Source organism: Grammomys surdaster, unplaced genomic scaffold (assembly GCF_004785775.1).
Source record: "Grammomys surdaster isolate TR1022 unplaced genomic scaffold, NIH_TR_1.0 336, whole genome shotgun sequence".
Classification (NCBI taxonomy): Eukaryota; Metazoa; Chordata; class Mammalia; order Rodentia; family Muridae; genus Grammomys; species Grammomys surdaster.
The window spans coordinates 8,226-80,314 of record NW_021604755.1 but is presented as its reverse complement, the minus strand read 5'-3'; the positions used below and the strand labels follow the sequence as shown (position 1 = coordinate 80,314).

At 43.1% G+C, this 72,089-nt stretch overlaps 2 protein-coding genes across 2 annotated transcripts in view; both read right to left on the bottom strand.

The window, feature by feature from the left end:
• LOC114630318 (uncharacterized protein DDB_G0271670-like) overlaps nucleotides 1-3,382 on the bottom strand; it is a 6,186-nt gene extending 2,804 nt beyond the window's left edge. Inside the window, exon 1 of the mRNA XM_028778454.1 lies at nucleotides 3,366-3,382. Within this exon, the coding sequence (XP_028634287.1) occupies nucleotides 3,366-3,382 (17 nt within the window). The remainder of the gene's footprint in view (nucleotides 1-3,365) is intronic.
• Nucleotides 3,383-21,444: 18,062 nt separating this feature from the next.
• Gfpt1 (glutamine--fructose-6-phosphate transaminase 1) lies at nucleotides 21,445-65,552 on the bottom strand. Its single transcript, XM_028778461.1, has 19 exons — nucleotides 65,404-65,552; nucleotides 57,816-57,923; nucleotides 55,058-55,165; nucleotides 54,196-54,321; nucleotides 51,611-51,669; nucleotides 49,953-50,087; nucleotides 48,169-48,230; nucleotides 46,911-46,990; nucleotides 42,821-42,926; nucleotides 40,365-40,528; nucleotides 39,381-39,476; nucleotides 36,080-36,177; nucleotides 33,694-33,814; nucleotides 32,994-33,151; nucleotides 27,112-27,226; nucleotides 24,218-24,345; nucleotides 23,093-23,260; nucleotides 22,270-22,431; nucleotides 21,445-21,598 (listed from the first exon to the last, which is right to left on the bottom strand). The coding sequence occupies exons 1-19, from the start codon at nucleotides 65,408-65,410 to the stop codon at nucleotides 21,554-21,556; spliced, it is 2,046 nt and encodes a 681-aa protein (XP_028634294.1). The 5' UTR covers nucleotides 65,411-65,552; the 3' UTR covers nucleotides 21,445-21,553.
• Between the last annotated feature and the right edge of the window lie 6,537 nt (nucleotides 65,553-72,089).

The following is a 72,089-nucleotide window of genomic DNA, read 5'->3' as shown; positions in this document are numbered from 1 at the left end:
GCATACACAGATCCTGGGCTCTATCCTCAGCACCACACAAGCTGAATGTGATGGCACACATCTGCAATCCCAGCACTCAGGACCGGAAGCTTGCCACTGGCCTGCTCTACATACTGAGTTTAAGGCCACTGTGAGCTAGGAGGACTCTGTCTCAGAGAGAAGCAGTTCTTGCCCTGAACAGCTAGAACCTGCTGGAGGCACAGACTTGGACCAAACTTCTCACACAGATACCACCTAGTTCAAGAGCTCAGAGAATAAAGAGCAGCAGAGCTATGTAGTCAGACAGTCAGGAGAACTCAGAAAAGAGGCTGAAAGGATGGGCAGGCAGGCAGGAGGAGTCTATGGGGCACAGGGTTGGCAAAGAACTAGTGAGGTCATGGCAGGGTCTGTAAGGAATAGGTTTTCCCCACAGATGACAATAGTTATGACTTATTGTGACAGATGGTTTGCCTTACAGTGAGCCCAGGAGAGAGACGTGTGCTTAACACCTTGTCCCAAAACAAACCAGTAGAACCAGGAGACACATCAGCCAGAGGCTGACCAGAGACAGTACAAAACAAGGGCTAAGGAAAGAGTATGCAGAGAGAGCAAAACCTAAACCTTGTCCCGTAGAGGGTACACTGAAGGGAAAAGATGAGAGGGTGCATTCCAGGATGAGTGTGCTATGGAATTAGAAGACCATTCTGTGAGGGAAGTTCAGAGAAATATAAGGAACCCAAACAGCTATCTCCCAAGCAGAAATCTGGAGGTAATATTCCTGTTCTGAGCAGATCTCCCTGCAAAGGTACTCAGCCACTCTGTGCTCCCAGCTCTGCAGCTGGTGTCTCCACACACCACCACCACAGTGCCGGCACCCACTGTCACAGGAAGCCCACGGAGACACCCTGAGTCCACAGCTCCAGTGGTGTCACAACTGACATCATTAAGAGCATGGGCAAAATGACAATGCAATGCAGAGAAAGATGGCAGACCCATAATGGTCTTTCCAAAAAGCCTGGAGAGTGAATGTGGAACCGCAAGCTGAGATTGACAGGAGAAATACTGTGGCGGCTGTTGCAGACCTGCCCATGAGTGGGGCCGACGCTGCAGAGCCTGGGCAGACCCAGGATGACTCATCTCAAGGAGGAGGAGAAGCAGGAAGTTGGAGGGACCAGTATTGCCCCCTCAGTTGCAAGAAGGCAGATTGTCAGCTAGAACCGCACTACTGGGATAGCCCTGCCAGCCAACCATCCACTGGGGGAAGGAGGAGAGGGACAAGTGGTACAGCTGACAGAAGAGGGCTGTTTGAGTTAGAGCTCTAGTGCTGTGGTAAAACACCATCACCAAAAACAACTTGGGGAAGAAAGGGTTAATTTCATCTTACAAAGTGTTGTCCATCATCCAGAGAAGTCAGGGCAGGAGGTACCTGGAGGCAGGAACCAATGCAGAGCTCATGGAGGAGCTTCTCACAGGCTTGTTCCTCCTGGCTTGCTCAGGCAGCTTTCTTATACTATCCAGAACCACCTGCCCAGGGGTAACCCCACTCACTGTGGGATGGGCCCGCCCACATCAATCATCAATCAAGAAAATGTGCTGCAGCCTTGACCCATCTGGTGGGAAATTTTCTCAACTGAGGTTCCCTCTTCCAAAACGATTCTAGCCTGTGTCAAGTTGACACAGAAACTAGCCAGGGTAGAGACCCTGTAGAACAATGCCAAGCCCGATTCCCGATTAAACAGCCTGACAAGGTACTGTGAAATCCTCAGTTCTTGACATAAAGAACAAATGTCTTAACAGATAAAGAGTTTGAAATGACATAACTGAGCAAACTACAGTTACAACCTGGTGGCAATGTCTCTTGAGTGTCAGGATGGTCCTGTGTAATTAAACATCCTGAAGATAGGTTGTTTTCCCAAGTCACTTGGCTCACAGCGGCTTGTAACAACTCAGATTCTGGGTATCTGAAATCTTCTGTCCTCCGTGCTCACAGCGCTCAAACGGCACACACACATCAACATGGACAGATCGATAGATAGATAGATAGATAGATAGATAGATAGATAGATAGATAGACAGACAGATGATACATAAAAATATTTTTAAATCAACCTTTTAGAAGGTAGTAATTTCTTAGGGAAATGCCAGTTATTTCCAAAAATTTTAGGAGTGAGTAATTTGCAGATATGGCACCCACCATGTGAGTGACCCATAGATCTGTGTGACAACTATCCCAAGTTTGGAAACTGAAAGTCAGTATTTATGTTTTCTTAGCTCTGGCAGGCTGAGACTCTGCATTGGTGTAGCTGGATGCGCTCTCAGGTCTCCAGTGATGCTGGAGTCAGTCTGTAAGCTAGGGCAGTGTCAGATTTATTGCCCCCTTTCCAACTGGGACAATTGGAAATGCTCATTTCCAAATGCATCCACATGGATGATGAGGGCTCCTCTGGTATTTACAGTCTTTGAAAGCTTTTTCTGCTTTGTTTGTTTGTTTGTTTGTTTGTTTTGCACTTGGGACTGAGTCCCAAGGAATGCTGAACAAGTACTTGCTACTCAGCACCATTCCCAGCCCAGCTTTACAGGCTTTGGAGTTCCCAGCATGGCAGCTCCCTGCAGAGCAAGCAACAGGTGACAAGCAAATGAGGCCTTTCCAGAGGCCTCCCTCCTATGCACACATCCTTCAGAATGCCAAGAGAGACAGGTCTGGGGCACAGACCTACTCCAGTGTGACAGAGAAGGGTGGGGTGGGGGTTGGGAGCTACCACTCCTATCTGAATTGGAGGTGGGATACAGATGGTGGACCAAGGCATGAGGAGAAAGCAGCGCTCTACAAGCCCAGGTGTGGGGAACGGAAGACAGGTGTGATCAGGGAAGCTCAAGCAACGCCCTGCTGTGGCTGTGGGCCCTGAGCACAGAGAACTTTTGAGACCACACACACTGTATGGTAAGGTTCCAGATAGTCTGTCTGTAACTTAAACCACACCCCAGATTCAGATTTGCCTTTTCCTGGGAAAACCATCTTGCATGAAGCAAAGCTGCACTTTGGGGTCCCTGCAGGACTCTGTGAAGCCATGTGGACCCCGATTGTGGATGGTGAGTGCAGACATGAGCTCTGAATAATGGTGGAGGGAGAAGGGGACCCCTCTCCCATGCAGATGCACAGTTCCTAGCCAGCAGGGCCAGGATACAGAGGTACATCTGAGTCCATGGCTGCTGACCTCAGGAAGTAGGTGACCAACCCCACTCCCCAGCATCACAGCAGAGGCAGGGCTCCACACAGGAGGTGAGGATGGAGTCCGGCCCTTCCCTCCATCTCCATCATTCAAGGAGAAGCAGGTATTGTCACCCTCACCCACACCCTAGAGCTCTAGTGCAGGCAGCCTGCTTACCTCAGAGTCACCAACATTCTTTATGGGTTCCTAATGAGCTATGGACTGGACACTATCCCAGCCTCCCTGACTTCTCCTGATGCCAAAAGGACTAGAAGCCAGAAAACAAAGTGGTAAGAACAAAGACTGAGAAAAATACGTGCAAGAGGCTCCCGTCTAGCCTTCGGCCCTTGATCTCCAAAGCCTTAGGAAGACACAGTCAGAAGTCAGACGCCCCAGCCAGAGGACACTGCAGCCTGTGTCCTGGACTCTCCTCCCAAAGGCAGTCCAAGGAAACCTCTGATAAATAACATGCAGGGGTCCAGCACAAAGCAGGGAGGAGGGGGCCTGAGCCGGCAGCTGTGAGAGAGCTCCAACACCAACGGCTTCAGGAGCCAGCTTCCAGCTGCTCCTCTTCCACAGAAAGCCAGACTCTCCCAGTGAACTCTCACCTCCTGTTTCTGTTAAAGAGGCAGGGAGAAACCACTGGGTCTCTGTGCTTAAAGAGCTTCGACTGCTCTAAGCCAGGGGTGGGGCCTTCCAAGGGGAGGGTGGCCTGGTCTACTGCTGATATATATATGCCAAATATTTTATATATATATGTGTGTGTGTGTATGTGTATATGTATATATATATATTATGATTTGCTTACAAAGTAATAGCTTGCCAAGTCACCAATTGCAAAGAGGGTGTGCCCCCTCCCCTATGGTGTTCCCATCTGCCCACAACTTCTACATTTAGGATCGATCTGCCTTCACAGTGTCCTGCAGGGAACCCAAGGTAAGCCTTTGCTTCTATGAAAGATGATTTTCCCAGAAAAAGGCAAATTTGATTCTGGAGTAGGTTTTAAAGTTATGAACAGAGACTACCTGGAACCTTGACATTCAATGTATGTAGTTTTGGATGGGGAAGCAGTGGTGGGAATGTTTAGAGGAGGGGGGAGACAGTGGAGGAGGATGATAAAGACAATATACAAGAAATAACACTTTTCAGAAGTGTATGAAAATGTCACAATGAAGGTCTTCCGGGCTCGGGCGCCCCCTTGCGGCCATGCGCTCTCTGCAGCTCTCGGTCTCCACCTATGCGAAGAACCTAAACAGAGCAAGGCTGCTGGAGCCCAGAATCCTCTTAAGGGAGCCTAGGGTTCTGATACCCGTAAAGGAGGCAACAAGCCAGTTGAGCTGTGGGAACAACTTTGTCCCTCCCTACAGAAAGGAGGTCTGAGGAGAGGGGCAGCGGACGCAGGCTTCTTAGCCGGGTCTGCAGCCTCTGGTGCTGGCCAAGGTTCCTTCGAGGTGGGTCTTCCTGCCCTTTGTGGTCCAGGCGTCCCCGCTGTCCCAGGGGTGCTCCCCACTGAGGTCAGGGGGTTCTGTCCCCTTCGGCAGTTTCTAGGACTGGTAGGTGCTGCCCCCTGCTGGCCAACCTGCCTTAAAGACGCTCCAAGCTCTTCCTGAAATCCTCTTCAGAGCCAAACTCCCTGGGCAGTGGGTACAAGAGGGCCTCAAGAACACCAGAAAATAGCATTTTTCTGGGTCCTCCCCACCTGGAGAACTGCAGTTGCCAAGGCTTCCGGTACAGTCCAACCAGGGGTATTGGAGTACTCCTACCCCCGTCTCCGTCCCTTCCCTCTTTTCTAGAGCTCAGGTCTGAGCAACATTGTCACATCCTCCATTACTGCGCTTTCCTCACACAGTAACAGTGGCTAGACAAGGGGGCACCAGCAGGCGGCACCTTCCCTGGAGGCGCCTCTGACCCTCAGGCAAACCGCTCCTGTGTAGTTCTCAGATCGGCCACTTAGACTAACCTACCTGTAAGATTCATAAGGGTAACCATTTTAAAGCAACGGTCTTTCCAGTTATTGATAAAGTGTTGATTGACCATAAATGAGAAAAGCGAGGAGTGACGTCACAGTATTCCAGCCCTGTCATCCCTAAAGGACTGTGACCCCAGAAGTTACCTCTGTGGATAATGCAATGCCTGAGCTTAGAAATGGGCCCTCACAACTTCCCAAGGGCCTAGGGGCCCCAGAAAACAAAGACCTTGGGATGGCAGTAAACTGCTCCCAGCTTCTGGATTAACTGCAAATGCTGCTGAGGTTTCTGGCCACTTTCTAAGTTCAGGTCAAGGATGCTCAAAAGTACTTCCTTCAGAACCTAAATTTCTAAAACTTGTAAGCTGGAACGTGTAGTTTACAGGTAGGGTGCTTACTCACCCAGCATATGAGGCCCTGGTCCCCGGAACTGGGACAAGAGAACTGTCCTCCTAGAGATTGGAGTTGGAAGTAGTAATGGTGCCAGCTGGGGCAGAATCAGGCTCTCTGGCTCAGTGGACACGGAAGCAGGATCCACTGGCCCCTGGGTCTTCCTATGCCTTCTCCAGCTATATGATCTAAAATTAAGCCCTTTTAAGCTACAAGAACCCATCTGAAAGTGTCTCTGCTTTTTGGTTCAGTAGCAGAGTATTATAACGAGCTGTCTCACACATTGGCATTTAAAATGGCACAGATAACCAGACAGGGCTTAAAATTGGGGAGGGGGTTTCACCTCTAGACAGTGCCCCATGAAAGCTCAGGGCCTAGGAGGGAAAAGATGGGTGAATGGAATATGGGTTTTGGCTAGAACATAAACAGAATCAAAGGAGAAATCTCTATTTCTGAATGCTCACTTGGGGGCCAGCCCAGCAGACTCCAGTTCTGTGAAAGGCGTGCTTTGTGTTTTCATGTTACTCAGCCATCACCACCCCACCCCCACCCCAACCCCCACCAAGCGCCTCTTACTCTCCCCTGCTAGATATCAGTACTTAACACTCTAGTGCCAAGTGTTTTGGTGTCAGAAAGCAACTGCAATAATAAAATTCTTCCCAAGTTAAAATGGCATAAGGAGGCCCCTGCGGACTGAGGTTTATTAAATATGAGGTATGTTTGTCAGGGAAAAAAACTTTGTTTTTATAAACAGTAGAAGTGTTGCCATGGTAACCTTGCTTGGTTTGCTCTGCAACCCATATAAGCCTCAAAGCCAAATTATAGTCGCCTTTCTCTCTGCTTGCCTACATTCTAGAAACGTTGAAGCCAAAATTCCATGATTTGCCTGCCTGCTTTCCAAGCCCAGAAAATATCATTTTAAAAGTCCTAGGGACGCAGTGGATACCACTGCCAACATTTCTAAATGAAAGTCATTTCTCACACAGACACAAACACAACGACACATTCTGTCTGCCAATTACAGTACGCCTCTCCTTTTTAAAAAGTTTTTATTTTACGTAGCCCAACTTTCCTTGGACCTTACAAGCTCTCAGGGTCAATGAAATAGCATTAGCATATGACCCGCAGTGACCCCTTCCCCTCAGTCTTTCTCCTCCCACCTGCTCACAAAGGCTATGAGAACTCTGGGGGCGGGGGGAAGGGGGCAGGGAGTGAGTGGATATGGTACAGAAAAGAGTCCACTTCCAGGGGCAGTGTGGCCTATCAGCACCCATGTCCTGTCTCTCCCATTGGTGCTGAGACCCTCCAGAAGCCAAGCCCCTCGATGATCTGTGAAGCAGTCCTGAAGAGTACCTCCCATCTCTGTGTGTCACACTCTGCGCCCCACATTTTTCCAGTGGTAAACTTAAACGGTACTCAGATGCCCCTGCCATGCAGAGAACCCAGCCCCCATCCAATGGCCGGGGTACGATGGCTCCTCTTAGGGCTATATCCCCTACACATAACTGCCCATGAGGTCTAGAATCTTCCAGGTTGGATGCATGTCTAGACCCTTAGCCCCAAGCAGTGATTCCCTTGTCCATGTGACAAGAGACCACTAAAGAGTCCAAGAGTGATAGCCACCCTCTGGCCATCTGATGGACCAGAGAAGAGCTGGGACCCAGCAGCAGAGGAAAGGGCTGCTCGGCTCCAAGAGGGAAGTAAATTGACAGCAGATTATTTTCCTACGGCGTGTCTCACTTCAGTATTTGCCACATTGCGCTCCATGGTCCAACCCTCTAAAGGGCAAGAACATGGGTAACAGAAAGTCAATGGGATGGAGAACTTTATTACTTTCAAGCACATAAAGTGTGAGATTTATGGCTAAGCATGAACGATGGCTCAGAGATACCAGGGAGATGTCCTGGCATCAGATGGCTCAGAGATACCAGGGAGGTGTCCTGGCATCAGACTGCAGATGCCGGTGCTGCAATAAATCAAGTTACCATTGTTTATCACAGTTGGTCAGACTTGGGGGGTTCTCTGTTTTTCTTATTTGGCTTGCTACAGTTTTTGCTTTCTTTTTTAATGTTTTTAAAGTTCTTAATAAAGAAGCAGGCCTTCTCTCTCAAAAACCTACTCCTCGTTCACATTCCCAGTGAGCTGTGCCTCTCGGGTGTTACACACATTACTGCACGGAAAGACCTTTTTTAGACAGTTAAAAGCTTTAAGACCCCAGTTTATTATCTGCTTTCAGTATCAGCGCAGGCTCCAAGTCACACATCTCCTCTGCCATTGAGGGAAGCTGGAGTCAAGTTGACAAACAAGGGGACATTCTGGAGGTTCTGTCCAGCAGAGCGGAAAGGGCACCTCCATTCTGCTCTGGCGCCACCCAGGGAGCAGGAAGAGAGAAGCTAGGCTCTTGGAATCCATTAGGATTTCTGCAGCAATACTTAAAGTATCGTAAACATTCGAGCACTACAAGCAAGGGGCTTCGGCTCTCAGTCCCTTGAGATGGAGATCGGCTGGGGTGTGCAGGCTCCCTCCATATAGAAGTTTAGAGGTTCAAGTAGATGTCATGGATTGCCCATGTATGCAAACAGTACTGGCTACAATCCCTGCAGGGAGACCTGAACCTGTGGCTCCTGCACACCCTTGCACTAGGCTAATAGTGGGCTCAATCCAGTTTGAGAGCAAAAGATGACGTTTCTCGAAGTGTGCCTCTTCCTTCTGTATCTGATCATCATTGGAAATTGTTTAAAATGCAAATTCCCAAAAGTACCAGGGAGCCTCTTCTGTTCCTTTAAGTAGTCCCTCAGACATAACACCATTTAAGAGCTAGTTCTTTCTGTGAGGCAGCACTATGCTAGGAACCAGTGATGACCAGGATGTCAACTGAACTGAGAAACCAGAGCTGGGTAGATCTGAGACACAAATTCACGTCATCCAATGTATAGCCAAAAGCCATGAGAGTGGACAATAGCTTTGGGCTCAAGAGTCTGTGGTGCATCATATAACCAAAGCAAATGCTCTCAAAGAATTCCCAGAATTAATTTCCCAAGAATAACAAAGCACACAAGAAACCAAGCACTGGGACTCTGTTAAATCTATATATTAGGGCTGCAGAGATGGCTCAGCAGTTAAGAGGTCCTGAGTTCAACTCCCAGCAACCACATGGTGTCTCATAACAATCTGTACTAGGATCCAATTCCCCTCTTCTGGTATGTCTGAAGACAGCTACAGTGTACACACACACACACACACACACACACACACACACACACGTTCGTTTTTATCTCCTGGCCATTTAGTTCCTAACAACCAGGACTCTGAGACTAATTAGATACTAAATGCCTAGGCCATAAGCTTTGGCTTATTCCCTACTAGCTTGTAACTTATTTAACCCATTTAAACTATTCTATGTCTACCACTTGGTTAATTACTTCTTTAGTCATGGCCTGCTTCTTCCTTCTCTCCTCAGCATCTCCCTGAGTGAGTTTACCTGCTGATTTACATCTGTCTTCTCGCAGCCTTCTTCTCGGTCCATCAAACTAACCAAATGGTAGATGTACAATAGTCTACTGGTTAAATAAGTTATGAGTTAGTCAGGAAATGACCCAAAGCTTATGGCCTAGACATTTAGTACTAAATAATTAGTCTCTGAGTCGTTGCTGTTGGAAACTAAGTGGCTGGGAGGAAAATGGAATTTAAACAAACAAAAAAAAATTAACAGGGCCCAGTATCAGACAGTCCAAATACTAGAAATCCCTGTCAGCAACCTAAATGGCACACCTATCAGGCTTAAAGAAATAAAAACTATAAACCTAGAAATGGCCTCAAACGGGAAAAAAAAGTGACTTAAGATGCACATAGCCAAAATAAACCTGGCTGAAAATGCAAAACAAGTAAGGTGTGAGAGGTTATGGCAGGAGGATTGCAAATCTAAGGCTAGCCCAGACCCTACCAGAAAAAAAAAATACAAATGTATACGTCCATGATAACTGACATTTGAAAGTTAGTGGAAGGAATCCAGTGCTTCACCATGCAAACACTCAAAGCTCACAGTACGGGAAGTGTTTCTTCCCAGGCCTGTGTTGAGAAGGTTCAGCAGTTAAGCACACTACAGCTTTTGCAAAGGAACTGAGTCCAGATCCCAGTGCCCACACCAAGCAATTCAGAACTACCCAGAACATCAGCTCCAGGGGATTCAACCTCTCTTGCCACTGCAGGTACCTGCATCAAGGATACCCAAAGAACACCTTCCCATACAGGAAGCATTAGAGACAGGACAAAATAAAGTCAGGTGTGGGAAAATCTAAATGGACATTGACAGCATGCAGTGATTTTGTGATGTTAAGTAGAAATATAGTTTCTATGTTAACAAGACGGGTGAGTAAGGGAGAGTGAGGGGACTTTCTAAGGCCAGCCATGGGAGGTATAAAGCAAAGTGAACTAGAGATTTGGCTGTGCTGGACTTGGATAATGTAATTTCTACTAATGCCCAAGAGAACAGAAACTCTGGATGAGAGGATGAGAAGATGGGGAGGAAAAGGGTACAGACCTGGGGGCCAGACAGAAAACAAACGAGATAGCAGATGTAGATGGTTTTTACTGTAAAGATGCTTCATGTAAAAACAATGTCAAGCTCATTTCTGTCCAGTAAGGTGTCGTTTATAAGAATTCACATCCGAGGGCCAGGCGGTGGTGGCGCACGCCTTTAATCCCAGCACTTGGGAGGCAGAGGCAGGCGGATTTCTGAGTTCGAGAGTTTGAGGCTAGCCTGGTCTACAGAGTGAGTTCCAGGACAGCCAGGACTACACAGAGAAACCCTGTCTCGAAAAACAAAAACAAAAACAAAAACAAAAAAAAGTAAGTATTAGTTAGACTTGATGTGGTACACACCTATAATCCCAGCATACCGAAGGGTTACAGTAAGCTCCAGACCAGGCAGAGACCCATCTCAAAAAAAAAAAAAAAAAACTAAAAAAAACCCAACTAATAAAAATATGTATCTGTACACAAATAGGAAGAAGCTAGTGGATTACATCCCTAGCCAACAAAGTGCAACTTAAAGTAAAAATTATAACTAATGGATTAACTTAAATTTCATTAAGAAAAATCTATAACAATTTTAGATGTGCATTTACTGAAAAATAGTATCAAACTGAAGCAAAAGGAACACACAAAGGAGGACCATGGGAGGAAATGGGACAAGCACATATGGAAGTGCAGAAGCACCTCTCTTGGGAGCTGGCAGAACAGCAACACTTCAACAAGGACAACATGATTTAGAACACAAAAATGACATCCGACGAGCCGGCATTAGCAGAAGCCCAGTGTAAAAACCTGAGACCGCCGTCCATCCACTATCCTGGCCAGTTCCAGCAGCGGGAAGATGACAGCACCCAGAGCATGTGCCCTGACCACACTAGAGTTCACAGACAAAGAGATAAACAAAACCACATGTCTGGAAATGAAGAAACACTTCCAAGTAACTATGAGTCAAAGAAAACCTCATAAGGCCAATTTGAACATATCTTGAACTGAATAATCCAAAGATCACTCATTAGATCATAAAGCAACTCACAAAGGGAAATCTGAAGTCCCAAAATGACCAACTTGATTATCTCAGGAGACAGACAATGTCATCCAACTCCCAGGTAAAAGTTAGGCTTGGTATGGATCTATAACCTGAAACATTCCGTCCTGAAGGGAACCTCTTTCAACAGGAAGGTAAACAACTCAAAGCAGCTTTAGGAAGTCCCTGAAACTCACCAGATTCACTAGGCTCCTCTTTGCCAGATTAAGTAACACTGAGCAGCAAAGACTCTGAGACCAGACCAGCTTCCTGGAAGAACCAGAAACCACTGAGCTGCCTGGAAGAGGTTTTGACAACAGTCACTTGGAAAGGACACTCTCCAACCTGTTGAGCACCCTGCAGGCTGTGCCCTGTGCAAAAGGGTTCCCAGCTTTGGTGAGCTATGTCAACCATGCTGGGGCAGGCCTTGGTGATGCAGCTGTCCTTGAGTTATTTCTGTTCCTGTAAGTAACACTTTGTCTTACTTAGGTATCTTTGGTTTTGTTGTTGTTGGTGGTGGTGGTGGTGGTGGTGGTGGTGGGGGTGGGTTTCAGGGAGAGGTTGTTTTGTTTTCTGTGACACTATGACCACTATGACCACGGCAACTTTTTTCCTTTCTTTCTTTTTTTTTTAAATTTATTTATTTATTTTATTTATGAGTACACTGTAGCTGTCTTCAGACACACCAAAAAGAGGGCATAGGATTCCATTACAGATGGTTGTGAGCCACCATGTGGTTGCTGGGAATTGAACCCAGGACCTCTGGAAGAGCAGTCAGTGCTCTTAACTACTGAACCATCTCTCCAGCCCAACCACAGCAACTCTTATAAAGAAAACCATTTCACTGGGGCTGGCTTACAGTTCAGAGGTTTAGTCCATTATTGTCATGGCAAGAATCGTGGTGGGATGCAAGCAAGCATGGTGCTGGATCAGGAGCTAATAGTTCTTCATCTGGTTCCACTGGCAACAGGAAAAGAACTGAGCCACTAGGCCTTGCTTGAGCTTCTGAGACCTCAAAGCCCAACCCATTGGTGATGTACTTCCACCAATGAAGCCACCCCTACTCTAACAAGACCACACCTCCAAATAGTGCCAATCCTTATGGACCTTCAGGGACTATTTTCATTCAAATCACCAAAGTCCTCATCCATACTCCTGTAAGTAATCCCAATAAAACTCACTGGCTCACCAAGTTGGACTTTGGTGATATCTGTACTTTGGGCTGTCAAGGACTTCTATCTGATGGGATGAGTATATGTATATGTGTGTCTCTCCAAGAAAAGTTATGTCACACAACACCCCAGCAATGGCATGGGGGACAGAGACAGGAGGATCCAGCAAACCTCACCAAAATAAACAGCTCCATTTTCAAGAACCTGTCTCAAAGGAATCAGGTGGACACACAAGATGTCTAGCCTCTGTATGCACATACAAGAATATGAGGACTCAGTCACACACACATAGGCATACATGCACATGCACACATGCTTATCTAGCATACATGAAGCACCACATAAATTAGATATAGCTGTGTAAACCTGTAATCCCAGCAAAATGTAGGATTTTAAGTTAAAGGTCATCCTCGGCTATATAGTGAATTCAAGGAAAGAGTGTAAAAGAGAAACAACAAAAAGAAAAAAAATGGGGGCTGGAGAGATGGCTCAGTGGTTAAGAACACTGGCTGCTCTTCCAGAGGTCCTGAGTTCAATTCCCAGCAACCACATGGTGGCTCATAACCACCTATAATGAGATCTGGTGCCCTCTTCTGGCCTGCAGACATACATTCAGGCAGAATGCTCTATACATAATAAAAAAAAAAGAAAAAAAAAAACAAAACCCTCATAAAAATCAAGACTAATGAACAATTAATTAAAAACACAACTTCCTGGAGTTGGAGGTGCAGCTCAGTGATGCCCTGCCTAGGGGTGGGGGGCACACTTCTGGAACCTGATAGAGTGTCATGTATACGGTAACACTGTGCTCTGTGTGACATCCTTAGAGCCAGCTTTCAGTTCAAACTCTTTCCCACTTTCTCCTTGCGCATGCTTGCTGCAGCTCTGGTTTCCTGTCAGCTGTCTCTGGGCTCCCTTACCATTCTACTCCTCTGTCATGTTAGACTCCTGCTGTTTCTTACTCAGTTCTGGAGGCGCTATACATTATTATTTTTTTTTTTTGGATATTATATTTACATTTCAGATGTTACTCCCTTTCCTCATTCCCCCCCCCAGGGAACTCCCTGGCCCAATCCCCCCCCTCCCTGCTTCTATGAGGATGTGCCCCCACCTACCCTCCCACTCCCACCTCCCCACCCACAATTTCCTCCACACTGGGGCGTCCAGCCTTCACTGGACCCAGGACCTCCTCTCCCACCTATGCCTGACAATGTCATCCTCCTCTACGTATACAGCTGGAGCCATGGGTCCCTCCCTATGTGCTCCCAGCTTAGACCCTGGGAGCTCTGGTTGGCTGGTATTGTAAATGGATGGAACTAGAAAATATCATCCTGGGTGAGATAACCCAATCACAAAAAAACACACATGGTATGCACTTACTGATAATTGGATATTAGCCCAAAAGCTCAAAACACCCATGATACAACTCACAGACCACATGAATGAAGCTCATGAAGAAGGAAGACCAAGTGTGGGTGCTTTGGCCCTTCTTAGAAGTAGTAACAAAATACTCATGGGAGCAAATATGGAGACAAAGTGTGAGACAGAAACTGAAGGAGGGCCTTCCAGAGACTGCTCCACCTGGGTATCCATCTCTTGTGCAGTCACCAAAGGCAGACACTGATGTGGATGCCAGGAAGTGCATGCTGACAGGGGCCTGATATAGCTGTCTCATTAGAGGTCTGCCAGAGCCTGACATATACAGAGGCTCTGTAAATTTGTTTCTATCATTTGCCATTTCATATTCTGGATTCTGAGCTTGTGGGAACTGTCCCCGAAGCTTGTATTTAAGACACAGTATTCTAGAAAAGAGTTTAGGTTTGCTTTTGGTCAACGCTTGGGGCACTGCCGAGGGTCACAGTAAATAAAACAAGCCCTCTGAAGGAGGCTTTTCAGGACACAGGCCGGGCACATCGGGCCAGTTCAGATGGGAGACTCCTCCACCCTAGTGCTCAGGCCTGCACTCTGCCTCTTATGCCAGCACATCTCCGAGGAGCTTCATTTCTAACATGACATTGTTAGCATGTTATGTTCTACTTTGCTCAGACTTCCTGTCTTTTCCCAGCTTCCATCTGCCTCCTGACTTGGTGTACAGCCACTAAAATCGACACCTCTCAGATGCTGTCACAGTACAGCCATGGCTTCTGAACTTGTTCCTCTGTATCCTTTTCTTTCTTGACAGGTCACCTATTTAATTGACCTTGGGGTTCAAGATTCTTTTTGTTTTCATTTTATCCAGCCTAAGTTTTCTGAGTAAGAAGTTTCTTGGACTACCTGCCTATCAGACATTACACACACACACACACACACACACACACACACACACACACACACACACACAATCAGTACAACCTTGCTGCAAAAAGGACAACCACATGGTGTACAGTAGGTGACAGAAAATAAAATACATACATATAACACCTTTGGTCATTTGTATATATTAAGCAAACTCTTTAAAAAATAGGACCTTACTAGCAATGTATAATTTTCTTCTCTTTTTTGAGGCTAGCCCTCAAAGTGCTAGAAGGTGCTGTACAGACTGCTGGGGGAGAACTGTTGTATTATTACTCAGATGAGCACTCTGAGTTTGTAACAACACTAGCCAGCCAGGCCTAATGGGCCTGTTGGTAAGTGGCAAGTCTGCTGGCTGAGGGTAATAAAAACATTTGATTTTGCCTTTGAGGCCACTCCACAGGAGGGAATTCACATCTGGCACTGTAAACCCATTCAGAACCCCACAGCTGGGGAAGCTGTAGGCCTTAGTGAAAAACCTACTGCTGCAATCAGATTGCCTTCTAAATAAATCTGCTTAAGTCTATAGATTAGAGCTTCTGTCAGAAAAGCTTCCTGCAGGGGCCAGTAGTAAATGCAGAGCCTCATACCTGGCTGAAGAGATGAGATGCTACTGCACTAAATAGGTCATTGACAGCTTGCCCTTGAAGGCTCAGGGAACATGGAAGAAGGGAAAGAACCTGACCACTGAAGAGGGGGGACAGTGAGTGGCTGGAGCACTGCTGTGTGGACATCACATTGTTGTGGCACTCTTGAACTCACAGCAGCCTGGATTACCTGCACAAGATTTAGCCTGTCAACATCCTGTCACAGAGAGAGAAGGTACCCCAGCTCGAGTAAGGGTTTATATGAAGTGATGAATGCTGATAGAACAGGCATTTTCTCCAGTGGTGTAGCCACTGGTACCCATGTGTGTTAACAAACTGTTGTCACTTGTCCTCCTGTAAACAACACTAATGAAACTCAGTCACAAAATAAGACTTGAAAGTACAAGGGAAGACACTAGTTGAGAAAAGGACAAGAGACAGTAATGAAGGGGGAGGGGCTATATCAGAATACATAATACACAATGAAACTGCCATTACTGTGAATAATACATAATACAGACCAGTTAAAAATCTTGGGGGCTGTAGGGATGGCTCAGCAGTTAAAAGCACTTGCTGCTCTTCTAGAGGACTAGTGTTCAGTTACTAACACCCCCATCAGGCTACTTAAAAACACCTGTAATTCCAGCTGCTCTAGAGCATTCGACCCCCTCTTCTGGTCTTTGCAGGTATCTGCACACACTTGGTATACAACCATACAGACACATAAAAACCAAAATGTCGATGAGTTCCATGATATAACATATCATTGTTTGTGGCTTTGGTTTTTAAGTGCTAGACACTCCTTTTCTCAAAAGATTTGGTTTTCTTTTTAATTGTGTATATATGGGGGCAGCGCCCGTGAATAGTCCTGTGGAGGGCCAGAGGGTGTAGGAGCCCACGAACCTGGAGTTACAGGTGAGCTGTAACTGTGTAGGTGATGTGAACCAAACTCGGATCTTCTGCAAGAACAACAGTCCAGGCTCGTAACCACTGAGCCATCTCTCCAGCCTGTTACACGTTTCCAAATCACTCGGCCCACGCCGGAATTAACAAAATTAAACATTCTACTTGGCTTTACTCCCATGAGCATGAACTTCTAAATTTATTCAAAACATACAGAAGTGTACTGGTATAATGAGAATAACTGTATCCAGAAAGGCATTATTATATTTATAGGCTTTCTTACACCATTATTTGTAATTACACATCCATGTCATATTCAAAAATCTTCTGGATAAGGACTATGGTTCTAAGCATTGTCTCTAACAGAACTGCCAGGTGACCCCTGGCATCTGAGTCAAGGGTTAACACAGGCTACAGGTCTTGGGAATAATTTGTTGTGCTTATAGTCATGAATGGCAACGTAACACCTTATATGCTCACTTCCTGTAAGCAGGATCTGAGCAGGCAACTCATACTTTTGCAGATATGTTAGTAACTGAGGAGCTGCGGGGTGGGGGGAGACAGAGACTAATTTCCCTTTAGCCCAGTGAGGGAGCAGCCTCTGCTGCATCCTGTCATCAGGCAACAGAACCATTCTGCTTTTGATGTCACCCCAGAGAAAGGAGATTCTTTAACTTTTAGGACTTTCTGGCTCTAGCAAACACTCAGTAAAACCAACTGGCAACTGAGGCAGATTTAAATTGAATTTTATATCCAAACCACGGTGGGGAGGTGAGGGGCTGCATGATACTTGTGGCATAGAGCACAGGAGGAAAAGCTGCAGACTCCTGCCAGCATGAGCTGCTACTTCTAGCTCTCTAAAGGGCATCCTATCTACGACAGGCCAAGTGCCAGGCCAGCTCTGACCGCACTCTCACCCCCATTCTCCCAGCTATCAACGCACTTTCAGCTTTCTGGTCACCCTGTGTTCCAAGAAACCTGCTAACAAATCATTTTTAAAATTAAAGTGCTATGAGAAAGTGTAGTTCACGTTACATCAGAGTTTTATCTACTGATTCTTCACAAAACTGCTAGGGCACTGGGGTACTGGCTCTGGATGTGTGTACAATCATTTATTTTTTTTTAAAGCAATAGAACTAAGATGCCAGCAATGTTTACTAACAACGAAAGCAAAGCATTGACTGTATTCTTAAGACAGCACCAACTTTAAAACGCTACATGCATATGTGTGTTTTAAATACTAGTAAATCCTTCAAAATGAGCTACTAGGATTGTAGCCTAATGTAGGCCCGGGGTGCCATCCCACACCCAACCAAAACAGGAAAAAGAAACACACAGCAAGGTTTTGGGTAATTTATTCACAGTTCCGGTGTAGTCACTGGATTGAACAGGACACAAGGATGAAATAACCATCTGGCTCAGAAAACTAAACATTCATTTAAAAGAATACAAAATCCAAACAGAGCAATGATGATTCTAACCCCTAGTCCCACAGAAGTATAATTTAACAAATACCAAAACTTTATTAATGAAAAAACACATTCAACCAGAGAACATTCAAAAGTTAGCTAGACCATTTCTACCCCCTCTGGAGATTAGCACAGAAACAAGGTAAGGTGACGTTCCCTAAGATGTCATCGTCAGCCTTTAGAACATCACTATCGAGTGAGTATGGACTTACAGTTAACACAACAAAACTTAACAGTCCTGCTTAAAACTATGGACATTACTATTCAAAGCCAATGCTGTCAGTTTTATTATCTGTCACCATCCCAGATCTGAGGATATATTTAAATTCAAGCTGTGAAGATACTGAAATACTTATTAACAATCTTTAAATACAGTGAAAAAGACCAACTTATATTCAAATTTTTGAATGTGAAACTAAAGAAAAGCCATGTGAAATCTGTCTCCAAGCTTAAAACCCTGCCTATTACTGTACACAAACTCACTAAACACATGTGGCTGTCATAAACCAAAACATCTTTCCCTTTCCCTTCCATGTCTTTGACCTTCCCAAATTGTGAATTATGATTTTTTTTAACAAATGTTTTCCAATGACATTGTGCTTTATTTTATTTTATTTTTTTAGAAAAATCATACCAGTTAAAGTATATAATAAACAGGTAACCTTAGTCTCTTTTATTGCTCTAGAATATCCTAATTATCAAAAAAGATAAAGGAGTAACTGCAGAGGCTGACGGTGTGTTGTGAAAGTCTATTAGTGTCCCTTTACAAGGGACCAAGTCCAGGCTCTTTTCCCCCATCATCAGAACCACTAAGGCAAGAGGCCTGGACTCAAAGGGACCTGACTCTGTCACCTCAGAAACAACCTGCTATAGAAAAGCTGATGTTAGTGTTCTGAAACTAACAGCCTTCTGCACAGTACCCTGTGACATCCCTCTAAGGAGCAGGGATACACAACTGCTTGTCATATTATTAACTGCTATTCTTTATAGTACCGTATGTCCATATTTCATGGACAGGCCGGGGCAACTGCTTATGAGCATGTTAAACAAACCCATCCCCAGCATTTAATACCTCAGTCCAGCTCCGCCTTTCCACCTGCCCAACTGTGCCTTACAGGGACCAGGTCCACCAGGGACAGTCAGAACTGCTCTGAGGATGTAGCTCTGCTGCCCAGCACGGCAGTCTGCTCACACACAGCCACTGAGCCAGTCACAGGCTAAGAGTGAGCAGTTCACCTTCTAACCTTTCTACTGTTATGGCATAGATTGATTTTCTCTTATAAAGCTGATTTCAAACTAATAACCATCAACTGGGCCATGTGTTAGGTGCCTCACAGTCCTCCCTGCGAAGTATGTGCGAACTTCAACTTTAAACACACTGTAAGATGTGCTCGGTCCTGTGGAGGCTCGATGCCCTAGAGAAGGGAGGTGCTAGAGGGGTGAGGCGGGGGTGGGGAAGCACCCTCTCAGAGGACAGGGAGGGGGATGGGATGGGGGGTTGTAGAGGGGAAACCAGGAAGAGGTACATTTGACATGTAAACAAAATAATTTTTAAGAAAGAAAGAAAGAAAGAAAGAAAGAAAGAAAGAGGGGGGAGGGAAGGAGGGAGGGAGGGAGGGAGGGAGGTACAGAGGGAGGGAGGTACGGAGGGAGGAAGGATGGATGGACTTTAGCCAGGCGATGGTGCTGCATGCCTTTAAGCAGTCTGGAGGCAGAGGTAGGCAGATGGCTATGAGTTTGAGGACAGCATGATCTACAGAGTGAATTCCAGGACAGCTAGGACTGCACAGAGAAACCCTGTCTTGAAAAACGGAGGTGGGGGGAAATTTTTAATAGAAAGCCTCCCTTTTATGGGGTATTTTTGTTTTGAAAAATGAGATTTCTATGTCCTGTATTATACCAAATTAGCAGGATCTACTCACCCAGTGCTTTGCCTTGCTAAAATATCTGGGTATTAAGAATTAACTTAATAAAAGAATTTAGGTAGAAAGCAAAATGGGATATGGAAAAGAATAGTATTTGTTTAGACAATACTACTCCGGGCCTCATTTGGTCTTCTGACTATCTGGTTTCGTATGTATTCTAGCTTGGAGTGTGTATGGAAGGGAAACTAGTGAATGGGTTCAACGTCATAGAAGACAAAAAAGTTGTGATGTTCCGCTACACAGAGGGACTGCATAATACACAGACTGAACTGCATAATTCAAACCTGTTCCAACAGGACTCTGGGTTAGTAACTGAGCTGACAGTGACCAAAGAGTACTGAGCTGATCGTCTCAACATACCAGCATCATCCTGTGTGCCAGAGCAACACAGGAAATGCAGCAAGCCAAACCAAAGCCACACCTGAACATGAGCAGCTGTGCTACTACGTCAGACATAAGAAATGACATGACACACATGCTGCACTAACATGAAGTCTTAGAGATAAATACCCAGAGAAACGTAGCTAGCCAAAGCAGCAACATGGACTATGAACCGTGGCCCTGTCTTATGTTTTTAAAAATCAGGTTTCCATCATGATTCACGCCATCAGTGTGAGTGAAGTCTTCTAAAATGCCTAAAATGACATCAACTTTCTTCAACCCACCTTCACAAGCATTAACTGCTCACCATCAAGTTCAAACACAAATTGTGAGCTGCCAACTCCACTAAGTACTGCATGCTCACAGTGTACAGGTGAAAGCTTTTGACAGAAACAGACCTGACCTGAACACAAACATACCTTCCTATTGCCCACACGATCTGACCCAAAGAGCTCTGTGAAGAAATTACTCTGCACATTTTTGGGATGTCAAACTAATGTTCTATTTTAAATATTTTATCCAAATTGCTGACTTGCATTTCTGACACTATCAGCTGAAGGCATGACAGTATCACTTATTTATACTGCATTCATTCCTGAACAGGAGTCAAGGCTGTCCAAAGGAAAACATCTAGAAAGCAACCCTGAAACTGACATCACTCCACAGTGCCAAGTACATGCTGCTCTAAGTTGAGCCTACCACATACACTGTGGTTCAAATGAGCAGCAAAGTGTGCAAATCTCCCAAGCAATTAAAAAGAACTTCCAAACGGCACCAAGGGATGGTTTCTGCAACAAGGCAGAGAAGGGAGTTAAACGTAACTGCAGGAAACTCTTCTTGGGACAAAGCTGAAGAGAAAACTGAGCATGCCGATACCAATTTGAGATGCTTGTTAGCAACTCTGTGCTATGACATCAAAGGCAACTACAAAGCATGTCATTCAACAGTACTTGTTTTTCAGTTAAGCTCTACAGTTGCAAGAAAATGCAAACTACCCTTAGGAGATGAAGAAATAAGGAGCAGATCCCCATGTCCTATCTTCAAGTGTCCAGCCACGAGTCAGTGTCTAACAGTACAAGTTTGAGAAATTCCGCAAGGTCTTCTATGCAGGTATGGAGGACCCAAATGCACTGTCTGCAGAGACAACAGACATGCTCACACTAATTTAACTAAACTAAGATATAAATCTCACCAAGGTGGGGTTTTTTTGTTGTTTGTTTGTTTTTGGTGTACAGTTTGATTTAAAAACAGAACAGAAACAAGATTCAAAATAAATTGCAGCATCGTCTATTTTATAAACAGTGTAGCAAAGCCTTCAGTGGCTGTCCAGGCACTGGCACAATGAGTATTCCAATTAAATGCACTGGTCTCTCCTCAGTCTGACTGAATCAAGTTATGCTAAAGCAAACACCAAGCACCTCAAACACTCAACAAGCCTCCCTCACTGAAGTAGAGGACCCAGAAATCCAGTATCCAGTTCTTTAAACAAACTACAGCTAAGATTTCTCTGATTTTAGGTTTAGATTTAAATTCTATGAATCAAACTCCCCCATGTATTATTGAAAATGAGGCAATTACACAAAAATCATTAGTTGAGTGGGATAATTATAACTGATAAATAAGATTTACTAAAAAAGGCTTTCAGGAGGCAGTATTTTAAATCAAAAATTTAAATACAAAAGGTATCTTGTGTTGCTTAACTGTCTTAAGTTTCAGGTGTCTTTTACTCTACTGTTACAGATTTGGCAAGATTCCGTGGGAAATCAACCTGCAGAAAAAGAGAATTATATTAACAAATACAATCATGTAATTTATCGGAAAATAACTGAAAAACAATAAAGCAAAGGTGCTAACATACACAGGAGAGCTACCTTGGTCCCCTAGGAAGGCGGCCCTCACAGGGAACCCTGGAAAAACTACCAGATATTTTGGTTCCCATGACATAGAGAGGATTAAGAATGCTGACTCCTGCAGCCCTCACTATGGGAGAAATCCAAACAATAACTTGTCCCACCCCAAAATGCCATCACTGCCTATTAAGAAAACAGCCCTGCTCCCAGTCAGTGTGGAGGGAACAGTCCTATGGGTAAGAAGAAACTGATGTAAACTACAAACTGGCTGTGAAAAGATGGCAGGTGGTAACAAACAAAGTTTTCAAGCTGGAAGGGGCTAGTAAGACGGCGCAGCAAGCAAAGGTGCTTGCTCCCAAACCTGAGTTCAGCCCTTAGAACACACACAGTGGAAGAAGAGAACCAATTCCTGCAAGTTGTCCCCTGACCTCTACCCATGAACTGTGACACACATATACACACACACTAGACAGAGACAGACAGACAGACAGACAGACAGACAGACAGACAGATGAAAGCTGGGAGGAACTGTACTAAGATGTACCCAAGTCAAATGCCACCCAAGAGTTCTCTGGACACAGTCACTCACATCATAGCCTCTCAGCACAGCCAGATGGAAAGCCAGCAACTGTAAGGGGATCACACTGAGAATGCCCTGCAAGCAGTCCACTGAGTGGGGCACCTTGATTGTCCTTTTTGTATTCTTAATGGTCTCAGTATCCTCTTTATCACAGATCACGACTGGACGCCCCTGGAAAGAGGACAATACACAACACAGTCACCAGGAAACAGATGCTGGGCAAAAAGTAGGCACGTGCTCCACACTGCCTGATACACAGGCATGTTCTGACTGCTCATCTAGACAGAAGCACAAACAGGTTTTGTAGACTCAGTAGGTTTTTCAAAAATTTCCAAAAGAAAGAAATGCCAAATTTAGTACTTGAATACAGGTCGGCTCCCTTTGAAGTTCAACTTTATTTCCAGTACACTGTGCTTAGGGAGAAATATCTTCTTGAATTAAAATATAAAGCAGCTGATGAAGGGAGGGGGCTATCAGCCACAGTACCCATGATATTAATTAAACTAAACACTAGGGTTTCTTTTGACGTTAAGTACTTAACAATGGTAAGGTAGAAAGGAAGAGCACTATATTCACTGCTGGAAGAAAGAGTCTGGAGACTGGGGCCTCGTTCTGGTTTAGTTCTTCTATTATGAGAGCCGATAATGAGAAAAATGAGGGTCAGGTATCATCAAAATCCACGTCTGCCTCCTTAGACATAAAGAGCAAAGAAAAGGACTGGACAAGCAAGTGTATTTGTAATCTTCTACCGGCCTGCTCTCTCACTGCCAGTATAACATCCACCTGGGCCTTAGTAGCCCACGCAGAGATCTCCAGGCACACACTGGCCTACCTGCCGTGCAATCACTTGCTGAAAAGCATTCTGGCACTTGGCGTAAGTGTGGTCTCGCATGATGATCATGATAACGGGCATCAGCTTGTCCACCAAGGCCAGAGGGCCGTGCTTCAGCTCGCCAGCAAGGATGCCCTCAGAGTGCATGTAAGTAATCTCCTTGATTTTCTAGTATGGAAAAAAAACAAGAAAGACTTTAGCTCACTTTTTCTTTTTTAAGCTCACTTTTTAAAAGTCCAATTTAAGAAAACATTACACAAAGCATCTGAGATGGTTAGGTCTCCCGAGAGGTATTAAAGGCCTACTGACCTGAAGCACTAGAAGAACATTCTTAAGGCTTCAGACGATCAGAGGCAGAGCCACGCTGCTCTGCAAACATTTATCTACTTGCCTTATTCTTCATTTCAATTTCTTATCTAATGAACCTTGGTCTGGTGTTCATATACACCCATCTTAAATTGCTAAACCCAAGTTATCATGGAAACATTCTTCTGGGCTTTCACTTTTGAGTTAAGTCCTGTGGCACGTTCTTAGATAAATAAACCACAATAAACACATACAGAAGCATTTTAAACATTCTATCCATTGGGCGGTGGTGGCGCACGTCTTTAATTCCAGCACTTGGGAGGCAGAGGCAGGCGGATTTCTGAGTTCGAGGCCAGCCTGATCTACAAAGTGAGTTCCAGGACAGCCAGGACTATACAGAGAAACCCTGTCTCGGAAAGAAAAAAAAACAAAAACAAAACATTCTATCCATTTCAATTCACATAGCATACAAGTACGTGGGGAGTTAGTAAGATGCTTCAGCAGGTAAGATGCACACAACCAATGCACACCACCAAGCCTGACTAGAAGAGTTCAATGACCAGGATTCAAATGGTAGAAGGAGAAAACTGACTCCTGTTTAAGTTTCCACTGATTTCCACACATGCGCTGTGCACGTCATTCCTACCACTGCTGCTATGTATGTGCACATGTGCACACACACACACACACACACACACACGCACTCTCACTCACTTGAATGATATAAAATCCCTAGCATTATAGAATACATAACAGTAAATGTTCCTTGTCCCTCCCTAAGTCATTAGAATGAAATCAACTTTAAGTGAGACAACGCACCAGGGCTCCTTCAAGGCATGTAGCATAATGGTAGCCCCGTCCCATTATCAGGACCGACTTCTGGTGGTAAAGCTCCGTCGCCAGCTTCTGGATTTCATCATCCATGCTCAGCACTTCCTTAATCAAGTCTGTTAGGACAAAGATCAGAGCATCTTGAAAAATGAGCAGTGCACTGCACAGATAAAGTACCAAACAACAAAACAGCCAGTAATTTTTTCTTCTGAGGTATCAATATGAAATCCTACCTAACACATGGAGGCAAAATCAGAAAGATCTTATTAACTCTGCAACTACAAACTATAGCTTCAAGATGAGAATGTCACCCATTGCCACTCCCTTACAAATCAAAGGTACAGAAAATAAGATAAAAAGCCTTCAGACTTTTCAGGTAGGATGGTGGGCCAGAAGATGGTTCCTGTGACACAGTAAGGGAGGAGTCAGACTTAGGAAGGAAGGAAGGAAGGAAGGAAGGAAGGAAGGAAGGAAGGAAGGAAGGAAGGAAGGAAGGAAGGAAGGAAGGAAGGAAGGGATGGAGGGGAGAGAGGGAGGAAAGGAGAGAAGGGAGAGAAGGAAAGAGAGGCAGGGAGAAATGGAGGGAGGGAGCCTCAGGGAGCCAGAGACGAGCCCCACTGGCAGAGAGTCAGTCCTCATAACTGCATAAAATTGGGCGCAGTGAGGAACAGCTGTGATCCAAGTTCTCAGAAGGTAGAGGCAGGAGGATCAAGAGTTCAAAGTCATCCTCCCCTACATACCCAGTTAAAACTCACCCTGAGCTACAAAGACAGTCAGTCTCAAAAATCAACAACAAAACCAAACCAAACACAAAACAAGAGAAAGAGATCTTCAAAACACAAAAGATCAGAACAGCCACCAGGCAAAAAAGTAACCAAACAGAGCACAGCTCCAGCCCCATGGTTGGGAGAAGGGAACCAAAAGCTTCATCCAAAAGACATCCCTGAGGAGGTGGTGAGCAGTCCTACCCATAGGACAAACTACAGCCCTCAAAGGCTCCAACCAGTCACTGGTCTGCAGACAGTGATTACTCCAGCAGACAACTAGCAATGAGGTTCCCGTCTGTCATTCTCTAGTCTCAAGGGGCAGTGACCAGATACCATCTTAGAAAGAAACCTACTTCTTAAAACTGAACTAACCAGGGCTGCAGAAATAGCCTATCAGCTAAGAGCACTGGATGACCTTTCAGAGGACCCAGGTTCAATTCCCAGCACCCACATGGCAGCTCTCAACTATCTCTGACTCCAGTTCCAGGGAATCTGATGCCCTCTTCTCACCTCTACAGGTACCTGCATGTGTATGGTACATAGATATACATGCAGGCAAAACACCTCTACACATAAAATAATTAAATGTAAAAACTGAACTACTCTGGGCCTGAGTACAGAGAACAATCATAGTCAAAGCACTGAGGGGCGGTGGAAGTGAGGGTCGGGGCTCGACTCTGACAGGACAAGTACAGGCAGCAGGGAGTTCAGCCCAGGCAGTGAAGTGTATGGGGAAAGGTAGACTGCCTAGGTACCCAGAGCCCAGCTCATCAGCTATAAATAACTCTGGAGTCGACAGGCCTTAGCCAGGTCTCTGTTTGTTGCTATGAAATCCAGAAACTTTGACACGCTCACACAGTGGTTCTCAACCTGTGGGCTATACCCTTGGTTATGTCAAATGACCTTTTCACAGGAGTCACCTAGGACCACTAAAAAACGCTGATAATTTACATTATGATTCTTAACAGTAGCAAAATTACAGACATGATGTATCAATAAAAATAATTTTATAGTCGGGGGTCACTGCCACATGAGGAACTAATATTAAAGGGTTGCAGTGTTAGAAAGGCTGAGAAACATTGCTCTAGTAAAACATAAAAAGTACAAAAGATTCCAAGTCTCCAAAGCCATCTTAAGCAGGAAGAGTAATGCAGGCGTATCTGTCACTATACTCAGTCACAATACTCAGAGGTATCGACCAACACATGCCACAAACATAGCCCAACATGTGGACTCACAGAACAGAGGACCCAGGAATAGGCCACATGGTTGCAGCCACCAGCTCTTACAAAAACGTCAAGAAAATACACTAAAGAAAAATCACCTTTGAAGAAAAACTACCTCTTAAAGAAGCATACTGGGAGAACTGAAGATGGACATATAAATAAAATTAGATCTATTATTTCTCACCTTGAAGAAAAACCAATGTGAAATAAACCAAAGATTGTCTTGAATATGAAACTCTGAAATTACTGGAGAAAAACATTTTGTGAAAATACTTCAATACATTGCCAAAGGCAAACACAAGGACTTCCTTAAAAGGACTCCGACTAGTACAGGAAATGAGCACAAGAACTGACCAGCAGGACTTCATAAAATTAAGTTTCTGCAGCTTTGTTCAGTGGGGTATTTTACACAGGGTGTGATTATTGCTAATTTAAAAACTTCTGCACAGCAAAGAAAACAATTAGCAGGGTAAAGATACAGTCTAGAAAACGAAGTCTTTGCCAACTGCAATCAGTGTTTATAGTCTTAAAGTGCTAATGGCTGGGTGTGGCTCTGATGGGAGAATGCTTGCTTCCCTGTACAAAGCCCTGGGCTTAATCCCCAGCACTGCATACACTGGTTCATGCTGACAGGCATGGGCACGATGGCACGCTTGTCATCTCAGCACCCACAAGGTAGAAGCAAGAAGATCTGAAGCTCAATGTCACCCTCAGTTATATAGTTAAGTCTGAGGCCAGCCCAAGTCATGTGAGACCCTGTCTCACCAAAAAAAAAAAAAAAAAAGAAAAGAGGGAGGGAGGGGGGGCGGGGGGGGGGGAGGGAGGGAGGGAGGGGGGGAGGAAGGGAGGGAGGGAAAAGCAAGATCACCCTATTATTTCCTATGCATACCTGGCAGCCGCTTCAGCCCAAGAAGGATCTCTTTGCGTCTCTCCTGCATGGAAATCCTGTCATCACACATCATGAGGGCAAACATCACAAGGGACACAAACTGGCTGGTGTAAGCCTGCAGCACCACAAAAAACAGAAAAATTGGCTCCAGGTGAATTTTAAGAACTTGGAAACTTTAACAAAAGAATTAAATCCTAATTCCTTCACAATATACACTGCTCATCTTTTTTTTTTTTTTTAATTTTATGTATATTGGTGTTCTGCCTCCATGTATGTCTGTGTAAGGGTGTCAGATCCACTAGAACTGGAATTACAGACAATTGTGAACTGTCATGTGAGTGATGGGATTTGAACCTGCATCCTTTTTAAGCAGCCAGTGCTCTTAACCACTGAGTCATCTCTCCAGCCCCTCTCTATTCATCTTTTAAAAGCAACTCTGGTGATGCTGGCCTGCCTCACTACTTAAGTTGTGTCTTAGGCCCACACAGCCTCTCACAAAACACTGGTGAGACCCCTCCCAGTCCTAAGAAAGAAGGAAAAAGGAAGACTGAAGGAAGGTTCAGTTAACCTGACTGTGCCTGCCCTGAGTGAGGGGATGGCAGGCTACAAACTGGGGGCCCTCCCACACACAATTTCTACCCTTTTGCCTACTGGCTGTTTCTCATTTTCACTGGTTTGTTTTAAGGCAGGGTCTTACCCCTTGTCACGCAGGCTGGATTCAGAGTAATCCTCCTGCCTCAGCCTCCCAAGAGCAGAAAGTAGAGGTGTGAGCTACCATACCTGGCTCATTCTCACCTTGTGTTTGAGTTTATGGGAAGAAGGCACCTTGGGGAAGATTTACCCACATGTGCATGTGGAAGCTGGAGGCCAGCCTTAGGTGTTCTTCTTGTTGAGACATGGTTTCTCCCTGGGGCCTAGGGCTCACTATTACACTCTACAGGGACATCCAGGGACCCGGCTATTCCACTTCAGCTGCTCATGCTTGAGTGCCAAGCATTGTTCTGACAAGCACAGGTCCCCAGTCTTTTTTAACAAAAAAACTAAAAATTCAATAAAAGTCTAAATGTACGTAAGCAAATAAAAATTAAGAAACTGCAAACCTATGATGATGTATTTGTAATTCATGATTTACATTTACCTATTTGTATGTGTGTTTTGATTATGGGTGTGTGCATGCCAGAGAGCATATACAGAGGACACAGGACAGCCTCTGGAGTCAGTTCTCTCCTACTATGGGGGTCCAAAGGATCAAATTTTGGGTTGTCAGGCTTGGCAGCAAGTTCCTTTACTTACTTAGCTACCTTGCTGGCCCCAGTTTTCCTTTCTTTACATTAAGTATGAAAAGAAATTTATTTTCAATAAAAGAAAGAAGAGAAAATTAATTATTAAGCTGAGTATGTTTGCACATATGGTAGTACACACTTATAGTCCCAAGACTTAGGAGGCAAGGCCAGGAGTATTAGGAACCCAAGACTCTCTTTAACTACAGAACAAGTTCAAGGGTAGCCTGAGATGCATGAGATCCCGTCTCAAAAACCACTCAGTTAAAAACAAGCATTAAGTGTCAGAATTGTATTATGCTCTTTGACACCTAACATCTAAGCATCTTCCTTTGTTTAGGGGTGTCAACGAACCTTGAGCTGGTTTCCTCTCTATAGCCTCAGATGCCCTATATGTTAAGGGTTCCAGAACCCAAGACTATCTTGAGAATTAGCTCAGATACGGAAAGCACCCAGTACAATTTCTGATACACAGCCCGAACACTGTGCTCAAGAGCACTGGCAGAAACGTGCACTGAAAGGTGTGACTGGAGACAATGTGAATCTCCCAGCTTGCAGAAACTGTAAGCCACCTTCAGCCGTGTGTGAAGTCAAGGTGTTCCTGCTCTGCCACATTTTGTCAAAAAGGCAGGGTTATCTTTTTAGATAAATGACTACTATTTTAACATTTTTTAAACATCTATTTGGAGCTAGGGATACAGAGGCTTGTCCTGACAGGCCTGTAAACAAGTCAGAAGACAAGTCTGTGGAACTCAGTTCTTTCCTTTCACCATGTAGGAGTCTTCTATTGAGTCATCATCTTGCAGCCCTGGCCCCTTTAAGACAGAGTCTCCCTATGTTTCTAAGCTATATCTCAAACTTGAGAGCTCAGGTAATTCCCAACTATATTCCTAGCTGCTGGGACTATAGGTGCATGCAGCCAAACAGACTACCTACCATTCATAGCTTCAGTTCAAAGAAATCAAGATTTCTTTTCATGTGCGTTAGCTATTACGTATTTTCTTCTGACAATTTTATTCTTTATCTGTTTCTTTTTCTTTCTTCTTCCTTTCCTTTCCTCCTTCACTCCTCCCTCCCTCCCTCCCTCCCTCCCTCCCCCCCTTCCCCCCCCCCCCCCCTCCCTCCCCCCCTCCCTCTCCCTCTCTTTCTTTCTTTTTTTTTTTTTAGAAAGGATTTCTCCATGTGGCCCTGGATGTCCTGCAACTCTCTCTCTGTAGACCAGGTTGGCCATAAATCCCAAGATCTGGAAGCCTCTGCCTCTGCCTCCCCAGTGCTAGGACAAAGGTGGGGTGTGGCACTATGCCTGGTTGACAGTATTATTTCAAAGAAAGCTTTCTTTTCGTGTGTTAGGTGTTAATACAAGAAAGCTTTTACTTACTTTTCATTACTAAACTGTTAGGCATACTGTGCTGTGCACACGGTTGTTATCCAGGGTATAGTGTGGTTTCACACTCAGTCAGCACTCTTCCCTGAATCATTTCCCTGGCGTCTACACTCCTGCCATTCTGAGGAGGCACCTTCTCAGCACAACCATTACCTGGGACCCCAACACTTTTGCTGGAGTCATGGCCTCCACAGCCACCTGTCCCCATTGCATCCCTGAAGCAAACTGGAATGCTCACATGCTGAAGTGTGCACAGAGCCCCTTGCCTCCATGCTTAAAAACCCTGTGTTCTGCTGGGCAGTGGTGGCGCACGCCTTTAATCCCAGCACTTGGGAGGCAGAGGCAGGCAGATTTCTGAGTTTGAGGCCAGCCTGGTCTATAAGAAAAACCTTGTCTCAAAAAAAAAAAAAAAAAAAAAAAAAGAACCCTGTGTTCTAGGGTCTTGGGCTGAACCTACCTCTTGTCACCATGAGTGTGCCCCTCAATAAACAGGGCAAAGGAGGCCAGTGTCTTGGTCTCCTTAGATAAAAGCTATTCCAAATCCAATCTGACCTGGTAACAAGCTCAGTCTAGCTCCCCACACTCCCACTGAGCCACCATACTACATGTTGTCAGTACGTCACAAACTCACTGTGATAACAACAAGCTACACCTAATACTTACCAGTCTACTGAGCTGAAAAACGTTTACCCAGAAAATGTTAACTCAACTTTTCAACTTGATTTTCTTTTTATTCAACCAAGACAAAATTACTTAAAACACATTGGGGCAGGGGGGAACACAAACTAAGTCAGCAGTGTGGTAAAAATTTAAACATCTGCAATAACAAAAACTGCAAATTCTGCACATTTCCTAAGGAAACACCAAATTATCTACTATCTGATGGTATGTAAAAGTCAGTGACAGCCTCTAAGCCAATCATTGTGGCAGGCGGAGTTGGAAACTTGTATGCAGGCTCATTACTGAGCCAGTGAAGGGAACACTGAGCAACTTCTGTGATTACTTAGAACACAGAATTCAGAAATGATCTGTAATAAATATACCAAAGCCTATCTTTGGTATAAAACTCTAAGCCAAGAATATCTAAGACAGCTGAAAATAACATCACTTTGAAATCTAAGAAAAATGAAGCTGTATTATATTGCCATCCTTGTTAAAATATTTTTACATTTATTTATTTAGAGGGTGTTTGGGATACAATAACCTCCACATGTGTGGAAGTCAAAAGACAACTTACAGGCAGACAGTTCTCTCCTTCCCCTACACAGGCTCTGAAGAGCAAATTCAGACTATCAGGCTTGGCTGATGTTGGTAGTGGATATCTTTACCTGCTGTGACACTTGCCAATACTCACTTACTAAACCAGAATCACTTTAAAGAGAAATCACGGTCTAGAAAAAGATGCTTGCTTCCTTATAAGATGTAAGCACCAGGGAGCTAAGTGAAGCATACAAGAGACTTCTCTGCACTGGGGCTAGGAACAGAGACCAGTCCTTGTGTTAGAGGCACCCCTGAAAGGTCACAGGACCTCCTCCTTTTGGTAGGAGCTAATCCAGTGAGGGGTCCTTTGGTTAGCTTGAAAAATGTCTGTGAAGGATCTTGTGGGATCTCTGACCCTTAGATTATCTTTGCTTGGCTCATCCCCCCTCACCATGATATGACAGTCTAGCCAGAGGCACAAAACCATGAGGCTGTGTAACTTTAGACCTGACCCTCCAGAGCTATGAACTAACAGAAACCTCATTCCTTCAGAACTAGCTATCTCAGGTATTTTGTTATCATAATGTGAAGCTGACTGATGCAGCCTGCAACTTCCTATAAATCTTGTTTCAATTTTTTAAAAAATTAAAAGGATTTGCTTTCAAAGAAAGAAATACTGATACTAATAACAAAATGAACAAGCCTCAAAGGCTTCATGTTAAATGAAAGACAGTTACAAAACACATGCATCACAAAACCCCCATTCATGAGAAAAGTCTGGAAACAACAAGAAAAGTAGTTATGAGCATGCAGGTAGAGATCTGAGGTGGGCAATGGCTGGACAGGGCAGAGGAACAAACGCTCTTCTGTGAACAAAGTCTCTTGAAGCTGTGTGTGGCGACAGCTGTACTACCCTAAGTTACCACGTGACAGTGCAAAGCTGTGGAAAAGAGACTAAGGGTGGGATCCAGACGGGGGACAATGGGGGTGAAGTCACTATAACCACTACATGCATGTGAACCTTCATAGGAAAACGAGGGAGGAAATCAGAGCTCTCATAAACAAAAGATTTCTTTCCCTTGCAACTCCTCGTCCTGTATGGCCGCACAATGGTGAAGTACAGTGGCTCACAGGAGCTGTTCCCACACTGCACCAGAGCTCTCTCAACACTGCTCAATAACAGCCAGTTATGCATTTACCAATAACGGGGTCCTGAACACACACATCTTATGATGTTTGAATACCATATGGAGAAAATCCACATTTCAGCTATATGTAAATCATAGTAATATTAAGGCTCTCAATAAAACAAAAAACTCAAGAGCTTTAAACATAAGAATCACACACTTTCCCACAAAAAGTTTTCCATAATAGTTTTTAAAGATTAAAGCCTAAACCACTGACATCTATTTTATTAGAGCATCAATAAAAAAATATTAAGTAGAAAAACAGATAAGTTAAATTTTCAAAATCATATAAAGTAACGTATCTGTGGAGATTAACCTTTTATATCAATACAGCTTGCAAAGAGTTGGATATTTCTTACATTTATTCATATCTCAACTTCAAAGAGCAAAGCAGCTTTACATACATTTAAAAAAGTATTTTAAAGCTTCTACAGATGGACTGTCTAAACAGAAACAGATACTGTCATGTAAGATCTACTTTTAAAACGTTAAAGAAATGAGTTTTATTTGTTTGACTGTGTGGGGAAGGGAGAGGTAGGCACTGGGAGTGCACACACATGTATCCACACACGAGCTGTGAGTGCACACCCATGCATCCACCCACACATGAGCACAGGAGAGCAGGCCATGAGGCATCCTGCTCTATCAATCTCTGCCTTACTCCTTAAGACACAGTCACTCAATGAACCTGGAGCTAAGCTGATGGCTAACAAACCCAGGTTCCTCCTGGTCTCCTCCCTAAGGGAAGAGAACACATTAACTATCCACAGATCAGAGTCTCTTACCAACAGTATGGTTAAGTAACTTCCATGGAAGAAACCAAAAATTTACCTTTGTACTGGCCACACCAACCTCAGGACCAGCATTAATATGCACCCCACAATCTGTCTCCCTGGATATAGAACTGCCGACTGTATTTGTGATCCCCACAGTTAAGGCTCCTCTCTCCTTACAGTAACGAAGAGCCATCAGGGTGTCAGCTGTCTCGCCTGTGTAAAATGAGCAACAGTAACAGAGAACAGTTTCAGAGGATGCAGCTCTCACATGAAAACCAACCAACTGCCACGTTTCAATATTATCACTTGTTTTAAATAAAGCACAAGGCACGCTCTTATTAAACTTACAAGATATGGCCGAGCATGTGGCACATGCCTTAAATCCTAGGACTTGGGTCAAAGAAGCTGGCAGATCACTGAGTTGGAGGCTAGCCTGGTCTACCTAGTAAGTTCAGGCCAGCCAAGGCTACACAGTGAGAACCTGTCTCAAACAATAACAAAAACCATACATTTACAAGGTGTAAAATTTCTAGGATCAGTTTTTGTTTCTTAAAATTAAACTCTTCAAGCTACATGTAAAAAAGATGTTCATCTTTACTAAGTCATGAAGAATGTACAGGTACAACTGAAGAGAATCTGTGTTACCAGGTCATCTGAAATACCAGTTTAAATATCAGTTCTTAAAAGATATGGTAGAATTATTAGGAAACTTGACTTAAAATGACTTTTTCCCTTCAAGTCTAAAATGAACACACCTGATTGACTAATAAAGAAGCAAACATCATCTCGAAAGACTGGAGTGTTTCTATCCAAGAAGTCACTGGCAAGCTCCACCATCACTGGCAACTCTGTCAGCTCCTCCAGGACCTGACGGGTCTACAGAGGAAAGAGAACACAATCTGCCTTAAGACATCCTTTTTCATTGACCTTCTTTGGTCTTAAAGTATAGTCTCCACTTTTCCAATTACAAAAAATAACACAGAGACTAGAAGTGTAGCTCAGGGGTGAGCATTTGCGTAGCATGCACAGCAGGGCCTGGGTCCCAACCCCAGCACTGCCACAAGAAAAACAAGGCATAAATTGGAAACCATTGAGTAACACAAATTTTAAAAGTATTCACCATCCCACCACTCAAGAGATAGCACTGCTAACTCTGCAGTACAAGCCTTTGAGAATAACTACCAATGCGTACGCTCTATTTTGTTGAACACTAAACTAATCTGGAACTCAGTATAATCCAATCTGGCCTCAGATCTGCAGTACTTTCCTGTCCCAGCCTCCTGAGTGCTGAGATTACAGGTGTGAGCCATAAATCCAAGCTCCATGAAAACATTCTGAAAAGCAAATATATCCACAAATATGAAACATTTAGCAGAAAAAGCACTGTTCTGAATCAACTTGTGTAGCACTAATTCTCTAATTCTAAACATAGAAAATTAAAGTTCAAATTTTAATAATGTACATATTCAGTGAAATTTAAATACTTTACAAATGTACTATATTTATTAATAATACTATTTCAAAAAAGTGAATACATTTTAGAAGTTCTGTTTAGAAGTTCTGTTCACTATTGTCAACTTTGGAGCAATGGATCATGGTATGAAAGAGGAAAGCTGTCTTTATTCCACAGCTCTTACACATTTGCCTGCTTGTGTCTGGTCCCACAAGGATTCTAGTTTGGCAGTTTTTAAGCAATATTACAGCAACATGAATGCCAAGTATTTGAAAATTAGGTGTTCCAACTTTTAATTACTTTTCTGTTGGTGTATTTATAATTATTGTAAGTCAGTTACTGACACTAGCAAGCTAGATGTCTTCCTTCAAACAAATGTAAGTAAAAAAATTCCCCTAGATTACAAATGCATTACATTGGCATTGATCTTCAAACAAACCAACCTACCAGATATTTAAAAATAATGTAACTCAAAAGTATCTCAAACATTAGTGTTGATGGAGCAAATGTGTTGCTCAAAATGCTCAAAATGTGTTGTTGGATAAATTCTTTACAAATACACATAGTTAAATATTTTCATCCTAACCTAAAAAAAGTTTTTTATTAATGCTGCAAATTCCATTACATGACACTGAAAACCCATAAGGTAATTAAAATTTGGAAAGCATGCTAATTTTAGAACAACTTGAGCATAGGCAGTTGTTACTAGTCAGAGTACAGATACACTGAAAGAAGGCGCATGTGTCTGTCACTCACATTTGACTATATCATAAAGTTAAACACTCGATCTAGGATGAAGAGAATTAACAGCACTATTTCATATGCTACCCGCAAGAGGTTTCTTATGTGCTTTCATTAATTTTGGCACACATATCCCTTACAAAATCTCACCCTTAGAGAAGTCAGACAATTCGGAGAACTCTAACATAGCAATACTTTGTACTCAAATTGAGGCTCAGCACTGAATGCAGCAGCAGCCAAATGCTTTGTTCTGAGCAGGAGACTCAGTCACAAACGGATGTTACAGCGCTGACCTCATCCACATCTTCCTTACGTTCTCACTGGTGTCTTTAACTTCCTCTTTCTTCATGCTTATAAAATGCCACCTTCTCAGACTAAGAAGTGTTTGGGGAGAGGTCCTCTGGAAAAGTACAGCTTGCTGACATGCAAAGGCTGCTAACCAGACAATTTCACACATTCAATAAATGATTGGTGTGGTGGCCCTTGCCTTTAATCCCTATACTCAGGAGGCAGAGGCAAGGGGATCTACGTGAATGAGGCTGTGAGGACAGCCTGGTCTACAAAGTTAGTTCCAGGTCATCCAGGACAGCCAGGGTTACACAGAGAAACCCATTTATTTATTTATGTATTTATTTATGTATTTATGTATTTATTTATTTTTATAAAAGGCTCCCAGGGTAAAAGATAAATATTTGTGTTTCAGCAAGTAAAAAATTATCATCATCAACTTTGGAAAATCATCTTAAAGTAAGAGACCTATACACACCAGTGTTTAATCCACTTCCTTATAAAACAACTACAGGTAACATGTCCCAGTTTCTTATTGACAACTAATGTAAGTCCCTTTCACAGACTTTTAAAGCTTTTCAAGGTTCCTAGAAATATGACTGATGGGCAGACATCCTGATTTCAACACAACATAAATGAAATGTAAAGGGGCCACTTACTGCCATACCAGCGTGGTAACTTGTGCCACAAGCAATAAGAATCAACCGCCGACACCGCTGGATCTCCTTAATGTGATCTTTCAAACCTCCCAAATTCACTGAAATAGAAATTTGTGTATATAATTACCTAGAAAAGACCTAATAAAACAGGGAGGCACTTTTCACCAGTATCCACTGTTAACAAGAAAAATACTAGTGTTTTAAGTAATTCATATTCCTTTTTGGACCTGGCCCCTCCCCCATCTGCACTCACCTCGCCCACCCATCAAGGCATGCAGACAGGCCTGGGCTCTACTTTAATCACTTTCCATTCCTCCCTATATGTTAAAAACTACCTAAAGGAAAACCACGAGGACAGGAGCAGTAGGTCAGTTGGCACTGAAAGCTGGATCTGGAGAGAGGATGACAAGAGGGCGTAAGGAAATGTCTAGAATGACTGAAATTTCTATGTTGTGACTCTGTTGAAGATATGATTATGGCTGTTACAAAGGTCTGTCAAACCCAGAATCTTATCAGGAAGCTGAGACAATAGCCTCACTGACACTAGTAACTCAAGATTAATGAGCCTGGGCAACACAGCAAGATCCTGTCTCAAAAAAGAAAAAAAATCAAAACAGAATGTTACATTTAGAATGATGAATTTGGGGCTGGAGAGATGGCTCAGGGTCTAGAGGAGTTGCTGCTCTTGCACAGAATACAAACAAGTTCTGTTCCCAGCCCCCCCCCCCCCGACTTCACAAGCATCTGTAACTCAAGTTCTAGAGGATCTAACACCTTTTTCAGGCACAGGCATGTATATGGTGCACATGCCTACATACAGGCAAAACACCATACTTATAAAGTAAAAATAAGTAAATCTTTTTAAAGAAATAATTACGTTTTTTAAATGATGAATTTGGGTAGGTGAGATGACTTAGAAAGTAAAGGCTGCTGAGCCTGATGGCCTGACTTCTACCCAGGATCCACATGACAAAAGGAGAGAAACAACTCCTGCGAGTTGTGATCTGACCCAAGAATGTTTGTTCTCTACAATCTGAAGACAGGTTAGCCCTCTAACACTGTGATAGGCAAGAGAAGAAAACACTACAACAACCTAAGAGTTTAAAAAATAATAATAATAATAAAACCATTGAGCCCTTGAGAACAGCTCCCGGAAGGATTTTCTAACAGATGCTACTACTGCTTTCCCCATAATAAAAAATGTCTAGAGTGGCGAGGAGAAGCTGGAAGTTCAGGACCATCTCAACATCCGAGGTCTGTCTCTTTATACCCAATTTGACAATGTCCTCTCTAGATACTCGGAAGCCTCCCCTCACTTAAGAGACCCTTTTACCCTGACTAGACTCCAACTGAGTATGTTACCGAGGCCTTCTCAGTTAGTTTCTGCTAGACATTTTGATATTTTGTTCTGTCTGTTTATCCATCATTTTCTATTGATTATGTTACTTTGGCTTGCCATATACTTAATAAACTCAGTCATTCAAAACCAAATGTATGGCTATAAAACAGAAGAGAAACAATGGCTGGAGGCTGGGGCAGGTCATACCAAAGCAAGTCAGGTGACTCCATTAAAGAGAGACAAACGAACATGGGGAGGGCACGCCTTTAACTCCAGTGGCAGGTGGAGACCTCCGAGTCTAAGGTCAGCCTGGTCTTCAAAAGTGAGTTTCAGGTCATTTGGGGCTACATACCACCCCCATCCCTCCTCCCAAAAGAACAGACAGCCTACCAGAGAAGCTAGTATTGCAGAGGGAGATCAAGGAGGACAGGTAGGTTAAGATGTGTTTAGCTAGATACCATGCTTCCTAAGCTTAGTCTAACAAACTCCTGATAGCATTTAGGTTAATTCTAGGAGTCCTCACAGACCTACATGGGTCTTTACTGCCTCACTCCTTTCGCTCCTCTGGCTCCCCGTTCTTCCTCTTTTCATTGTGCCCAGACAGATCACCATTCTACTGATATATGTACCCCAGGCTCTCCCTTCTCCTGCACCTAGAGACCAGCTAGCACCCATTCTTTCAAAGCTACTCAGCTTCCACAGCAGAGGTACCCCACCGTGCCCCACCCTCCACCTCCTCAGGACAGCTCCTCTCCCCAACTTTCCTAAACTGACTTTCTTTTACAACTCTTCAAATCCTAGATCTGGGACATACCCCAAACTACAGAGTACTCCATAAGCAGCCTCCTCATGGTTTTCCCACCGATGTCCTCAGCTAATGTTCTTCTAGCCAGCGAGTACTCCCATCTGACCTCCACTTAGTTACATTTTTCCAGACCTACACCTCCTAACTTCATGAGGCTTCCCCTCATCCCAACATCCCTTCCCACAAATAAACTCATTCTCCACATCTCCTAAATTCAATACTAAACTTTCTAGTGCTAGGATCATATTTTATTTAAATTGTTAATTATGTATTCACATGATTAAATTATTGAAGGAAAGACTACATCAAAACTTTGCTAAGGTCTACGCCTGTGACATGAGTTGGAGACAAGAGTCCAGTCATGAGATGTCTATAAGCTGCTGTGGTGTGTGCTCTAGAGACCAGAGCTGTTCCTTGCCTTCTGCTTTCAATATGGAATAAGGTGCAAACATGAAAGGCCTCTGCAGAAGTTCATGTTTTGCTACTTATGAAAGAAACCTAGGGGCTGGACAGATGGCTCAGCGGTTAAGAGCACTTGCTGTTACTTCAGAGAACTTGGGCTGTTTCCAGACATACATGATGACTCCAAACTCTATCCAGTTCCAGAGGATCTGACATCCTCTTCCAACCTCCAAGAGCACCAGGTACGAATGTGGTGCACATATATACAAGCAGACAGGCAAAGCTCTCATACATGTAAACAAATAAATCTCAAAGAAAGTTTTAGAAAGAAACCTAGCCTGACCCATACATGAAACTTGAACAAGCAGAGAGGTTCTTTTCAGAATCCACAGTGCCCAAGGCATGCAAAGAACTGTCCCTGACAGCCACGGCAGGAACCCAGTGTGTGACAGTCACCCTCTCAGTGGGACTATGCACGTCCACACTGTGGGACCCCAGCCCTACCATCCAACTCTAGAACTTTCCAGCATACCCAGTGGAAACTACCTAGGAGACCATGACTCTCCACCAACACCCCAGCACCTGGTCACCATCAGCCTACTTCCTGTCCCCAAATCTGAGCTCTGACTCAACCTACACTGTGATACCTGGCAATCTCAGCTGTTCCAGAGACCTATAAGAAAGACAATGCATTTTCAGGTTGCTAATGGCACTCCCCCAGGAGACTTAAGTGACAAAATACAAAATGTCATTACCAGTGTAGTCATCAAAATTGACTCTTCCTCTCATTGTGTTCACAACGGATTCTGGCTGCTCAAAAATTTCCTTCTGCATAAATGAACTAAAGTTGCCTACAAAAATAAAAATTATATATATAATTAAAACAACACTAAGCTAGGAAATCCGCACACAATCAACTATCTCTTCAATATAAACACACTATCTCTTTTCAACTTACTCTTGATAGATGAGACAAAGGGTCATGCAATAAAGCGTATTCATTCAGACTGACTTCCTAAAAGCCTGGATGAGCATTTTAACTCTACATGAAAAATGAATGAGGAAGAAAGTCACTTTTATTTACTTAATAGCTAAAAATCATAGTTATATAAAAATAGGGGCATAGGATAAATTTGATTCAAATTTAAGTTCAAATCATCAAGCTATCCTTTACTATGTCAACCAGGAAATTTCCTTACTTATAAAGATGATCAATATTCACTTCCTCGAATGGTCTGTAGTAGGGCTCATGGAACTTTGAAGACAGTAGCTCTATAATATAATCCCTACTACAGCACAATCAGACAGGAGAATAAAAGTCCTAACAGTTAATGGCAGTACACATCATGTGGGGCACACAGGTATCAAGCACAACTCTAAGAGCTTATACAGATCAGCCTTCTTGATCTTCAAACCTTAGTGTGCTAGCTTCTATTTCCCCCTCGTAACACATGAGAAGGCTGAAGCACAGAGAGAATACAACAAGAGTACTAAACAGACATGAGGCATACTTATCCTCACAAAGTAACTTTAAACATTTGACACTACTCAAAAACAAACCATGAGTTAGTTTCAAGAACTATTCTAAGACCAGCAGACAGTTTCTCCGGAGTCATCCCTTTCTGGGTTGACCATCCGACTCATCATATGGAAGGCTTCACCAGCTCCATCAGCCGTAAGGGAAGTAGGATGCTCGCTTTCTTGAAGCATCCCGAGTCCTAACATTAGAAAGTACTCACCCTTCATGATCTGCTGGAGTTCCATCTGCAGAGTTTGCACAGCTCGGCCAGGATGGTCTCCTGCAGTTCGTTTAATTCGGTGGATAGACAGACGGCCATCCACCACTGCTGCAACATCATCATCTTCCAGAAAGATGACACGATTGGTGTGCTCTATCACAGCACTATAAAATGGTCAAGAAGATGTTATCAATAACCAAGGACAGAACACATGGACCAAGCTCAAACACCAACTCTCATCTTACACCACATGTCAATGCCTTTGCTTCCTACAGGGCCATATAAAACATGTGGTCACTGTGAACAAAAAAATGAAGTGGCCCTCTGCATAGCAACCTAACCACCAGTTCAAAAAAACGAGAATGCAAGGCTATTTCCACCTCCTGCCAGCTCTCACTGAAGCCTGCCATTGTAACCCCTAAGTGTTTCTGAACGCTACCTTCCATGTCACTGCACTGCTGAGTATAAGCTGCCACCAGCTCTGGCTGGCTTCTGCAGCATCCCTAACTATCCACTACTTCTCTTACCTCTCTGTTCTCTTTTCTGCTCAAGTCAACAGCAAAAGATGATGCTAATCGAAAAATTTCCCTCACCCAACAAATCACTTTTCAGCTGTCTTCTGGTGCTCAGGAGAACTTCAAACTGCCATGCACATCCTATCAAATGTCCTCTTATTCTCTTCAAGCTGCCTAATGCCCTTCGAAAGCTCACAGTGAGTGTTTGTCCCCCAATCTTTCACCTAAGTATCCCCCAATCTCTCCAACTCAGATTGAGCTTCATTGCCTTAAAAAAAGATCTACTCTCCAGGGGTTAAGAGAGCCTGCTATAGGAACTATGTAGTTCTTGTCACAGTAGGAACTCCACAGAGATGCTTTGAGATGTCGTCTCTTCTAGTGTGGCAGACCAAGTAGTATATTTATTGTACCATTCTCCAGAGACTAGCATATGGTGTTGTAGGATGTTTGATCACACTGTGAACAACAAGATTGTGTTATTTACTGAAAAAAATTGTTTCTAGTTGTGGTGTGGCTCCACCCTCAACACACACCTTTAGTCCCTCTTGCTGGAATACAGACATGCCCTTACTACAAACCTTTAATCTCAAACAATGAAAGTCGAGTTAGTTTGTAGAGGGAAGCATGCATGATTGAAAGCAATGTCTAATTGAGAGGCAGACAAAGTGACAATTCAGAGAATGATCTGACAGACTAGGATATAGCCAATTCTCAGGAGAAGAGAGAGGAAAGAGAAGCTACTTAAGAGAGCAGTGGGGGGGGGTGGTGCAGTTTTACCGGAACAGTTATATAGAGAAATAAACTGTAGAGAGAACAAGCTAGACACAGGTGAAGACAGAACAAGCCAGAGAATGAGAAGAAGCTAGAAGATCAAAACAGATTGCTAAAGTTAGTATGAGGCCAAGCAGAGCAACTCAGAAAGCCTAGCTAGAAGACAAATTGAATCAGCTTGAAGAGCTTGAGGCAGAACAGCCGAGTTGAACCAGCCATCCAGAAATCAGAAAGAACTAGAAAGCGTGAGCCAGTCTCAGAATCTGAAAACAATCTTGGCCTAGATTAGACTGGACAGAGGCTAGAAGCTTCCAGGACGAGGCCTAGGTTAGCAGACTCAGGCAGTAAGCCTCGGAGACAACTATTATAGGAGAATAAAATTACTTTTACAATATGACTCTGCTAATAAGCATGTAAGAATGAATCAAAAATTGATATTCTTTAGCAATTCTGAGTTTGAGTCTTGACTATCAACTCTGTAATAAACCCACTTTAATGAGAGCAAAGACAAATTTGAAAAATCTAGAAAACGGTAAAGTTTGTTTCTCAGATAATACATTCCTTGAAGCACTACGTGGTATCATTTCCTCATTCTCTCTTCCTCTTATTTCCAGTCTCAGCAAATGAATCAAGTATCTGCAGATAATGAATGGTTCTACTTTATCCCCACTCCTACAGTATTTGAATCACCAATGCCCCTAAATATTCTGTTTTCTTTTAAAATTTCAGTCTTCCTTTGTAGAAGAATTATGCTGTAAGTTAACTAGAAATGTAAAAGCTAAATGTCCACAGGACCCAAATTCTAGTCTCTCAGCAACTTTACTGGAAAAAGCAACCCCTCCTCCTATAATACTTAGGTATACCTCCCAGAAATCAAACAAAGAAACAAAAACTCCAGAGTAAATGCAAGGAATAGGTCTCTAAGAATACGTATGTAAAACAACCATCATGCTTTGAAGTAGGAGGAAAGTGTTCTCATTGTCTCATGCCTCACAAGGTGAGCCCAACTGTCTCAACTCAAGACTTCTGGAGCTGAGGCATCGTGTAGTGGTAAGCTGCTTGCTTAGCATTCCCAAGTCAGTTCTATTCTCAGCACTTAGATCTTTGCACGACACCTTCATGGTGTGGAGTTTTCCTGAAAATTCTCTTGACTCAATGTAGGAAGCTCACCTTGCATCAGAAGCAAAGTAATATTCAACGGCCTTTTCCTCAACAGGGAAAAGGCATGTGGTGCTGTCCACACGGGAAAGACCGCAGCTTCCTTTCTTGTCTTTGCCTAGAGTACAGAGATAAGTTACAATTAGCAAGCACAGAAAAATCACGCTACAGTTTAGAAATACGTACAACTGTTCATAAAGTCAACAACAAAAAGCAGAGCAGCCAACAACTTCAGCAGTTCTCACAGTGAGGCCGCTCACTGGGCTCCATGCAGTAAGCCAGTGAGAACAGGCGGGAAGGGCAGTGAGACAGCACCGAGAAGCCCTCACGGCACACAGCAGTGCTGCATTGTAAATTCCAGAAGGTCATTTCTTCTCAACTAGAAATCCAACAATCTATTAACAACTTTTAAAAATCTAAGGGCTGCAGGGCTAGAGACATGTCTCAGAGATAACAGACATGCACTGCTACTGCAAAAGGACCCGAGCTGGGATCACAGTATCCACACAGTGACTCACATCTATCCATAACTCCAACTCCAAGGGCTCAGACTCCCTCTTTTGCCTCCCTGGGCAGCAGGTACATTCGTGATGTACATAAATACATGCAGGTAAAACATTCATACATAAAACTTTTAAATAAAAAAAGCCAATATTGTACAATGAAAAATAAAAACATAAAGACAGACTAGTGCCAAATTATTTAAAAAAACAAACAAACAAACAAACAAACTTCTCTAGATTTTAACAGCAAATCAGCCCAGCAAGTCAGGCCTAGAATATTCCTTAAACTCAAAGCAAAGGGAGATGATGAGATAGCTCATTAGGTAAAGGCTAGCCACTAAGCATGAAGACCTGAGTTCAATCCCCAGGCCCCACATGATAGAAGGAGAAAACTAACTCCTACAGTTTATCCTTTGACTGCCACATGTGTGCACAGCATAAATATGCATACATGAATAAATACATGTAATTAAAAAGCAAATCAAAGACACATGCCATTTTAATCATGATATGCCAATATGGCACCTATTCCTAGCCACAGCAAATGCTAGAGGCCAAGAATCTTTCCTGTCTTAGTATTGTGTTTTCAGCATCTCTTTAGTTCTCTTTAATCTCTTAATTTAATTAATTTTCATCAGTAATAATTGTTTTGTTTTGCTTTGTTTTTCTTTTTTGCTAGAAATAAGGAAGTATGTTAGTATGACAAATTCTCTGAAGTGAAAGCCAACCGAACTGGTGCATAATATATGTATGTATGATTCAGATCCTATCCTCTAAAATATATGCACAATGACTAGATAATCTTTCTTAGAAAGATTCATCCCAAGTTCAACCTGTGGCTGTCTGGAATAATTTAAGCAAGAAACCAAAATAGCACTTCCTAGGCAAACTCAAAAGCAGAAAAGAGAGTCCAAATTTAAAACATAAGAATGCATTGGCAAACTGTAGAAAAGCAGCTCACTCATAAAGACACAGCTCCAGAGGATTCCACTGCAGTGCTAATTAAACAGCTACTTGCATTTGGCAAAAATCTTAAAATTGACCATCAAAAAGTTCAGCAACAGGGAAGCAGAAGCTGGCAGGTTTCTGTTAAGTTCAAGGCCAGCCTGGTTTATACAGAATGTTCTGGACCAGTCAGAACTACATAGTGAGATGCTGGAGAGATGCTCACTGGTTAACAGAACTGGCTGCTCTTCCAGAGGACCTGGGTTGGATTCCCAACACCTACATGGCCATTCAAGCCAGGGAACCCATCGCCCTCTTCTGGCATCTACAGGTACTGCATGCTTGTGGTGCACAGACATACATATAAGCAAATACTCATACATAAAACAATCTCAAAACTTTTAAAAATAAATCCTTTAAAAAAAAAAAACAATGAATTGTTCCTAAAAAGAGTAAAGTCACATGTGTATCCCTCTAATCCTAGTATTCTGGAAGTTGAGGCAGGAAAATCAACATCTCAGCTATACAGTAAGACTTTGTCTCAACACACAAAATCTACATTGAAAAACAAGTTGAAGCCCAGAACAACATTTAAAATTACAACTCGCTTTGTTTGTAAAAATGTCCTAAAGCTGAGTATCACTCCAAATATTGGTAATTTCATTGTTAAGAGAAGCAGCTCCAACCGAAATATTTAAAAGAAACTGAGACATCACTGTCTATAAATGCCTATAAACTTCTTTTCCATATTGGGAATTCTTTCACTCAAATGAAACTGTTTTCCAGTGGGAAGAGGTGGCTTTAAGTTAAAGACAATGGCAAAAGCCTGAAAGCTAGTCCAAAGCTCTCTCTACCGCCCTCCCACCAAGCCTGCTCTCCTGACAGCATGACTCGGGGCTCCACACCATCTATGTACTAGAACTAGAGAAACTCAGATTCCCAGGGTCTTCTCCTAGGAAAAATGTTTCTTCCAAATTTTAAAGACCTCACCCAAGTTTTTTTAATCATTATTTTAAAAGCCACCTAACACAGCCTATGAGATGGCACTCATGACACAGAGGCAGTGAGGATGCAGGAGTCTGGAGCTGTGGATCCAGACTCTGCTCTCACTGCTGGACTGGTTTCTTCTGGAACGGGTGGGAGAGAAGTGAAACAGCTGGAAAAAGGAAGGAGCACTGTCAAGCACGAAAAGATTGGTTAAGGAAATAATGTTCTTCCCAAGTAAAACACAAAGGCAGTCATCCGAGGATGAGCAGGCTCAGCATTCTTTTGGTAACTGTTATTCTAGAAGCCAAAAATTACACACTAATCATTAAGGTTTCATTTCTCTGAAGCCAACATTCCCCTACCTTGTACACAGAAAGTTCTCAGCAGTTAGTAATAAAACAGAAAGTACACTGTTGTTCTCTCTGTGTGTAAGTCAATAAAATTGTTCAGAGTTTGCATAAAGGCATACCACAAAATTAATTTTGACCATGTGTGGGAACATGCTGTAGCTCTCAGGAGGTACAGTCAAGGTTGAGTTAAAAGGTCAACCTTGGCTACATAGAGTGTGTGAAGTTAGTGTAGGCTATACAAAATCCTGTTTCAACCTCCTCTCAAAAAACAGAAAGAAGAAACTGGTACTGGAGAGATGACTCACCAGCTAAGAGAATTTCCTGGTCTTTCTGAAGACAAAGATTTGGTTCCCTGAACCCAGATCAGGCAGCTCACAACCATGACTCAGCCCCAGGGGCTCTGATGCCTCTGGCCTCCCAAGACACCTTCACTCGCATCCACACACCCACATGCAGACACACATGCCTACATATAATAACAAATAAATAAATAAAAATAAATCTTAAAAAAAAATCAGCCTTGGAGCTGGGGATACAAGCCAGTGGTAGAATACTTGCCTAGCATATATAAGGCTCTGGGTTTGAATGTCACACCAGGACCAATAATGACAAACCCTCCAACATAAAAAATAAAGTATGGCTCCAAACTAAACAAAACAAATCATAATATCAATGTAAAATATAACAGTAAAATGCCATGCACTAAATAAGGACCATTTAAATCCAGTTCAGTTAGGAGTGAGGTTAAGTAACTCAAGAAACGAACGCTTACTTCACTGTTCCTTTCCCAATATAAGCATGCATCTAAATGATTTTAAAACAGGGAGAAGGAAAAAAAAAGCCTTTAATTTGAAATATTCCTCAAACCTCCCATTTTAGCAAAACAGTCATTAAATAATGCAACTTTCAAAATGGCAAAAGCAAACAGACAAAATATATTCTGCGAATTAGAAAAATGCCAAAACATTTTCCCATAAAGTAAGCGCATTTTTAGAGCCTCAGTTCATTTCAAAAACAAAGAATTAGTAAATGAAGGAAGGCAGGAGAAATCCTTCCATCCGTGCAGAGTGCATTCCCACCTCGTTCTGCCTGGGATCCCCACCATGTGAACTTTGATCCAATCTGAGTCCTAGCTATGGATGTACAACAGAGAAAAATTCTCTTGTCAGAGTGTTCACAAGTTTTTCGTGTCTAGATAGAACTACATAATTGTATGCACAAGTACACACAGATCCAACCAAAGAACATTTACTGCAGCACATGGAGCAGGTTCTCAGAGCTCCTGCACCGTACGTACAATGGAATGCAACAACTTACCTGTTCTATACAGAATCGGAATGTGATCTGTAGAAAGCTTATGTTCACTACGCACACCAATCAAGAGAGGGCTACCTCGCCTGAAATGCAATGAGTCAGAATCAAACCTTTTCCATAAACAATGCACTAACAAGATAAATAAATTAAAAATATATATATAAATATAAAATATAAAATATGTAAATATAAAAAATATTTAATATAAAGAACATAAATTTTAAGTATGAATTCAAAATTCACTTTAATTTGAAATATAATGCTCTTCAAATGATTTAATTTCCCCTCTGAGTTGAACTTCAAGTATAATAAAATAACTACATTAGAAAACTGAGTCCCTAGGCCACACCTGCCTACTTCTAATAAACAATTTTCAACTCGCAAATTACAACTGCTTTAAAATCTCACTGAGACACAGTGAAGTCCTTCCTCTGCAGCAGCTGTCATGCCTGACAACAACTCTGAGTGCTGTTGGGAAGGCCATGTGTCCCAACACACTCAAGTATTTCCTATCTGACCCACTCTGGAAAAGATAATTGCCAACCCATATCCTATAACACATTGTATTTTAAACTGTTCTTTTAATGTGAAGAACTTTTCATTGTATACAGACACCAGTATATCCTTAGGCATCCTCCCTTCAAATTAAAGATAACCATCTGTTTAAAGTTTTTTGTTGTTGTTGTTTTGTTTTAAAGATTTATCTATTATGTACATAGTGCTCTGCTTGCGTGCATGCCTGCATGCCAGAAGAGGGCACCAGATCTCATTATGGATGTTTATGAGACCACGTGTGGTTGCTAGGAATTGAACTCAGGACCTGTGGAAGGGCAGCCAGTGCTCTAACCTCTGAGCTCTCTCTCCAGCCCCCCAGATCTTAAATGTTCTTACTGCTCTAAGAACTTCAGGATCATTTCTAAATATCCTAGCAAAACCAGTGGTTCTAAAATTCCTTGGGAATCTATCTGACACACGTTTCCAAAAAATATGGAGAAAGTTAATGCTTTGGGTCTAAAATATTCCATATCCAAATTTATAAACAGCTACCATGCTCACCAAATACAAATCACAATGCCAAAATGTGTTCTCTCTACTAAGAGACTCTGTTAAAGCATGCTACAGAGAGAACAGTGAATGGAAATAGAGCCAGACTTCTAAGGAAACAGTGAAGGGCTGCTCCCAGGTTACTGAGAGTTATCCTGTAACCTGAATGTTTCAACATGTATGTCATCATTAGTTCTTAAAAGAAAATCGATTGTACCTTGTGCCAACTGCTTGCCCGGGAAAATGGACACTTTTAAACACAAGAGCAAAGGCGCCTTCCTATGGGGGAGAGGAGCATCAGTAGTATTCTTGTTAGCCATTCTCAAACATTGAAAACACACAGGATTCTGCACAGACACTGTCCACACTTGTTCTCTTTTGAACTAGTTTTTATCAAGTCTCCAGTTTAGGCGCTGCAGCAAGATCTCCCTAACATCCCCCCTCATCTTAGGTAGACACCGACTCCTGAGCTCTGATGTGAGCAAACTCTTATCACCAAGCTTCCTTTCCAATACTCGCTGAAAAAGTGGAGCATCTGGAAAGTCACCTGTGTGCTTAGCAGGTTTCTCAACAGACACATCTCTTTCAGACTACTCATCTGTTCAGGAAGGAAGAACTAACAGAGAGGCAAGCTCCACATCCAAAGCCCATAACACCCACTACTAACCTCCATTCTTCTGCCCTCAGTCGTGGGCTTGACAGACATACACAACCATGGTTATTAAAATGAGACAGGGAGACGGCTCCCTGTTAGCAGCATGTGCTGCTCTTGTAGAGGACTTGAATTTGGTTCTCAGCACCCACACCGGGCATCTCACAATCACCTGTTCCTCTAGCTTCAGAGAATCCAATGCCCTCCTCTGGCTTCAACAGACGCTAATACTGATACCTGCGTCTACACGTGAGTACACAGGTCCATGCATGTAGACACACTTGAGCACTACCCACCCACACATACACACCCACATAACAACAAAAAATAAATTAAAAAAAAAGACATACATGTAAATGTCAGAGGACAACTCTGAATTTTCAAGAGCAAACTCAGGTTGTCAGCCTTGCACAGCAATTTGTCTACTGAGCCATTTTGCCACCAAAACGTACTTTTTTACCCTCTAACTACAGTGAAATAGAATATAGTTACTGTAATAATCAATGTAATGGTAAATCCCAGGAAAGCAAGTTAGTAAGTCAAACAATAGTTTCTCAAAATTCCCTGCATTGAATTGTGTTTGTGTGTGTGTGTGTGTGTGTGTGTGTGTGCGCACACGCGGGCGAGCACGCTTGTTTCTATGTGTGTTTGATGTGTGTTATAAAAGCCTAAAAGAAGACCCAGTTAGAAAAATGCTACCCACATAGCGTGAGTTCCGACCCCTAGTACTCACATAAAAGATAAGCAACAACAGTTTTAAGATACCCAATGCTAGTCTCTTGCCTTCACTCACATACGCGCACACACACTGACAATAAAATATCTCACAAATATAGTTGTCTAATGTTAGAATCCTATGAGTTAAAAAAAATCAGCATAGTTCCTGTTCATCAAACATTTTAAGAAAGCTACTTGAAATTAATATTAGCATAATTACTTTTTCTTGTATGTGTGTGTATGCTAGGCACATATATTAGTATGTGTGTGTGCACGCATGGTTGTGGTTATAAATGGGGGTATGCAGGCACATGTGTGAGTATGGGTGGAAGCCGGAGATTTGAGCTAGCTGTCTTCTTCCATTGCTCTGTGCCTTACATACTAAGGTAGGGTCTCTCACTTGAACCCACAATTTGCTGACTCACTAATGTAGTCAACCACACAGCTTGCTGCAGAATCCAGTTCCACCACCTCCTGGGAGCTGGAACTACAAAGAGGCTTCCATATCCACCCAGCATTTATGTGGTGCTGGGGATCTGAACCCTGGTCCCCGTACTTGCATTGCAAGGGCTTTTCTCATGAGTTATACCCTCAGTCCTGACATAATGATCTTTAAAAGTATGGCTTAATACCAATTGTTGGATAACTCTCTCCACCAAGGTAGTAAAACTGACGTCCTGACTTTCCCAGTTGTCATACATGTACTTGACGAGCTTGGCAATGGTTTCTGTGTCTGTTTCCGACTCAAAGTCATAGCCTTTGCTTTCCTAAAGGAGGAAAAAAGGGGAACAAAAGACACATTTAAGTATATACAACGTTCAAATATTAGAAAAAAGGGGAACGAAAGACACATTTAAGTATATACAACGTTCAAATATTAGAAAAAAGGGGAACGAAAGACACATTTAAGTATATACAATGTTCAAATATTTCTTTAACTTAATGGTCCCTTTTTTGTTCACCTTTAAAAAACATCAGATTTTTCATTTTAGTTTATGTATTTATGTATGTCTGTGCATGAGTATGACTGGTGCCCTCAGCTCAGAAGAGAGCATCAGAGCCCCTGAAAGTGGAGCTGCAGACAGTTTTCAATCGTCATGTGGGTGATGGAAGTCTTCTGAAGAGCAACAAGTATTCTAAACCACTGGGCCAACTCTCCAGCCCCTATGCGAACAGTTTCTAGGATTTTTTGTCTCAAAATCCAACTGAATTTCTAATTGTGTGTGCACATATATATGCATGTGCATGTATAGTCTGTGAGTACAGGCTAAATGTGCCACAGTGTGTGCTTGAGGGTTAGAAGACAACCATGAGGAATCCATTTTAGCCTTCCACCATTCTGTAGGATTCAGGGAATAAATTCAATGTTGTCAGGTGGCAAACACCTTACCCACCTCACCAACCCTGAAGATCTTACTAACTGCTAACATTTTCAATGTCATACTGAATTTATTCTACTCAAAATTTAAATTAAAATTAGCTAAAATTTAATTTATAATAGTAAATTTAATAAGTATGATTCAATTAATGTTAATAAAATTGATTAATTAAAATTAATTTTAATCAAAACTAAAATATGATTTAGAGAATTCAAAATAACATATTATTGAATACAACTCAAAAGGCTTAACTTATATTTGCCTCATATGATTTAAACAGTAATTAAAATATAGTGGAATATATAATATTCAAAATCCTAATCTCATGAGTAACAATGATTCGGTGATCCTCAACTGTCCAATGAAGAGCCATTAGCTATACAGGGTTACTTAAACGTAAACTCCAGTTTCTCTGTCAGAGCAGCTTAGCCGTCCTAGATGCACAGCTCCCACAATGCTAGATACGGACAGTTCTCTTCACTGCACAAACTCAACAGACGACACTGAGATGGCCCTGTCACATCATGGAATATAGCTTGTCCTCAAAATGCCATGTAAGAAATCAGAACTGTGGGGCAGGAAAGATGGCTCAGCACTTGGGAGCACTGACTGTTCTTCCAGAGGACTGAGGTTCCGTTCCCAGGACTCACATGGCTGCTCACAACAGTCTGTAACTCTAAGATCTGACACCCTCACACAGATGCGCATTTAGGCAGGACATCAATGCACATAAAATAAAAATAAGTTATTAAAAAGATCAATACTGTTTCACTGTCAACAGAGAAATACAATAAAACCATCCTGGAAATTATTATGGGGATTACTTGAATATGTCTAAATAACACTGCACACCCCAACAAACTACCTCCTGACTCTCAGTAGATGGTATCTTCCGGGTTCACCTCACTTACCAGAAACTTTTTCAAGTCTTTGTAGTTGGTGATGATTCCATTATGAATAACAATGAATTCTAGAAGAGATAAAAGTATTGACTGAATATTAGAGTCTGAGAAATGCTGTGAATAGCTATCATGCATAGACTTCCCGATGTGTTTCCCCTCTGCTTATTGTTTTAGTGGTTGCCCTGGGGTTTGAATCCAGGGCCACTCCATGCCAGGCAAGCATTCTGCCATTGAACTACCTCCCAGTCCTGCTCTTCCATTTTCTTGAGACAAGGTTTTACTATGTAGCCCAGGCTAGCTTTGAACTAATGGTAATTTTGTTACCTCTGTCACCCAAGTGCTGTGATTACAGACACACACCACCACACCTGGTCTATAGATTTTTCTCAAGTCAAATAGTAATCTACTAGTGGGTGTCCTCAGGTGCCACATTCTTCTTCCTGTGGCTTGTCATCAGGCAGCTCACCAGCCCTGATTCTGCACTAATACACAGCATGTACATGAGGAGACGCACCACTTCTGACTTCTGCTCCACTAAGCTACTACCCCCACGTTAGGGGATGAAAGGAGCAAGTCTCCTGTGCCGTTCCCTCACTTGCAGAACGCTACCCTACTTGAACACTCAGGTCTCTGTTTATTTATTCTTTTTTTTGGCTTTTCGAGACAGGGTTTCTCTGTGTAGCCCTGGTTGTGTTTATTTATTCTTTGGTTAAGTTTAAACATGAGTCCTTTCCAACTACAACAATCCCAGTGACACTAAATAAAGCTTAAGAACTAATACCTACATATTTACCAAGTTCTATAAATTGATTTGAGAAAGGTCCAGATCACTCCTGGAATGTCACATGAAAATGTCAAAGTTGCATTCCAAGACGAAATAAATATAATCCTGAGAGATCAATTTCATCTATTTTTATTAAATGATGACTGAAAAATGTTAAAAATAGATAACTAAGAGTTCACAGTATTATGTGTAGCCATGACAGTATACACAGTATACAGTGTAGCTTTAAATTCATATATCATAAGAATAATTATGACTGGGTATGGTGACAAATGCCTTTAACAGCACTCAGAAGGCAGAAGCAGGAGGATTTCTATGAGTTCAAGGACAGCCTGGTTTACATCGTGAGTTCCAGGCCAGCTAGAGCTACACAGTGAGACCCTGTCGAAACAACAAAACATAATTATTACTAAATACAATGGTTTTGTTGCCTTGATTGGCCTTAACTCCTAGACTCAAACGCTCTGCCTGCCTCAGCCTTCTGTGTCACCAGAACAGGAAGCATGTGTCACCAAAATAATATAAATCTAATTTTCTACTACATTATTCAAAATGTTCTCAATGTACCTAAAGATCTCACATCTTTAGTTCTCAAAAGAAAAGTAAGCAAGATGACTAAGCCTACTGAGATCGGCTCAAAAAGAAACAGGAAGTAATTGGAATAAGCTCCCAGTGGGCAAAACAGGAAAATAGCTGCAACCATGCAAAGGACTACCTCAGGATACAGAAATAAATCAAGTAGCTACCACAAACGACTCAGAGGTGCTTCAGGAGTGCAGTGCACAGTGTCTCAGTCTCGAGAACTATTTGGAGGGAAGGAGGAGGTGAACAAGAGGGGTAAAGGATGGAGTGCAGTCAGTGCAGAACAGACACTAAGAATGTGTAATGACGGATGAATGTCACAAAGAAACCCATTCCTTGTAGAGTAACTCAAAATTCAACTTCAAAGACACTCAAAGAAATTAAGAGGTTATAATAATGAAAAAAACACATTGCTCGGAAAACATTAGAATTACTTAATGTCTGAAAAATAATAACTAAGGGAAAAGACTCAACCATTCACCCTGCCTTTCCAATACAAGCTATCCCTCAGAGTAAACAAGAGATTGACAGGAACTTCTTCTTATAGATTTATCTGAGCTCAAAATTAAAAAAGGACTTTTTAAGTACTAGCCTCCTAGCATTTGACAATCCCTATGATCTCTGCAGTAATCATCCATGTGTAGCATGACAAACACTGAACCTCCAGGTTCTTCATTTATAGGAAATACTCAGGCTGAAGATACAGCTCACGGTAGAAACCTGCCAAGCAGTACTGCACCCTGGGCTCAGTGCCTGGGAAAGTAAAAATAAACTAACATGTCTGTTTAGCAGGGCATGATAGAACACACCTATAATCTCAGTGCTTGGGAGGCAGGGAAAGAAGGATCGGTACAAGGCAAAGGCCAGTCAAGCCTACAGAGAAAAACTGCTTTAAACAAAGACAAAAATGAAGATATGAGGAAACATTAAACAACATAACAGGAGTAGATGTAATTAGCAATACATAAACAACAGGAAACTTACAAATAACATCCTAAATTACAAGAGAAAGAGATAAAAAGATTGATATGTTGAAGTTACCAATCTTTATTACTGCAATTCCAAAATAACCTATACAGGGAGAATGGGATTAAGTTCTGTACACTCTCTGAATATGTTTTGAAATTTCCAAATAATCAACAAACTAAAGTAACAACATAAGCAGCTTGATTCCCCTCCTGTTACTGCCCAGTAAAATCATTCAAACTACACACAATCTAACTCATACCATTATTTTTATCAGAGCGCTGGGGGTGACTATTGACAGGATTAGGTTCTCCATGTGTTGCCCAACGGGTATGAGCTATTCCAAGATGCACATCAAATTCTATATCCAAGTCCATGTCTTGTTGTTCTGTAAGAGATAAAGTTTAAGACTCTGGTATTTGATAACGCTGTAGATGTAAATTATATTAAAGAAAACTGTACCAGTCCCCTTATCCACACGGTTTGTGTTTCAAGATACTCAGTGGATACCTGAAACTCCAATGGCACTAAGCTCTGCTCATAGCATGTTTTCCTACAGTGTCATTGTGTTTCCACTTGGATAAACACTCACTGTGGCCTATGACCACAGCTTTTTCAGCTGGAGACATGACAGCAGAGCTAGCACCAATTTGTTTCTTCTCAATTTTAGGTGGAAGGTGCACCCTTACCTTACCTCTTAGCAAAGTAAGCATTTGATTTTCCTTCTTCCCTTTTTAAATAATAACATTAACTCTTCCCCCTTCACAAAAAGCCCCTTATGGCTTCTCTGGCAGGTCAGCAAACCAGCATCAGCATCTTGCACTTGGGGTCATTGTCAAACAAAGACAAAACCGAGCCAAGTGGAGACATATGAGCAAGCAGGCTGCCTATGTGAGACCCATCCTCAGGACAGTGCTTCTGAAGCTCTGCATTGTGAGCTAGGAGCCTGCTCCACACCCACTAGACCTCATTTCTTTTCTAACTGCTGTCATCATTTTTGAAGCTCACGAACACTTTAAACCGAAGTAGTAAGAAAATTATTTTTCTTCCTTCTCTTCAACCTTTGAGCCTTCCTTAAATGTGTCCAAAAAAGGGGAAGAATGGGAAAAATCAAAGTACATTACTGTGAACTTCTTCATCCAGTGCCTTGACTTTTCCTTTCTTCTTAATGAGCTGGATTTTGCAGGCATTGGCTTCCCAGTCTTTGTCATTGCCTCCATCAAGCCCCACACCTAAATTAGCAAGAGACAGGGAGAAATGCCACGACTTACAAACTGGCTAACAATGCCAATATGAGGAAAAAAATAATAACAATTTAGGTAAATTATATATACGTTCATCTAATTAACTCATTTACCAAGTAGATTTTCTGAAAACATATTATGTGTTAAGTGACAGCTGTTTATAAACAAAACAAAAAAAATAAATAAAAATAAGTCTGGGAGCATAGCTGAGTAGTAAAGAGCTCATTTAGCATGCACAGGAACTTGGGTTCAAACCCAGCATCAGAACAGAGGGTATGAAAAGGAAGGTCAGGAGAGAGGTCAGGAGAACTCAATCCCGGTCTAATAACAGTCTTGAGAAAACAGACAGAGAAAGAATAATGGCAATCAAAATTATTACTTAGACAAGCAACTGCTATATAAACTATAAGCTGAGATAGTGCCATAGGCACAGTGGAGACACGCAAAAGTGAGGTGCTCACCTCAGAAGGAAAACAGGATGGTCAGGAAAGCATCTTCTGAGACGAGACTTAAGTTACTAAGAATTCAAAAAGCTTACTTAGACCATGAAGGTCATTTCAAACAAAAATAACATGGCACGAACAGCTAGCAAATGCTCTGAAAATGGCAGAGAGGGGAGGATGGGTTGGTGAGGGAGAAAGAGGAAATTACAGCTGAAACAAAGCAAAAACATAGAAGGCCTGATTTGAACAGAGACAAGTGAGGAACAGAAGGGCCCGATGAGATGTGAGAAGGCAGCAGCCGAGGTTCCCTCCTGGGTTCAAGGAAGCGTGGCATGATTGCTGATGGACGGGACACAGAACAGAATGAGGTCTGCAGTGAGGACCACAATGTGTACAGTTCAGCTATGAACCTGAAAAGTACACTGCACCGTGTTCTACCCATGAAGATATTTCTAGAAGGCAGCTAGAAACACAGGTCTGCAACTTGGGAAGCTCACATGGATTAGATAGGCAAGTCAAGTGTGGTACCTCATACCTGTAATCCTAGCACTCAAAAGACTGAGGCAGAGGGATGGAAAGTTTGAGGTCAGCATAGTCTACAAAGAAAGACTGTCTCAAAAACTTTAAACAAACAAAATACATGGACTGTAAATCACAATGTAGAGGTGATGAAGTCATCTCACCATGAAAATATAAAGACAAGTGAGCTAAGCCAACAACCTCTGAGGGTGAAGTGGGGTTCACGCCCGTAATCTCAGCACTTGGAGGAAAACGTCTGCCTAAGCTATAGAACAAGACTTAATCTCAAATAAATAATAAAAGATGAAGAAAAAAACCCTTAAAGAACATTCCTACTTAAGCAATAGACAAAAGAAAGAGGCCTCCAAGGCTGACAGCAAACCTAATCAGCATCCATGAGAAGCTACACTAGGAAAGCTAAAAATGGAGAATTGAAACACCAAAGAACCAGAACGGGGGATAGCCCAGTGCCCCTTGCATGTGCAACCTTGGCTTCCATTCCCATACCTACCAAACAGGAATGAGAAACCAACAGGATATCCTTTTGCAATCATAGATTTCAGGGGGATTCTAACCACTTGAGAAGCTCCTATGCCTAGACTGTTCATGAAAACCGTGTGTTGCTCTGGGATGGCCTGCTGCTATGTGTCTGGCTCTGAATCATCAGGCGTTTACCTAGTAGACAACATTCATGTGTACGATCACAACCTGCTGTTAGGGACATGAAGCATATCCTGATAAAACAGGCTTCTTGGAAGTAGGTGCCTGCTTTCCTGTAGACTTCATCCCACACCCGTTCCCTTTCCTGATTTTGCTCTTGATTGTTCTGCTGTAGTGAATCACAGAGCTATGCATGTAACTATTTGCTGAGGCTCATGAGTTGCTAGGAACCACTGAAAGTGAGCTTCTGGTGGACCTCAACACAGGTAGCCAGAGTCAAACAGACTCTGCCAATCTGACACTATAGGGCTGGGCTGGAGAAGTGGCTGAGAGGGTAAGAGCTGTGTCAGGAACCTGAGGCTCAGTTGCTGGACCCATGTCAAGCATCTAGTGTTGGGTGAAACCAGGGGGATAAAGGGTTCCTCCAGCACCTGCAGTCATGGATGCAGACACACAATTTTAAAAAAACAGACCTTTTACAAAGAAAGAAGAAAGAATTTTACAGTACAGTGTTCTACAAGTTGTTCCCACAAAAAAAAAGTCTCATAATTTATGGTTTTATAGTTAACGTTTGTTATGTTTATTTTTAGATAAAGACTCCTATAGCCCAGGCTGGCCTCAAACTTAGTATGTCTAAGGATGTCTTTGAACTTGCCTTCCTGCCTCTACCTCCTCAGTGCTGAGACCACAGGTCTGAGCCACCAAACCCAGCTTACATGGTGTAAGGAATGAACCCAAGGCTTCACATACACTAAAAACTAAGCACCTCCCCAAGCCCTAGGAAATCACTGAGAAATCACTCTTCCTAAGGAAATCACTGAGAAGCAACATTCACATAAACGGTAATACTGCTGAAATGACAGTCACAAACCCTTAGACATGACCAAAGTTAACAGTTCTTCAGACTTGCATTTACAAAACAATGCAAACACAAATTAAGTCTCCTAAAATTAATAAAAATACTATTTAGATTCAAGAATCCAAATCCCATAATATATTTTTTTTTAAAAAAATACCAGCAGAATCATATCCTCTGTACTCCAGTCTCTGAAGGCCTTTGATTAGTGTCTCCAAGATTTCTCGTCTTGTTCGAGGAACATGGTAATTTAAATAAGCAAATATACCTGCAAAAAAAAAAATATTTAATGGACAATGCTGATGAATCAAACATCACATAATTATGTTTAGGCTATGCAGAAATATAAAGCTAGATTTCACTTTTTAAAAAGAAATCAATTAGAGTCCATGTAACTTTTTCAAAAGGGAAGTTTTATAAACATGAAAAATTAACAAAAATATGTCAAAATAAGTGTTTAGTTGTTTTCAACAAAGCTTATAAAGCTAACTATTTCCTTAACTGCCATTTTATCAAGTAAAATTTATTTTTTAAAAAGCAAATTTGTGGTCTATATCCTATATACTATTACATTAAACATATATACATTTTCTAGTATTTTAAGCCACAAAATAGTTCCTACAACTATAGAACTAAAATAAGTGAATATTTCTACTATAAATAGTGTTTAGTGATAAATTTTGTGTTAAAAACGAAACAAAATCTCATAATTCATTTTTTTTCCAGACCTGAAGACCACATTTTAGTCAAGTGGTCTATTATTCAACTACAACCCAATACAACAATAATTTAATTTAAAAAATCTGACCTAAATATGTAACTGCCTCAAATGACTTGAATCAGGCTCAGGTACCGCTGTGGAAGAGCACAGACAGCAGAAGCCAGAGGTGGGAAGACCAGAGCCAAACAGCATCTTTGCTACTTTGAGGGTTCTTCTTTTTCCCACCCTTTATCCCCCTAGTTTCACCCAACACTAGATAAGACAAAGACAAGGATAGAGGGGAGAGAGGAACTAGGAAAATCCCTGAATCAAATTTCTTTCCTTTTGTTTCTTCTTTGACCACAGCTACCACAACCAACCACCCTAAATCACCAACAACCACCACCACCATCGCCTCTATATACCCTCTGAAAAGTTCCAGAATTCCAAATGTCACACAATCACAGAAACTATCTGCAGCTGACAAAACCATGCCTTGGCTAAAGCTTAAGGCAAATCACGGTCAGCGGCTGCAGCCAGCCGGAAGCAGCCCCATATCCCCACACCTGGAACTAAAATGGAAGCACATTCCAATAGTTCTGTATTTTAATGAAACAAACATCCAGAATTGTCACTACACAGGATCTCTGCACTCATGAACTCACAGTAACTGTGGTTGCCTGTTCTAACACAGAGTGGAAAGGGATTCATGAACCCTCACCCCTAACTGAAGAGACGTGGACAACTGGTGGCTTCTAAGAGTCAGTTGTCTTTAGAGTGTGGCTCCAGGTAGATCTTAGCACCTTCTGCATCCCTGAAGTCCCTCTTTCCCCTGCCCCCTTCCCTACTCAGTACTTCTACAAGGGTGATACTGATTTTCATACATAAGTTAGAAAGTGTATTTGCCATTCTGAGTCTGGTTGATTTCACTCAACACAGTGTCCTAAAGTTCTTTACCTCTGTTTCTGCAAATGACAGGGCTTCACTGTTTTAGACTGAGTTATATTCCATACAAACACACACTTTCTTATCCATTCATCCAGTGAAAGGCACAGCTTGTAGTTTGTACTGGAAAGTGTTGATAAACTGGAGTTGAAACTCTCTTTGGCTTTGGCATCGCAAACACCCACTACTGTAATTGCTGGAATTGCTGTCACTGGTGGACAAGTTTTCTTTTTAGTTTGAGACGTGATGTGACTGCAGGTGTGCACAGCCCCAGTGATCGTGGAGTCAACGGACTACTCTTGGGAATGGGTACTTTCACCTGAGCCACCTCACCCACCCCTTTGAGACAGGGTTTCATTATGCAGTTCCAGCACCCACGTGGAGTACCTGTAACTCCAGTCCTAGGGGAGCCAACGCCCTCTTTTGGCCATACAGACATACATGAAGGGAGATCCATACATATAAAACAAAGGTTACATTAAAAAAAAAAAATCAGGACTCTTCTACAAAATCCTATCACACCTAAGATGCTCCATTACCACCTAATATGATATTCATGTTAAAATTTACCCTAGTATAAAAAAGTCCTTTACAGCTGACTTGTTTATTCTAAAATCTAATAAAGGCCCACCTTTCACATCACATTGTTGTCATTCTTAAAACTCTTATCCAGAGTGTTCTTCCCTCATCATACCATTTCCCTAAGACAAGCATGGGCCAAGTGTCCCACTCAAGGCCTTCCCTCTGGAGTTGTGTTTAGTTGTTTCCATAACATAACTAATCTGATCCTCCATCCCTCGACTTTAGGGAAGATAAGTAAAAAGTTCCAAGGTTAGAGCTAGAGGCAACAGTGGATCAAGGAAGCACATTCTCAAGGCTTTTGCTGGTGATGCCAGGTTTCCAGTAGAGAAATCAAATCACCCAGTTGTGATGGCTCTTCCTGGTTGTCAACTTGACTGTACCTGGAATGATCTACAATCCAGAAATGGAGGGCACACCTGTGATCCAGATCTTGAGGCTGGAAGACACACACTTTTGACCCAGATCTTGAGGCATAGTAGCCATGAAAAGCTTAGGCCCAGGCAAGGAGGTACACACCTATAATCTCAGGACACAGAGGCAAGCAGATCTCTGAATTTAAGGCCTGTCAGGGACAGAGCAAGTTCCAAGTAAAGAACTTAGGTCCAGGCACGGTGGTACACACCTTTAATCTGGGCCACACCCTCTGCTGGAGGCCTACTTAAGGACAGTGGAAGAAGGAAGGCTTCCTTCTTCACTTGCTTGCACTCACTTGCCAGCTCATCTATTGGAACCTACTTCTTCAGGATTCCAGCTTATTCAGAAGACTAGCTGAAACACCCAGCCTTGTGGGACTGAGCAGCTACTAGATCCTTGGACTTCCCATTCACAGCTGCCCATTGTTGGGTTAGTTGGGACTGCAGACTGTAAATTATTCCAATAAATTCCCTTAATATATACCAACATTCCATAAGTTCTGTGACTCTAGAGAACTCTGGCTGATATACCAGTACATAACCTTCTGAAAGTGTCTCCAGAACAGTTTCTAGGTCTGACGGCCCCTACTGATTGAACACATTGATTTAAAGTTTGATTATACATAGTTTCTCTCCTTATGTTTCCATGATGATGGTGCATCTTCCAATTGCTGGTATCTTTGATTCAATGAACTTAAGTTACAACTCAAAAACTTTTTTCACTCAATAAAGGCTGTACTACTATAGCCAATAATCATTATTATGGTGTTTGGTAAACTGTCCTTTGAAACTACTGGCCCAAGAAAAACCCCCCAGTTAACCAGGGAGTGGTGGCATATGCCTCTAATCCCAACATTTGGGAGGCAGAGGCAGGTGGATTTCTTGGGTTTGAGGGCAGCCTCGTTTACAGAGTGAATTCTCAGACAGCCGGGTCTACACAAAGAAACTCTGTTTTGGAAAAAATGGAGAAAAAGGGGAGGAAGAGGAAGAATGAAAAGAGAAAGAGGGAGGGAGGGAAGGAGGGAGGGAGGGAGGGAGGGAGGAAAAGAGAGATAAAGAAAGAAACGAATCCGCCAGTTAGGACTCTGATATTATCCACTATCTCAGAGTAGCCAGGAAGAGATGACAAGCAAACATCTACTCAGGCAGGCAGGGCAACTTCACAGAGACATTCATACTCTCATGGCTGTCTCCTAGAAAGAAGTCACTACTTCAGCTTGTACTTTGAGGTCTTTGTCTTTTTAAACTTCCCAATATGCAGTCCTGCTTAAAGTAACTACAAAAGCTTAACAAGTCACCCTTTTGTAATTGCTGCAGTAGAATTGAACAGTAGTTATGAACAGATTTTCTACCCCAAATTATTGATTCATTCCGGTGAACTCTCTGAGCCTTCTTATGGTGCCACATCATCATAGGTAATAGACATGTCACACTTATATGACTACAGCTCTACTGAGATTTGTTTCTTTGTAATGGCAATGGTACATTTAAGACTTATATAGACTAATCCCTTATCATAAATACATTCAATATTATAATTATGCAGCCACATTCTACATGTAAGACCTTTTTTAAAAAAATAATGCATTGAGAGGCTGGAGAGACAGCTCAAAGGTGAAGAAAACTTGTTGCTCTTGCAGAGGGCCTTGGTTCTGTTCCCAACACCTACATGTGGTTCACAGCCATCCTTAACTTCAGTTCCAGGAGACTCAATACTCTCTTCTGACCTCTGTGGTACCAGGTCAGCATTTTAAAAACCATTATCTCAACAACAACAACAACAACAACAACAACAACAAGTTCTCAAATCTACTTCTACCCACACTCACTGAAGGTGACCAACACCACCTATGGACTGCCTTTGTCACTGATCTCTGTATCTCAAGATACGAATCCTCCCATCATTGGAACATTCCAGGTCTAACAGAGTAGTACAAAGCTCTCCTGTGTCTGATGAATTTCAGATCACCTCAGATAGGACTGTGACAGTGCCTGCAGCCATTGAATCTGGATTCATTTTGTTTCCTCTGACCATCGAACAATCCCTTGAAGGCAACTCTTGAGTCATCTCTCAAAAAAACAAAGAGTGCCATCAACCACTTCATAATACCTTCTGATACCTTCTAGGTACCTGAAAATCACAGTTGAAAGTACCCAAGCCACAGGAAACCACACTAAATTTTGCTCAATGCTAAAAAAGGATAAAATAAAGGCCTCCTAATTGAAAGCTTTAAAGAAAAATAGCCCAACAAAGTTACTAGGTTTAAAGGTTTCTAGAACCTTCAGTCCTGCTAATATTGGGTCTCTGGGAACAGACTATCACAGACTAGTATTACAAGCCCTTCCCACCTCCTATTGCTCATTTCTATTAACCCTGACACCATTAACCTCTCCCTTCCCAAGGAAATGTGTACTAAACAATTAGCTTATCCCCTCAGAGCTTCTTTCTACCCAGTGTGACTTCTAAAGGGCTTGAACAGTCTGGTTTTATGAGTCACCCTAGCAGCCAGACTCAGCATCCCTCAATAACCTTCAGGTAAGTGTCTCAAAAACATAAAAAAACAATTTTTAAAAAGGCAAGAATCACTAACTAAAAAAAAAAAAACAAAACTGAAAATAGACACCTTACTCTGGGAAATACAAAGTGTTACTGGTTGAAATGTAAATAAATATCCAATAAAAAAATACAAAAAATAAAAGGGGGAGGGGAGAGACCAGGAAATCTGATAACATTTGAAATGTAAATAAAGAAAATATCCAATAAAAAAAATAAAAAAAGACAAAAAAAAAAAGTGTTACTGGGTTCTAGGACAGCCGGCCTACACAGAGAAACCCTGTCTCAAAAAACAAAAACAGAGATACCTCAAATACTGTGTGCTAGCATACTTATTTCCTTATTCTTCATAATCAGTGAAACTCAGTTTAATGGCTGTCTTGCACTAGTAGCCACTATGACTAACAGTTCCTCCTTCCTTATCTGAGCCTTCATGAACTACATCCAATTTTTCTTTTTTGTTTTATAGTATACAAATACTTTTCTTCCTGGAACAAGATGAGGAAATAACCTACAACCAGAATGTCAGGTACTTGACTAGGTACACAACTCATCACTCCAACACAGTTAAACTAGCTGGGTGTGGTAGCAGAGTCCAGTCATCCCAGCACTTGGGAGGAGGGAGAAAGATCAGGAGTTCAAGGTTATTCCCATCTACAGAGTGAGTTCAAAGCCAACCCAAACTAGTGAGAGTCAGTCTAAAAAGTAAAAGAGAAAACACTTAACTATCAAATACAGCCAACTAATAATTAACCAGCTTGAAAATTCACTACTTACTTAAAACTTGAAACTAACTTATGTATGTTCTGTAAAACCAATCTATTAAACAGTAAAGGTATAATTCATTATGGAGTCAACTCTAAGCCAATAATTCCAACACAAGTGTTTCTATTTCGATGTTTAGAATCTAGACTCTCTGAGCTTAAACATGCTCTTCATTTTCAGAAGGCGAACCGATTAAATACAGGAAAACCACGCACTGAGGACAACCTACCTCGTGCTGAGTTCTTACAAGCGAAAGACTACAAAGCATGCTTCTCAAACAGCTTCAAGTCTTACAATACCGCTCTGTAAAACGTGGTCTTTCCTGGGAACCAGGCATGGTGGATCATGCCTAGAATCTCAGCACTCATGAGGCTGAAGGGGAACTGTGATCTAGGTCAGCTTGAGGAACAACATGAGATACTATCTCTTAAAAACACTCTTTTGGTCTAGTGATCATTGTCAATTTTAAAAGGTAAGATAAAAATATAACTTTTTAAGGACTACTAATGGTTTATTCCCATTTTAGAGTATTATTAGTGGTATCACATATAATTCTCATGATATCTTTCAGTAACATTTCTAGATATTTGGGGGAGGGGGTGAGAGACAGAGTTTCTCTGTGTAACTGCCCTGGCTATCTTGGAACCAGGTTGGACTCAAAAGCACTGAGCTCCACCCGCCTCTGCCTCCTGAGTGCTAGGACTAAATGCACCACCACCACCCAACTAAATAATAATCCTTAAAATATGGAATAAAGGAGCCTATTTTTTAATGGCTGTAGTAAAGACATATGTTAAAGAGGTGTACATGCATGGTGTGTGATCAGGAGAGCCAGGGCTCCTCCTGTCTCTTCCAGTAAGATCAGCTCTGAGCCCACCTCATCAAGTTATTGATTTAGTAATGGTTTCTTTGAGAGACTTAAGAGGGCAGGAACTTAACGTGTAGTGTCACTATCAGTGTGTTGGCTTGAGTTCTCGTAGGCCTGCCTAAAATAAAGTGACTAGAATAAGTATTTTTAAGACTGCAAGATAAGTAAATTTAAGAAATGCTACCAGCCAGGAGTGGTCATTCATACTTGCAATCACAACACTCAGAAGGCTGAGACAGGACAATGTGAATTACAGGCCAACGTGGGCTACCAAGTGGGACCCAGTTACAAAGACACACACAAAAAAGGGAGAGGGGAGAAAGATAGATAAGAAAGACTGGGGGTGTGGCTAGGGGACCGAGTACTCACTCAGCAAGCTGCCTTTGTGAGTTTTATCCCCAGTACCTCACAGTATGTTCACAGATTGCCTCACTCACTTGGTAGACCTTTCCTAGGCATCCCTCCATACCTCCTCAGTCGGCACTTGGAGCCCCACATCTCTTCTAACGTAGGCATTTATCTATCCTCTGAGCTCTATGCAAAGCGCTCTGATACCCTCCCTGACCCACCCCCCAACCCTCCAACCCCTTTAAGTAGCCTCTGACTCCTGAGTCCCCCACAATCTCCACAATCTCCTCTGCCGGCCCCTCTTCTCAAGCACACTAGCTCCGGCCGCCCCCACACCTCAGGAATCCCCATACTGGAGTCCTTGCCCCACGGGCAGCCTTTCTCCCCAGAGACCCTTCTCCCCGACATTCCAGCTCCCCTCAGGCCCCTCAATCTCCTAGGGACGTCCGCCCCAAAGGCCACCTCTCTCTTCAGGACCCCCGCCCCAAGGCCGCTTCGCTGACACGCGCTGTCCACCTCTGGCTTCGCTGCGCGGGCCCTGCGGCCGCCACACACCCCCATGGCTGCCCTTACCGCACATGATGTTGGTCACGGGCGAGGGCCGAGCTGTCGGGCGCGCGAGAGCTTCGGAAGCGAGGATGAGCTCGGGCCGGGGTAGCGGAGATGAGATGGACTCCGGGATGCGACAGCTCAGACCAGACTGCCGGACAAGCCGCTCGGCTCTCAACTGCCGCCCCGCCCCTCCCCCGCCCCCCTCCCGCCACGCACGCCGCCGCGGCTCTCCCATTGGGCCGCGCCCGCGCCGCTCACGCGCAGGTCTGGCCTTCGTCGCGCGCAGACGCAGAGCTGCGGGCAGCGACGACGTGGCAGGGGCTCGACCTGTATCCGCTTCAGGTTCCTGGAGGCGCCCGCTGAGGGCGAGCCGAGCCTCGGAGGGGGAGGAAGGGGATGTTTACACACAGTTTGTGTCTCTCCAGGGGAACGGGAAGGAGGGAGACAGAGAAAGCTGGAGAGCAGAAAGGAGAGCCTGGGTAGACGTGTCAGTGTGCAGAGCCACGGTGGCCGGAACTGCGCTGATGGCCCAGAGGTGCGCGAGCCTGCAGGCCGCCCTCGGGCAGCCATTCTGGTGACGACCTGAGCTGTAGGGAACGTGCTGCACTCCTTGCCTTCCTCCCTGTCCTTTGCCTAGGGTACCACTAATCAGTGGTCCCAGCACTGCGCCTGCGCTCAGGGAGGCTGTGGGCACGTTGTATCTGCGATCGCTCGTGCCGTGAATGAGCTCTCTCCATTGAGAAAAGAGGAGATGTGTTCCTGAGAAGTTAGCGAGACGTTTCCTTTCGGGAGGTGTGAATAATACCTTTGAGCAAAGGTAGCTGGTTATCAGCCCTCTGTTGATAGCTCTAAAGGAAATGAATGACTATGGCTCACAGAAGCTGGTGTGCTTACCGCTACTGAGCACTCTCAGCCAGAACCCCCTTCCTATGGCTCCAGCATTCAAAGCTGCATGCCTGGGTTATTCTGCAGAGTCCCACATCCTTGCCACTTTTAAGTGTGACCTCTTTGGGTCTCCCCAAGAGGGTTTTAACATCTCATCCTTCGATCTGTCTCATACAAAATTAGGCTTCTGTATTAAAGTTATTTTTCCCTATCCCCACAAAACTGTAAATTCCTTTATGGTGGATTGAGTTTGTTTGTTTGTTTTAAATAACCAACACCTGCCTAGCCATAGATCTGAGCAATAAGTGGCAAATCAAAACTGTTCTGGTGGCTGGAAAGAGTGATAAAAGCCATACTCGAAGTATTGTCGTCAGCTGGTTGTAGGTACAAGGAAGCAAAGGCTTCTCAGTTTTTCATGGCCTACCTCATATAGAGGCTAGAAAATGTAATCAAGGAGGTATTTCTCATCTAAAAGCTCTTCATTATTCCAATCCACGCATCCCTAGATTATCTTGGCAGAGCTAACACAGTGGACTGTTTATTAATGGACAGAGCATTTCTTAATTCAAGAAATGGGCCCCTGGATAGAGGACATCTTAGTCTAAAGACCCTCCACTGGGAGACGACTTGATGATACTGCACAGGAGTCCAAGTGTGGTTCTGGTGCCCCGAATTCCTTACTTGCTGGCAGTAAACCTGTTGATGCCACAAAGAAAATGGCAGCAGTACCAGTGAAGTGTTTCAGTTACAGTAATGTGTTCAGCTGTGTCTACCGACTCACTGTTCCTTATCTTACCCATCTCTTTCCTGCTGCTGTCTGGGTAGGTGTTCAACACCAATTGAAAGAAAACTTTAAAGGCCAATGTTCTCCAGCCCAGCCTTGAACAATCTCACTAAAGCACCATACAAATAATGCTTTGTAACCATGTGCCAGCTGAGACACTGCTCCTCCTCTGCCTTCTCTGGGCCTGTAAAAATAAACTCAGAGGAGAAAATAAATGCTGAGTGAAGGAAAGAGGCCATCTGAGTCTAATTTGAACATCTGAGAACACGGGAAAGGTTTTCTTCTCCTAACCAGCAACACTGAACAAATTTAAGGAGAGAGAGTCTCTGTCCTAGTCAGGGTTTCTACTGCTGCAGCAAAGCACCATGACCAGAAAGCAAGTTGGGTAGAAAACGGTTTATTTGGCTTACACTTCCACATTGTAGTTCCTCACTGTAGGAAGCCAGGCAGCACAGGAACTCGAACAGGGCAGAGGCCATGGAGGAATGCTGCTTACTGGCTTGCACAGCCTGTTTCTTATAGAACCCAGTACTATCATCCTGGGGATGTCACCACCCACCATGGGCTGGACCTGGCCCTCCCCCATCAATCACTAATTAAGAAAATGCTTTGAGGCACTTTTCTCACATGAGGGTCTCTCCTTTCAGGTATCTCTAGCCTGTGTCGAGTTGACATAAGACTAGTCAGCACAATCTTATTTGCCTTTGCTTTAAAACTTGTTGACTTTCCTCATCTTTGTGCTTTTTGTCACCTGTTAAGTGTTGCAGCTCTGAAAGGAAACACTTCCCTACAGAAGTGGAACAGCTCTGCTCTGGCTGTGGGGGCAGGGGGGAGGTTCCCCAACCCAAGTGGAATAGCTCTGCTCCCCCAGTCAAAGGTGTTACAGTTCAGCTCCAGCAGGGGGAGTTACCCCAGAGAAAGTGTTACAGCTCTGCTTAGAGGGGTGTCCTGGCAATCAGGACCCAAGGGTACCACAGAGTCACACTGCACAACAAACCTCACACGGGACATTTATGGGGTTCAGGAGATGACCCAGGAGGATGGTTGGGTGGTTGTCTCTGCTCTGGTGAGAAGCAGCAGAGAATTGAGCAGAAAGAGAGGTTTATAGATTGGGGGGTTTATAGATGGGGGGGGGGAATTCCAGGCTGGCCAGGGATTGGTGGGATTCTGTTTCTTGGCCCTGGTCTTGGGGTCAAGTCTGGATCAGGGTATTTTTCCTTGCCCTTTTACCTACATTTCCCCTCTTATCCAAATTCTAATAAATAGCAGTGAAAGTATTGTGTAAAATGAAAATAGAGGTGCTAGGGTACATATGTTTGAAATTTGAAGGAGTTTTGTAGTAAATCTTACCCAGTGAATGGAAAAGATGGTGGCAAATAGAAAAGGAGAAACAGCCTGAGGCCTATGAGGAGAAAAAACTAAAATCTGAATGCAGGATGAGGCAGTGTCAGGAGTTTAAGGTCATCCTTGACTGCAAAAAAAGTTCCAAAGCAGGCAGCTTCCTGTTTGAAAAGACACACCTGGCGGGAGAGAGGGCTCAAGGATTTAGAATGCTTGCTGTCCTTCTGAAGGACCAGACTTCAGTTTCCAGCTCCCAAATAAGGTGGCTCACCATGCCTGTAGCTCCAGCTCAAGTGGAAATTTCTGGTTTCTTTGACAACTCAGCTGTGTCACGTGATGTTTTTCTGGTAGCTGTCTTGTGAGAGGGCATGGGATGTTTTTCTGAAACTGGCACTTGAGAGGGCACAGGATGTTTAGAAAGAATATAAATAGAACCCCACAGGAGGCTCTCCCAGTGCTATCCCACAGTGCTTCGCTGGTCTTCACTGGTCTTCACTTCCTAGAGAGAAATGCACCATAGAACTTCTTATGGTATCCAGCTCATTCTGGCCATTTTGCTGCTTTCACTGACTCATGCTGATTAAGCAGAGCTTTGCTGTTTCTGCTGGATCTTGCTGCTGCTTCTGATTCATGTTTGGTGTTTGCTATTGAACTGGACTGCTGGTATCCTGACAACGAGTGGAATCCCCCCCAAAAAAATTACTTCAAAACAGGTATACAACTTCCTTTTCCCAATTAGCCTTCTTTTCCCACTACCTCTAGAAGTAGTGAACTAGAAGCAAAGTGGGTTAGAAGGTAGGTTGAAGTGTTTAAGAACCCTAAGTAAAGTAGGTTCTGAAAAATCTAAGCCTACAAACTCCAAGGGATACAACACCTGCTCCTGGCTTCCATGGGCACCGGTATGCACAAACACACACACACACACACACCCAATGACAACACCAGTCAGCTGTAGAAAGACCTGTGGACTGGGCCCCTTTGGTTTCACTATTACCCCAGCTTAGCCTATAGATCTTCTCCCCAGAACATCCCTTCAAATACAGACCGGATCAGCTCTCCCTGTCCAGGGTACCTTCTCCACAAGGTTAAGCTCACACACAGATGAAGTACACAGGTCCCCAGGCCTTCTTCCAGCAGCTTTGTCAGTGGCTTCCTGCCAGACTCTTCTAGCACCCACCTTGCAATCTAGCTATCCTAAGCCACACCCCCCAAGTTCTCTGAGAAAATAAAAACAGCTCAAACCATCTCAAGCTTTAAAAATTTGCTTTTTGTTTCATTTTCTTTTTGAGACAGTATATCCCTGTATAGCCCAGGATAGCCTGCACCTGGTGACCTTTCTACTGCCATCTCCATAGTCCTGGGATTACAGGTACATACCACCACACGTAGTTCTTTATATCTTCATCTTTTTTTTTCTCTCTCTCTTAAAAAGGAAACCCAAGTTTTTCCCCAGGTGCCATACCATAGCATGGTCCTGTTGAGAAAACCAAGGCTGCAACAGACGAGGTCCTCACTTCATGTGGCACTTAGTCGTGCCTGGCAGCACCAGCCCTGCCTTACCCCTCTCATCATGGCCTCCTCTCAGGGCTCCCTGCATCTACCGTCATCTTTCATGACTGTGAGACAACCATCACAAAAGACAAGGTCAATGCCCTCATCAAGGAAGGAGTACAACGGTGGAATCTTGGCAAAGGTCCTGGCCACATGGACTGTGGGGATGCCAGCATCTGGCACAGCACCAAAACATCCTGCTGAGAACCGGAAACAGCAAGAGTCCTAGAACAGGATGGTGACTCAGGCTTTGGTGTTCTTGACTAATCTTCATGATAAAAAAAAAAAAAGCCAACTTCTAGGCTAAAGACATAGCTCGGTTGGTAGAGGCTTAGCTAGCCTGCCCCAGGCGCTGGGTTTGAACTCCAGGGTGACATACATGGGTTGTTGTGGTGCAAGTATGTAATTCTAGTAGTCAGCATGTAGAAGCAGGATCAACTCAGGCTATCCTCAGCTAAATGGTGAGTTTGAGGCATCGTGTCACTTGGGCTGTGTAAAAGAGCCTCTCTCAAAAAAGAAAAGGAGAAAAACTGAATTATGAAGAAGAAATAAACTTTACCAGTGTACGGTAGCCCCTGCCCAAGAGGACCAATGTTGTTTTCTTAGTTACTGTTTGTTCTATTGCTGTGACGAAACATCATGACTAAAGGCAACTTCTAAAAGAAAGTATTTAATTGGGAGCCTTCTTGCAGTTTCAGAGAGTTAGGCTATGACCATCATGGCAGAGTGTGGTGGCAAGCAGGCAGGCCTGGCACAGCACTGACAGTGGCACAGGACTGGTGCACTGGCTGAGTTTTCATCCCGATCCATAGGCAGGAGGCAGAAAGCAAACCCACCCTTAGTGATACACTCCTCCAACAAGGCCACTCCCCCAATCCTTCCCAAACAGGTCCACCAACTGGGGACAATAATTCAAACATATGAGCCTATGGGAGTTGTTCTCGTTCAAGCTGCCACAAATAGTGACCCATAGTCCCAAGCTTTAAAAAAGAAACTCTGTGTGTGTGTGTGTGTGTGTGTGTGTGTTTATTTCTATTTTCTTTGTATGAGTGTTTTGCCTACATGTATGTCTGTGCTTAGGGATGGGATTGACTCCCCAAATGCTGGAACTACAGACAGTTATGAGCCACCATGTGGGTTCTGGAAATTGAAACTAGTGTTCTTAGCTGCTGAGCCTCCAGCCCATAACTCTGCTCTTGAGAAACATCTTTTCACCTGCTACTGGGATCACTCTAAGCACACAGCCCTTTCCCCAACATGAACCAGGTGTCTGTCACCTGGCTCACTGAGCTGTGATGTCTGGCAAGTGTGACAGCATTTCATTATCACATGAAATCAGACTCAAGCAGCCCCATCAGCACATGTCACATAAAGAAGTGGACTATACCCCTATGTGGTCCCCAATGGAACTGCACTGCTTTCTCTCACTCAGCCTGAACCTACCATAAGGGGAGAAGACTGAGCAGATGAGGAAGAGAAGACTGACTTACATATGGTTCTGCCTAACAAGCAAACCCCACCCCAAAGTAGATACACCCAGCAAGACAGATCCTTCCTGATGTGCCCCAGAAGAGCAGTGGTGAAGAGAAATTCTCCCAGGGAGCAGAACTTGGGGACTTTCATGGGCTACTATCAACAATTTGGCTAGATGTTTGTGTTCATGGAAGAGACAGGATTGGAGGCAAAGAAATCTGGGGAAGAAGCACTTGGACAGACCTTGCTGATGGGCCACAAAATGTGAAGATGTGCTCCATGTGGTGGGTCCTGTAGTCTCAGCCTAGGACAACTCTCATTAAGTAGGGAAGATGACTTACTCTGTAGACAGGAGGCAGCCTAGTTCCCAGATGGGCTCATGTACAAAATGACTGTGGTAGCATCAACAGGAAATACAAACCACCGCTCTTCATGGCTGACCTGGTTGCAGACACTCTAGGTGTCCGCTGAGCTTTTAGGGGCACCAGTTCTTGTAGTGGGTTAGTCTGATGCTGCTTGTATTCTGATGCTAATTAGTAGCTCCCATAATCTGATTGTTCCATAGCAGACCCTCTTGTACTGTGTAACAAGTGGTACTATGTAAACCTTGCTCCCTATTAACTGGTCAGTAAAAGGGTAGAGCCATGATTGGGCAGTGGAAGGGAAAAGGTAG

Coding starts and splice junctions, on each gene's coding strand:
- Gfpt1 (XM_028778461.1), bottom strand. Junction 55,166..57,815: donor CAGAGGATATGATTCTGCTG/GTATTTTTTTAA, acceptor TTGCTAATTTAG/GTGTGGGGCTTGATGGAGGC. Junction 23,261..24,217: donor CATGCCTTGAAGGAGCCCTG/GTGCGTTGTCTC, acceptor TTTCCATACTAG/AAAATCAAGGAGATTACTTA.